This window comes from Salvia miltiorrhiza, chromosome 4, assembly GCF_028751815.1.
Source record: "Salvia miltiorrhiza cultivar Shanhuang (shh) chromosome 4, IMPLAD_Smil_shh, whole genome shotgun sequence".
Lineage (NCBI taxonomy): Eukaryota > Viridiplantae > Streptophyta > Magnoliopsida > Lamiales > Lamiaceae > Salvia > Salvia miltiorrhiza.
Window position 1 is genome coordinate 17,023,436 of NC_080390.1, and position 72,089 is coordinate 17,095,524.

The window sequence follows — 72,089 nt, forward strand, 5'->3', positions numbered from 1 at the left end:
CGTGTGCAGGATTCGGGAGTTGATGAGCGGTTTGGCATCATTTCGAGCAATTTTTGGAGTCAGGCTCACGGCCGGCGGCCGCGGCCCCACGGCGCGGGCCGTGCTTTACTTGGAGAAGAGCAACGAAAGGCTCCCACGGCGGCGCCGCCCCATGGCGGCCGCCGTCCACAGCGCCGCCGTGTCACGGCGGGCGCCGCCAGCCATAAACCAGCCCAAGTCCCACAAATTCAAGAAAAGGCCGAAAGAGGGGGACGGCGCCGCCGTACCACGGCGGCCGCCGTCCACGGCGCCGCCGCCTCACGGCGGCCGCCGCCCCTGTGCAAATCCGGCAGTTACGAAAATTGCTATAAAATCCGATTTTGAGGGTTTCATTGAGATCCTCGAGCCCAGCAGCCTCCACCTGCGATTTTATGCCTTTTCCCTTAGTTTAGGTAGATAGAAACATTTTAGATACTTGTGGATTCCGCTAGATCGTTGTTTTCATTGAATCGATTGTAAGTTCTTCATTTTGATTAGTTAATCTTTACAAGCTTTCTTGTTATTGCATTGCCTAGATAATCGTGCACTTAGATAATGATATTTGATTTATGCTTTTGATGTTTTCATCGCCTAGATAATTGTTTCTTTATGCGCCTAGATAAATATTGCTTTACGTTTTTAGGTTATTTATCGCTTCTAGATTAATTAGCTTAGAACCCTAGTTATTATGCTTGATCTATTGCTTCATATTTATTTCTCGCCTAGATAATTTTACTGCTTTCTTTCTATTACGCGCTAGTTAATCGGAGAGAGTGTCAGACCCAATTACCCGATTAGAATGTTTAGATTTCCTTTATGTTTCTTGTGAGTAGCACAGTTAGAGCCCTGTTTAGCCTTCCCTGAGAATACGACTTGGGTTGACTTGCCACCCTAGGATGACCTCATACTATTGCGGGCGACCTTAGGTGTTAGTTTGGTCGAAACAGCTGCGCTGAGATGACTAAGATAGTTATGCTGATAATTTAAGCGCTGATTGTACTGAGATAACTAAGATAGTTCCACCAGCCAAGATAACTGAAATAACTGAGATGGCTGCGCAGGCTGAGATAACTGAAATACCTGAGATAGCTGGGCAGGCCTAGCCTGTCCTGACTGCGCTGAGAAAGCTCAGATACATTCTGAGGCTGATAGCTGCGCAGGCTGAGATAGCCTGCCCTGACTGCGCTGAGAAAGCTCAGATACATTCTGAGGCTGATAGCTGCGCAGGCTGAGATAGCCTGCCCTGACTGCGCTGAGAAAGCTCAGATACATTCTGAGGCTGATAGCTGCGCAGGCTGAGATAGCCTGTCCTGACTGCGCTGAGAAAGCTCAGATATATTCTGAAGCTTATAGTTCCGGATCATGGCTAAGTTACCATTTAAGGTTTTAATATCCGCTACGGCTGAGTTGCCGTTAAGGCTCAAATATCCTGCTAAGTTTTTCGAGAAAACACACATAGTGGTATACACTCCACTCCCCCCCTTAGTAACATGTGCATGATTCAACAAAACATGTTATGTGTATGCTTGTGATTGGTGTTCCTACTTGTGATGCTAGTGGCAGTGCTGACATGACTATGGTCCCAAAGTAAGTTATTCAAATTATGTTTCAAGCCCTAGCATATATGCAGAAAGTATGCGGCTTCATGTACTTAGTCAATTTATATTCTAGCCCTAGGCACATATGCAGAAGGTGTGCAGCTTCCAAGACATAATTATTATTGCATAAATCCCAACATAGATAATATAAGTCATGCTTATGCCCAAAAGCTAAGGTATAACATTTCCTAGTTCCCAACCATGTTTTCATGCTTCGATGAAATAACTAATATCATGTAATGACAAGTTTTAGTTCTGCGAAGTACTTGGACCACCACTACTTAGTGGTTTAGCTTTTCATGTTATGATATTTTTCCTCTTTGCTCGAATAAAGTAAATAATCATCGCGGGGAAAGATTCGAAAAGAGCTGGAAACCCATAGCGTGAAAAGACTCAAACGTGGCTGAATCTTGTTGCTCGAGTCTCCCTCGTCCCGAGAATAATTGCAACGCTGAAAGTCCCCGTTATATCAAGGAATCTCAAGTTCGGCTATTGTGTGTCGAATTCCCGTTAATAAAGGCAAGGCGGTGGCATCCTGTTATCAAATAGTCCCATAAATATTTCAGTTGTTAGGCTTGAATACATGGTCAACTTCATGGCCCTCGTTCCCACATAGCATGTTCATCATATTTGTTTAAGCCTCTCCAAAAATATGTTTATCCTGCGCTGTAGGAACTCTTGAGCAAAAATATTAGTACAACATGAGAGCCCCTTGAAACAGGGCTGTAAACCAATTAACAAGTAATCTTCGAATACATAATTTATTCCAACAGATTTACTCTAATATTCACACAATGAATTCACCCATAAGTCCCCAGTCTCCCGAAATTGAAGACAATGGATTTGTAGTGGTATAAGAGAATTAATCTTAGTGAATGAAACAAAATCATAATAGCATCAACTAAGTCTTGGTAACGTGATATACCAAGAATTGAGTGATCCCCACTTAATCAATAGCTGATCCATCTTCAGCGTTGCAATTATTTGAAGAATTTTTCAGCATTGTTCTTTCATTATTGCCCCTTCGTAGCTTCATGTCTTCTTATCTCCCGTTTTGGTGATCGAAAATATTGGATTGATACCAGCTTTGTCATACTTAAACCCTGTCCCTGCCCTTTGAGGGCTGAATTAGCAGCTTTGGGCTGTCTTAGATGTCTGCCAACTTCATTGAAGGCTGCGTTTACAGTGGCGACCTAGCTGACTTTGTCACCCCTTAAGTCGGGTAATCATCATGCTTTCAGCAGCAAACGCTAGACATTTAAAATGCAAGGAAACTCTCTAGCGCTGAGCTTAGAGGATGCCAGGTGTAACAAGCTTCACAGTGCAAAAATACTAGAGAGATTGGTTAGTCCCCACGGCCCTGATCCCACAAGATTAAAACGTCAGCAAAGTCATAATGCTTTATGGGAATTCTCAAGTATAGATATCAGTAAACTAGCATGATTAAGAAAATTTCTAAATGACAAATAAGCAAACTCATTCACAGCTTTTCAACTTCATAACACATTCTCAAGTGAATAAGAAATAAATTTTAAATCATCATTCATTTGGTCCTGTTCAGATTTAAGAGTTGAATCCCACCACAACAAGATATCAGCAATATATTGTAGTAACAAGATAAAACGACTTTTCAAGCCTAGAGTTCAGAAATCCAACAAACCTCTAAATTCAACATGAGCTGTGTTCTTTGCAGACATTTCTTAAAAAGCAACCCTGCTCCGTGCTTATAGAGAAAATGCAGCAGTGCTGCCCAGATAGACAAGACGCGTTGCGCTGCCTTGAGAGAAAAAACGCGTTGCGCTGCGCTGACAGACCAGATGCGCTGCACTCTTGATGACCACCGCCTGCGCTGACCTCTTGATGCTCCAATTCCTCTCGAAGACCGCCGCCTGCGCTGCCCTCTTGAGGCTTTAATTTTCCCAGAACAATATCTACATCCTTGGATCGGAAAATAGAAGTGCAGCAGCGCTGCCTTGATATTGCTTGACATTATTGGTATCTCTTTCGAAAACAACAGCAACATCAATTCCAGTGCAGCTGATAATAATAGAATACATAGCTGAAGATCAAAGACTTCTACTTGGGCTAAGCAATAACATCCATCGTATATGGGCTGTCTTGTCTTTGGCAACGCTATCTTAACATCCACGATATTTCACCTGGCATCGCTGTAGCTTCCACAACTTGATATTAGCATGTGTAAATGGCGCCATAAATTGCACCCGTCAACTGATGCGGTAGTCCTATCCCTAGTCGTTGAATCAGTGTTGAACATACAGCCTCAAGTATGGCTATTATTTTCACAGGATTTCCCATTGAGTACCATGTTATGCCCACATCCTAGTCATTTAGGCCAACAATAAAAATTCAACCAACACTTGATAGAACTAGCAATAGAAGGAACATGATTGATTTACCCCAATTCAATGCAGTAATGAAAGATAGAAAACTTAGCTTCTTCATATGATTGCTCGAGCCCCTTCTTGACGCCGACTAACAACCTTGTCATGACCCACCTTCTCTTGTACCAGGGCTTATGATCAATGGCGAACGAGAGCACTGCGCTTTTTTTCCCTCTTGGTTGAAGATGAACAGTATCTGGGATTTTGGCACTGGAATTTCAGGGCGCTGGAACGCAATGGCCTTCAGGGCTCTGTTTCTACGATTCCCCAATTTTGCAAAAGGCATAGGCTCTACAGCACTCAAGCACCGCACTCCAACTATGATCCAACTAGAAATTTACTGGGCAATCATAGGAAAAGGTAAGAAACTATCAGGGTTTACCCAAAATTTGCAATAAATTGCTGAAAAATTCATATTGAGTGAGAAAATTGGGGGTTTTCCCATATGCCAATGGCTAATGATCTGTTATCGCTCATTGGATCTCAGAGGAATCCGTCTGGTGAAGGAATCTTGGAAACATCAGCGCGCCGTACAGCGACGGCGGCAGCGCAGTCGCGCACTGGGTCCCTAACTACCTGTGGGGAGCTTTTTCTGGGTTCGATCAGAGGACGGCGGCGATTTACCGGTCGCGGAGGAGCGGAGATTGTCGGTCGTCGATATACGATGGAGGCTCCGTCCGGCCTAGGGAGAGCGAGGCTGAGATCTTTTTCTTCTCTTAAATCCCGATCTGGGCCTTCAAAATTAGAGAAGCAGACTGCCCGAAAAAATAAATCCCAGTTTCTCCCTTCTGTTTTCTCTTTCTCGGTTGCTTGCTCTACATAATAATCTGAAAGAAAATTAGAATCGGGCCCAATCTTGATCCGAATTTTTGAAAATAGGAAGGTAAATTTGATGAACAATAATTTCTTCCGATGAACAGTAACCCCATCGATGAACAGTAACCCAACATCCTAATTTTTTTTAGAGGCTCGTCGGAACTCACGACGTAGCCCCCATTTCCCACAGACGGCGCCAGTTGGTGAAGCATGAAATCGACGCCTAATCTAAAAAGCAATAATCGAGACATGATTTACGTGGTTCGGTCGTTAAGACCTACGTCCACGGGAGATCTTCGAGTTCTTCCACTATGTTTTGAGATAATTACATTTTACAAGTGTGTTCCTCAAAATAAACTATCATCCTCATGCTAAAGCTAACCTTCTATTTATAGATGTGAGAGTGAGCCCTAAAGGCCTTAGGCCCATGAACTCTAATAATTGGATTTAGACCCTTTAATGCCTTAATACACCTTAGTCTTAATTTGACCCATCTGCGTCCTTCGTTGCCCGTGTTGAGTAGCTCCCTTGAGCTGCGCAGGCGAGTTTGTGCTGCCAAGTAACTAGGGTAGTCTGCGCCGCCGAGTCCTTTCGTCTGCGCTGTCAAATCCATTTATTATCTGAGGTCTTCAATTAAACCTGCGTTGGTTGGCTTCGTTCAATAAGAATAATAATAACAATAATAGTAATCAAGTAAGATGTTCTTGTATTGCCAAGCATAGCGCTGATGAGTATTCTAGTCCTCATCAATTTGAAGCATCCACGCCACATCAAATCTGAAAAGGGATGCCTCTCTCATCAAAGCAAAAGTGGGATGCCCAGATTTATAAAAGTCTTCTCTGCCATTTCTTTTACATTTGTAATTTGTAATTCTTTTCATTAAGATTTTGCTTATGATTTATTGACTTTGATTATGAATTGGGGAGTTGTGAACATTATATAAATAGGAAGGTAGCATATTTTAATTTGCTGCTATCTATGTCCATTTCCACTAATTTCATATTTTAGTGTGTGTTTTTAGTGCCTTAATTTTTCCACCATGAATAGATATTGTGCAATAAAAGTTATGAATTGGGAGAATGGGAGTGATATGATAATGTGTAGGAGGATGATTCTTATTGATTTCTCATCTCGAAAAGAGAGAATCAAATTTGAATGTAATAAAATGTCACACCCCAATTCTTGAAACAATAACTATAACTGGGGTACGACTCAACATTTAAAATGAACAAGGGAAAAACCTTGTGAAATCCGAATAAAAGGGAAAACAATCGGGCTTAGCCCCTTTGGACGAGGAAAGACAAGTATTCAAGTGATACGAATCCTTCAACAACATAATAACTTCAGGATCACAAGTTTAGTGTCATGCTTCAGATAACCAACATTCACTGATCGAAATACTTGAGAGTCAATAGTCTAGGCTCAACAAAAGATATTGTTTAGAATCACAACATAATAGGTCTTGAGTTAAGTAACAAAAGACAGATACTGGCTAGTTCTACAGCGGAAGTCAAAATAAGGAGTTGAACTCTAGCCTCAGCTCTGCCCCGTCATCACCAGCCATTAACCTGAAAAATATTTGAAAGTATTTTTGGACTAAGTACTAATGTACTTAGTGGGCTGCAACTTTTGAAACATTTCACAATCCATAAGAGCAGTTTATCCAATCTTACTGACATGACATAGAAGGTTTTAAAGAGAAATAACTTCTATGCATGTTAAAACATTTCATAGTATACATAGTTATTTTGCACGCATTTGCACACTCCATTCTGTTACTCGCTGTGATCCCGGACCATTTAGCCACCGTCGGATCTCTGTCTCTCGCTGACTTGAACTGAGGGCGTAACCCAGACAAGTTTACTTTGACCTTGGGACGCTACCCAGGCAGGTCTCATATTTCTCATGCTCTGGAACACATCCAGCCGAGCACCCTTATAACGCCTCTGGTTAGTGCCCGATGGAGATCAACCACCGAGTCAGCTAACAAGTGTACACAATTCTCAAACAACGTGTTAGGTCATAAGAGAACCTCAATTGATTAACTGTACGAGCCTTAAACATGGTAGAGTGCACAAAAATATTTATTGGATAGACAGTTTGTATTTCATGAAACATTTAAGCTCATTAGCTCGATCATACATTTGGAAAATAAGCCCACCTGTATAGGCAATGCCTGTCGTTTAACGTTATCTCTGAATCGGAATAGCAGTGCCAATCCTCCTGACGCTCAAAGCCTACAAGAAATCTATTCTCAATAGGTCTCCTGAATCTAATCTTAAGTTATGGTGAAGTGCTTAACATTCTATGATTCACTTAGCATGGTTTTCAAAATTTAATGAATAAATAATTGAAAACATTTCTCTTGAGTTAAGAACACCAACAATATTCTTACTCATCTTTTTTTTGTAATTGGAATTATAAATAATCAATTAACTCATAAATACTCTTATTGTAAAATATAATGCAATTTCATGTCATGCTTGACATATAATAAGTAATTTACTTAAAATATGCACATAATAATAATTTAATATTATTATAAAAACTATTCTTTGAAAATAATTAATTAAACTTAATAAGTCTAATTAATTAAATTATGTGCAGTCCATTTAAAAGAAGGAAGCTGCACAGCCCAAATGAATAAATTAATAAAGGTACAATACTTGAATAAAACTAAGCCCAAGCAGGCAAATAAATAAATGACTACAGCCCAAGCCTCGGCCCAACTGACTAGCCCCAAAACTCAATTCCTATTTCCCCCTTTTCCCCATCAGTCACGTACACACACAACTATCGCCCTCTCTCTCTCAACTGCTCGCCTCTCTCCCTCAGTTCAGCCAACATTTCACCCCTCCATCATCGTAAACCACCGTCGGCCCGTCCTTCTCCCTCGAATCTCCGACCACCGCCCGTCAATCAGACGACGCCGCCTCTGACTCTTTCTCACAATCGAAACCAACACCACACTCCGTCCGAGTCGTCTTCCTCCTTGGAAACGGCGAGATCGCCGCTTCCTCCCTCTCCACTCTGCTCTCCCTCCGTCCGTGGCCGGGCGACAGCGGCAGGGCCGCCGCGCCCTGGCCTCCCTCTGTGAAAACCCAACCACCGCCCCAACCCATCTCTCTCTCTCTCTCTGTGACAGTGGCGAACCACCACCACCACCACTCTCTCTCCTCAAATCTCATTGAATCAGTCCGGCGAGCAACCATGAAGGCCGCCGCCGTCCTGACCCCGACAAAACCCAGCCCAGATCAGCCACCGCCCCAACCCCTGTTCCCGACGGCGACGACTCCCAGGTCACTGCCGCCCTTTCTTTCCCCACTCTTCACCGTGGCTAGGCAGCAACGGCAGAGCCGCAGTGCCTGGCCTACCTCTCGGACTCCCGCCGACGAGCAGCAGCAGGAGCTGCCCGTAGCAACTCTCCCCCGGTCGGCTACCTCTCCCTCTCCAGCCGTGGCCGGGCGGCAGCGGCACAGCCGCCGAGCCCTGCCTCCCTCGACTCTCGACTCTCGACTCAACTCGACAGCAAACACTCAGACACGACAAGCACAAACAAAGCTCAAGACTCATTCTTTCTTCTTTTTCTTTTCTCATCTTTTGACAAGAGTCATGTTTTGTAAACAAGTATATCTATGCATGGCAGTGTATGTATATGAAATTTTCTTGCTTTGTCTTGAATAATACTCGAGAAAAATTTATGCAAATGAGTTAAAGGTATAACCTTTAACAGAATCTTATGGGTTTTCTGCTGCTGAAAATTTGGAAGGGCTTGTGCTGCCGAGAATCTGAAATGCTTTGGGTGCTGCGAAGGGTAAGCACATACAATACTTTAACTTTGATGGTAATAACAATACAAGAGATTTAAAATAAAACCTTAAGGATTTGATCGGCTGTGTTGCTGGTTTTGCCTGACTTGGCTGATTACTTGGTGTTCAATGGATCAAAATCGTTCCAGCAAGAATGAGGAGGAGTTTTGCTTGGGATATCTCTTTAAGTTAGAGTGGAGCGTTGGGAGACAAGACAGCCTGCCTTTAGGCATGGCTTAAAGTTGAATAGGGTAGGCGTAGGGTGGCTGGTATAAAGTGTAGAGTGTGGGTGTTGATTGGACTAATAAAATCTTTCAGGATATAGTTATCTGAACCGTAATAATGCTTCAGGGTTTGCTGATTAAAAGCTCGTGAAAATGCTTGAATGCTAAATTAAATAAATATGAAATGCATATAAGTTCAAATTACTAAAATTTACAAAAGCTTTTGTAAATCATTTTTGTTGGAATTAAAATAAATTCTTTTTCTCAATCCGGCGTGAATCATCTTAAATATAAGTTCAAAATTATTCTAAACTTAGCTCGAGGAAACGGGGTATTACATAAAAAGTAATTATTGTTATAATAAAAAGTAATTATTATTATAAAGAAATTTAATATTTTTGAAATGTTATATTTTTTAACAATAATGTTTATTTTTACTGATAATATTTTTTACTTTTAGTTCTTTCCTAAAGTAATTATTTTGATAAGTAAAAGTTATTATTGATGTGAAAAAAAGTAATATTATTTTCACTCGTTAGTATTTTTATTCTTAACTATTTAGTAAAGTAATTATTATCGTAACAAAAATAATTATTATTACAATGAAATGTAATATTTTTAAATTAGTATTACATTTGTTCACGATAATTGTTATTTTTATTCATAAGAATTTATACTTTTAGTTTTTTGTATAAAATAATTATTATTGTTATAAAATGTAATTATTGATATGTATAAAAGTAATGTTATTTTTAATCGTTAGAACTTGTAATTTTGTATATCATTGTCGCAAGGAAAAGTAATTATTGATATGATGAAATGTAATGTTTCTAAATTATTACATTTATTCACGATAATTGTATTTTTATTCATAAATGCGTATCTTATGTTTATTAAAAGTAAATATTCCTATAAGGGTTCAAGATTTAGTGTTCAGGGTTTAGTTTTCAGGGTTTAGGCTTTAGAAAATATAATATTTTGTATTGAATGAAGGTAAATACTTATATTAACATAAGTATACATGTCAGAGCCCAAAACCATTTATTTTCCATGCAATTTTTATATGAAAATTATTAAATTTTCAAGCTATGAAAATTTTGAAATAGATCTATTATTCGAGTTTATGATGAATCTAGTCGCACCCCTAATTAAATAATTCAACTTTAGATTAAAGATTTTACCTTTGAAATAGAAATTTTATATCCTCATAATTTTTTTTTTTTTTTTTTGTGAATTTTGGCTTTGAATACATATGTATATAACTTTATATTGGGCCTTATTATATTTTCGGCTAACACTAGAGCACCTCCAGTGGTGGTGTCTTAGAGGGGTGTCTTAAGAGTGGCCCTACCTAAGACACACCCCTCTCCAATGCATTGTGTCTTAGGTGGGTGCTTAAATCCCCATTTCCACAAAATTCATATTTCTACACTTTTATTTTTAAAATTTAAATTTTATTAAAATTAAAATTCTACATTACAATAATTAAAATAAAATTAAAAACATAATTAAAATATGATAATAAAATAAAAAATAACATAATTTCCTAATTTAAATAAGCCCTCGACGCTTGAGCACTTCTTGGACTAGGTGGTTGTGCAAGGTCAATTGTGCCTCCGTCATACCCGTCGTGTCCTTGTTCAAGAGCTTGATCACTAATTTCTTAGCAACAAATACTGCAACTAACACAGGCAATTGTAGCAAGTAAAAAGTAACCGAGTATCGTATCCACATGGACTGAAAAATCGAAATCACTCTAGCTATCTCCTAAACAAACTAAAATAGTAGACAGGCAAACAAAAATAAAGATTGATTTACTAAAACGCAAATAACAAATAAAAAAACTTAGGAAATTCAAATAATAAAAGACTCTGACCCTAGGGATGTACTTTTACTAATTAACTACATGCATTTAACCTATTGATTCAATTACCAATTTAATCCAACCCTGATGAGAGATCACAAAACTATTCACAAGCTTCTCTAACGAACACCTATGAAAGTAGATTAATTTACCCCCTTCACATTCAAGACTCCAAGGAATAAATTAACTCCCAAGCGTACACAAAGAATAGCTCCCTATAGTTTCACCTATCCCATTCAAGTGTCAAGGCTACTACTATAACATGCATTCCTGAATCGGCTGAACAATTATCGCATTCAAGACTCAAACTGAACAGCTAGACATGTAAATTATTGGCCAAATAATTCACAAGAAACTAAGCACCAGGAATCATGAATCACAAGTTGGAGGGCAAATTGATATCAATAAATCATACACACATAATTAATCAGCTATGTACAAACCCTAGGTTCAGATGAAAGAACTAGCTGGACATCATAAAATAAAATAAAAGCATAAATAAAAGAAAGCAATTGAAATAAATAAAATAGATAAAACCCGGAAGAAATTCTGGATGAACAGCTTGAATCTGCAAAAATAAATCTAATCTATGAAAGCATTAAAATCCTAAGTCTAAAACTGAAAAATATGAAAAGAGGTAAAGAGATGTGAAAAGATGTGTCTATTGGTCAGGGAAAGGACCTATATATAGGCACAGGAGATAAATACAGTATAGAGCTCGAAAATACTGATAAAATCCGAAAATCCCGCAAAATCCCGAAAATTCGGAAATTCCCGTCGGGCACTATTCACTGCTGCGCGCGACTTTCTTGTTTTGGCCATAACGTTCACATCTGAACTCCGATTTGCGATCCGTTTGTGCTCACGAACTCCTCTTGAGACGAACTACAACTTCTATTTCTGACAATATTTCCAAATTCCATCTCGAAAATACTGTAAAATTAATCAAAGTTCGAGCAAGTAACATAGTTCACAAGATAAAGCAATTTAAGCACAAAACAATCATCCAACACTCAATTTCCTATAAAATTTACATCATAAGAACACTAAAAACAATGGAAACATGAGTGTTATCAACTCCCCCAAACTTAAGCCATTGTTCGTCCTCGAATAATGAGAAGAACACAATCAATAACAAGAATGGGTAAGAAATCTAGCTCATCGATGCCTCCGAAAGATAAAGAATGATAGAATTCTAAAATCCTCAATAATTAAGCACAAAATTCACCAATAAACACAACCTATAGTAAAATCAACCTTGACATTCCAAACAATTGAATCTCACAAGATATGTGTATCACTCAACTCTCAATTTGATGGAATAAGACGTGTATACTCTCATCGAGTTCAATGCAATGCAGATCACTTACCATAAGCTTGCCAATCGTCTACAATCTCCATCACTAAAAGTGTGCCAGGACTAAGATCAAAAAGGTCTTTTTCTTTGGGTTATAATGTAGGGACATTGGTTAAGGTAGGGAAATTTGGCTAAGTGACTCAAATTAAATTGCTCTCACCAACCTTATGACTTCACCATTCAAGCATGGAATAAATTACATCTTCCACCTAACAACATCTCCATTATCATCACAAACCAAGGGATATAATCATCATAAATCAAACTAGACATTCTTTTATGCTCTCATTTTTCTCATAACAACAAAGTCGACTATCCATGAAATTTTCAATTATCACTCGACTTTCTCAATCAACTTTCATAAAAAATTCCTTCTTTTTTCTCTTTTTTTTTTTTTTTTTTTCTAGAGCTTATAAGAATAAATAGTAGCACAATATCATCCCTTCTTTTTCACAGCCCACTATGATATTCACCACACAAAGATTCCCATATACTACATCACCCCTATCATCCGGCTAAAGAATAAAAGTTAAATAGGCTCAAAGTGGATAACAAAGGATAATAATTTCGTTAAGGACAGTGCTTGGGATAATAAAATGTGGCTAACAAAAGATGGCCTAAAATCATCTCCTAATCCTGGGCACAACAGCAACCTCGACACAGAAACCATGGCAAGTTCTAGAAGATCACCACATGCATGACAAAACTCACAACAAAGAATAAACTGTGTATGATAAACAGTTATGGCTCAAAATCTCACAGGTTTATTCAACGTCTAAAAGTCAAAGTCAAAATCACTCTAGAATTATGCAAATTAGTTCCAATTATGCTTAAATCATCAAAAAAAATCAAACTCCAAATTTTTTTCACAGAAATCATCATTGGCATCTTACCAGAAATCTAATGGAGCTAACAATCACACACCACCAACCAAACAAGATAAAACAATAAAGCCAACAAAAGTAATAAAAGTGATACACATATCTACTCTCACCCCCCTCCCCCAAACTTATTACAGAACATAAGTTCGAAAATAAGTTTGGAGGGATGATGATATGTGTGTCACTACTCACAGAAACACATGCTCCAAGGTGGTAGTATGGACAAGGCGCGAGTTCCCGCATCTTCCAAGCTCAACACTGCACTAAACTCTCAAACAAAACAAAGAAAACAAAGGAACAAAAAGAAACAAAAAGAACGAAAAACAAAACAAAGAAGAAAAATAGTTGGGTTACCTCCCAACAAGTGCTTAATTTAACGTCTAGAGCTCGACGATACCCCATGTTCTCAATGAACATCAAACACAGCGGGCGTGACAGAACGCTTAACACGAACAGAGGTAGAAGACCCATGCGCATCAGCTGCGTGAAAGACGACGCTTCCATTGGGCACATCTATCATAGCCCTCCCCGTAGCTAAGAATGATCGACCAAGAATCAACGGCGGATTTGTATCTTCAGGAATATCGAGGACCAAGAAATCCGTAGGGAAGACGAGCTTGTCAACCTTCACAAAGATGTCGTCAAGCTTTCCTCTCGGCTTCACTCTTGATCTATCCGCCATCTGAATCTCCATTGAGGTCGGCTTGAGATCTCCAATTCCCAACCGCTTGAAAACAGAGATGGGCATCACATTGACACTAGCCCCTAAATCGCAAAGAGCCTTGGGAAAGAGCTCTCCTCCAATCTCGCACTCAATGGTGAAGCTACCCGGATCTTTCTTCTTTGAAAGTAGCTTCATTGGCAGCTCAGTGCCCACAGCTGTCGCCTGCGAGATTTTCCTATCCTCATGACCCATCTTCTTGGTGTGAACGACTGCCTTTTTTTCTTTATCATTGGCAGAGGAACGGATATTGGCAGAGAAATGGTTGATTTCTCTGCTCTGGCTGTTGAGTTCTGAACTTTGCTTCGCTGCTCTGCTATCTTGAGGCTCTGCACGCCGGTCTGATTCTTCAAGTAGCCTCTCTAGCTCATCCACTATGCGTCTATGCTCTGTCTCCTCGGGATTTACAACTTTTCTCTCATTCTTGCAATGGGAGATCTCCAGCTTGATTTCCTTGGCATCCTTGCCGTTCCTCCGCTCTGGCCGATCCCGCTGCTCTGGCTGATCCCGCTGCTCTGCAGAGTAATGGTGATTCCTCTGCTCTGTACGATCTCGCTGCTCTGGCCCGCTTCTCACTTGAATTGCGTTACACTTTTTGCTCGGCTTCTCAGCACATTGCTCTTCAAGCACCTTCCTCTTCATCAGCCTATGGGGAAGTGGACCCTTTGGAATGTATTCCCTAAGTGGAACAGGAGCCTTGTGTGGTTCCTCAATCAGAGATTCATGCTCCTTGCTCGTCTCCTCACAGTTTGCCAGGAAAAATTCAATCGCTTCCTCATCTTCAGGAGACACAGTGTCATCGAAAATCGCATTGCATTTGCCCTTTGGATTGACAGTAGTGTTGCTCGGGAATTGGCTCGACTTGTGCTGCGCGGCTGCTTGGTTGGCAATCTGACCAATTTGAGTCTCCAACATCTGCAGTTTCTTGGACAGTGCTGAGAAATTTTTTTCAATATGACCCACTTGGAACTCCAAATTGGTCATTCTTGTATTAACAGTTGTCTTCATACTAGACATCTCTGTTAACATCTGCTGCATCATATCCAACATTTGAAATTGAATTTGCTCAGTGCCTGAAAAAAAAGAGAAAAAAAAAGAAAAAAAAAAAAGAAACAGTAAACGCCTGAAGTACTACCTAGTCCTATCGGAAATATTAAAGCAACTTCTAGTCAATCCCCGGCAACGGCGCCAAAAAGTTGATCACTAATTTCTTATCAACAAATACTGCAACTAACACAGGCAATTGTAGCAAGTAAAAAGTAACCGAGTATCGTATCCACATGGACTGAAAAATCGAAATCACTCTAGCTATCTCCTAAACAAACTAAAATAGTAGACAGGCAAACAAAAATAAAGATTGATTTACTAAAACGCAAATAACAAATAAAAAAACTTAGGAAATTCAAATAATAAAAGACTCTGACCCTAGGGATGTACTTTTACTAATTAACTACATGCATTTAACCTATTGATTCAATTTCCAATTTAATCCAACCCTGATGAGAGATCACAAAACTATTCACAAGCTTCTCTAACGAACACCTATGAAAGTAGATTAATTTACCCCCTTCACATTCAAGACTCCAAGGAATAAATTAACTCCCAAGCGTACACAAAGAATAGCTCCCTATAGTTTCACCTATCCCATTCAAGTGTCAAGGATACTACTATAACATGCATTCCTGAATCGGCTGAACAATTATCGCATTCAAGACTCAAACTGAACAGCTAGACATGTAAATTATTGGCCAAATAATTCACAAGAAATTAAGCACCAGGAATCATGAATCACAAGTTGGAGGGCAAATTGATATCAATAAATCATACACACATAATTAATCAGCTATGTACAAACCCTAGGTTCAGATGAAAGAACTAGCTGGACATCATAAAATAAAATAAAAGCATAAATAAAAGAAAGCAATTGAAATAAATAAAATAGATAAAACCCGGAAGAAATTCTGGATGAACAGCTTGAATCTGCAAAAATAAATCTAATCTATGAAAGCATTAAAATCCTAAGTCTAAAACTGAAAAATATGAAAAGAGGTAAAGAGATGTGAAAAGATGTGTCTAATAGGTCAGGGAAAGGACCTATATATAGGCACAGGAGATAAATACAGTATAGAGCTCGAAAATACTGATAAAATCCGAAAATCCCGCAAAATCCCGAAAATTCGGAAATTCCCGTCGGGCACTATTCACTGCTGCGCGCGACTTTCTTGTTTTAGCCATAACGTTCTCGTCTGAACTCCGATTTGCGATCCGTTTGCGCTCACGAACTCCGCTTGAGACGAACTACAACTTCTATTTCTGACAATAATTCCAAATTCCATCTCGAAAATACTGTAAAATTCATCAAAGTTAGAGCAAGTAACATAGTTCACAAGATAAAACAATTTAAGCACAAAACAATCATCCAACACTCAATTTCCTATAAAATTTACATCATAAGAACACTAAAAACAATGGAAACATGTTATCAGAGCTTCATATCCATCTCCTCCCGTTTCATCTCGGCTTGCATTTTTTTGACCTCGGCGATTTCCCCCATTTTGAGAGCATGCTCCCTCATGCTTTCGGCCACCTTCTCGAGGGCGTCGGAGAACGCCGATCCTCCTCCCAAAGACCCTTCTCCCTTCTTCGCCTTGCCCTTGTCTCGCTTTGCCGCTTTTTGGCCTTAGGGTCTCGCCGTGACACTCGGCTCCGAAGAAGTAGTGGTTGCTCCACCATCGGAGCCTTTCGACTTTTTTGCGGAGTGGACATCCCCGGCTTGCGACGTGAATCTTTGGCATTCACGAAGCACTTTCCAAGCTTTGACGTAGGAGAATTGCTTCTTGAAATTCGCTTCGAACATCGTCTGGGCTTGTTGGAAGATTTGATCGTCGCTCATACCACTCCCCCAATTGTCCTTGCAAGTGTTGTAGAAGCCCTCGAAGAATTTCGTCTCCTTTTGGACACGGGCGAAGTGGGACTTGAGATGATCCGGCTTTCGCGGCAGCGCTCCCGACGTATTGAGCGCGTTGAACTTCTCGGCGATTGCTCCCCAATATTGGAGCAACTTTTGGGAGGTCCCCAAAATAGGATTGTGGGTTGCCTCCTCCCACAAGATTGCCACGAGCTCGGACTCCTCGCTAGAATCTGCAGCGCGGGTGCCCTTGGCTTTCGACTTTACCTCCTCCGGCTCTTCTTGGACGTTGGCGTTCGCCGCCGGCGTGGGAACATTTTCCGTAGCCAAGACATTGGAGGCTTGTGAAAATGGAGCAAACCCCATCATTGGAAGCCTCGATCCGCCTTGTTGCTCGAGGTATTCATTGAATTCACGATCCATTTAAAAATGTAGAAGAGAGAATTGTTGTTGGGAGAGAATTGTAGTTGAAGATATTGGTGAATTTGAAAGAGTGGAAGAGTGGTATTTATAGAAGGGGAAAAATAAAAAAAATTAAAAAAAATCAAAATAGCCGTTGCTTGGAACGATCGAATTTAAAAAAAAAAATCCAACGGTCAGTTTTTTTGAAAAAATAACGATTTTCGATTTTTTTTTTGTTTTAAATTGGGCGCGTCCGAAGGACGCGCCATACTCCTTTGCCGCTCGCCCCGGGTCTTGCCTTCGACGCCGCCTCGCAACTGGCCTGGTCGCCAGTGCGCACGCCGCCTCCTCGCCCCGCGTCGATCCAGCGCTCGTTGCGCGCTGGAGATGCTCTAATATATCTATAAAGGTCCATAATCTTCAAGTATGTAGTAAATTATCTGTAATTGACTTTTGATATTTTTTTCACATGAGATGTATGTGCTATCTTTTTCTTCAGCCACCTGTCTTTGGCCATTCTTGCGCAACAAGCAATTCAATCTATATATATTTTCATCTTCTTCGTCATTTCATCTTCTGAAATTTTATCAAACCACAAACTTATGTTTCTATCCTCAGTTATGCAAAGCTCCAGTAGGTAATTTCATTATCCCTGTCAAGTCTCCATAGCTTCATACGCAATAAATTATCATATCATGCATTCCATTTATTTTGTGTAAATACAATATATAGCATTCTAGATCTCAAACTTCCTGCCCTTAATAATTTTTCTCAATGGGCATATGGACAAGCTTTATAATTCATGGATTTAAGCATTATTGCTTAAGCTTTTCGTATATGGGCTTTAACTCACAAATGAATACCATTTATTTTGGATTTAATCTATTGTATTTAAATTTAATTGCAAGAAAAGATCATTGCTTGTTAATTGGTCTAACGATTTTAAAAGTTTTACAAAATACATTCTTAAATATTATATTATTTTTCAGGTACACCTAGGCCCTTATATTTTATTATTTGAATTTATCTAATTAGGTGCGGTGCGACTAGGACGTAACTTTCGTTTGAATTTCTCAAGTTAGCCGTCAAAGTCAAGTTTCAGGTATGGGATTCATTTAAATACATGCCGTGGTTATTTATTATTCATTTTAATATTATGTATTTATCATATGTGTTATGAATTATATTTATCGCTAGGGACCCGTAAATAGAGTCCAGGACGTCACAGTCCTTCGATTGCCACAATACCATTTGAGGTTATGTATCGCTAGGAGCCCGTAAATAGGATCCAGGACGGAAAGGTCCTTGGATTGCCACAATGTGATTACATGTTACAGGGTTGCAACCATTATACTGAGGATGTTGCCAGGGACCCGTAAATAGGATCTGGGACTTTAAAGTCCTTGGATTGCCACAGTGCGAATATTGAGGATATGTATGAAATGGCTATATGTGTTACCGTTTTATTAACTTGGACAATTATTGCATATTCCCACACTGAGTGTACCCTGTATGCTCATCCCATATTTAACATTTTCAGATTTTAAAGGCCGGAGGCGCGTGGAAGGTCGAATGACGGATCAAATATTTTATATTTAGCTATTTTGTATTTAGCTTTACTTAAAGATGTTATTTTGAGTAAAGTATTTTAAATAAAGATTTATTTTATGATTTTGTCATTAAATATTTATTTATATTCATGATTTTTCCGCACAAATATGCATTTAAATTTTAATTAGATTTGGGTGTCACAATACATTTGTGCTAATAAATGTATATTTTATGCTTATTAAACGTAAATATTCCAATTAGGGTTTAGTGTTCAAGGTTTAGGATTTAGTGTTCAGAGTTTAATGTTTAAAAAACATAATACTTTATATTGAGTGGATTTTTAAAAGAGTGGATTTTGAAAATACCCACTTTTCTTTAGTAAAATTAAAAATTAGCCACTAAGATAAAAACTTAAAAAAATACCCACACTTACCATTTTACCCCTTCAAACACTACCCTTCAAAAAATTTCCGCATTTCACAACAAAGTGGAATTCACAACCAGAATTTTTCGGTTGTGAATTCACAACCAGACAAATGAATTCACAACCAGTTAAATTCACAACCATAATTTATTTTGGTTGTGAATTTAAGTAGTTGTGAATTTGAGTTTAAAAGTTTGAATTCACAACTAAAAACATTAGTTGTGAATTTACAACTAGCAATAGAGTTGGTTGTGAATTCGAGGTTTAAAACTCGAATTCACAACTAACACTAGCAATTCTAGAGTTCACAACCAAAACAACTAGTTGTGAATTCGAGCTTTAAACTCGAATTCACAACCAGAATTTATTTTGATTGTGAATTCAAGTAATCGTAAATTTGAATTTTAAAATTTGAATTCACAACCAAAACAAGTAATTATGAATTCGAGCTTTTTGGTTGTGAATTCAAGTTGTCGTGAATTTGAATTTTAAAGTTTGATTTCACAACCAAAACAACTAATTCTGAATAAATTTTAAACTTTGAATTCACAACAAGTAATAGAGTTGGTTGTGAATTCAAGAACAATTAGTTGTGAATTCATAATTCCGATTGTGAATTTAAGAATATCAAGTTGTGAATTCATAGACCTGATCGTAAATTCAAGAACATTAACCAAAATGTTCCAATTAATTAATTACTATCAATTATGAGTTCCAATTAATTATGGCGGTGGCAAGTGTTCAGAGGCAAGCTCGTCGGCCTTAGGCGATGCGGCGCCAGATTCAAAATAGAGAGAGAGAGAGAGAGAGAGAGAGAGAGAGTTGGTTGTGAATTTTCTTGTTGTGAATTTAAATTTTAAAATTTGAATTCACAACCAGCAATAAAGTTGGTTGTAAATTTTCTAAATTTGAATTGTAGAGTTGGTTGTGAATTTATAGATCTGGTTGTGAATTCAAGAATATTAAGTTGTGAATTCACAGATCTGGTAGTGAATTCAAGAATATTAAGTTGTGAATTCACAGATCTGATAGTGAATTCAAACATTAAGTTGTGAATTCAAGTTTTAAATAAATTAACAACTAGAAATATTGTTGGTCGTGAATTCACAACTATAAATAACATTAGTTGTGAATTCAAATTTTAAATGAATTCACAGCTATAAATATTTAGTCATGAATTCGCGTGAATTCACAACTATAAATATTATTAGTCGTGAATTCAAGTTTTAAATGAATTCACAATTACAAATATTGTTAATTGTGAATTTTAATTTTAATTGTGAATTCTAATTTTAGTTATGAATTATAGATCTAGCTAGTTTTGAATTCAAGAACATTAAATTGTAAATTATAGATGTAGTTAGTTGTGAATTTAAGAATATTAAGTTATGAATTTAATCATATGAGAATAAAAAATTTCCCTTTTATAAATTTAACCATACTATTAAAGTAGGTTCAACGAATCGATTGTTTCAAGAAAAAAAAAATTGGAATTCCCACCAACAAAGAATATACAGTATGCAGCTGCTTCAAGAAATCGAAAAAAAAAAAACGAAAAACTAAAATGCAGCAGAAGATCCATGGCCATGGGTGATTGAATTCCTACGGATAAAACTTCCATTGCTGGAGAGCTTCGCCCCCATCTCGCCCTCTTATATTGATTTTGGAATCTCTGTGATCACAAACACTGTCAAAAGCAACCATTGCTTGATCAACTTCACCATTTATTTCAATTTATATTAGAAAAGAATAGGAGGAAACGACTCCTTTGTTTTACCTTGAGGAACAAAATTAACAAACTGAAATGAAAAAATGCAAAGGACGAACCAAAGCAACCCAAATCAGCCTAGCAATCCCCCCCGTCGACCAAGTCCAGAAAAGAGAACTTAACAACCCCATGGCAGAACACCAAAATAGGCAGCAAAACCGGTGATAGTCCACGCACAAGAGAAAGACTTGCTGCCAAGAATGATAGCCAAAAGAGGCCAAATCCAACATCTCAAAAACCCAGCGCCTATCGAGCTGGGGAGAAATATCTGAAAGAAAGGAGCCCTCCAACAGATCAACTGCAGATTTGTCTCGTCACAGTTCCGCCGACCGGTTCGCGTACTCCTGCACCAGCGCCCCAAACAGTGATGGCCTCTCGAGCAAGTGCCCCGGTGTGTCGAGTAAAATCCAACATTACAGAGCTATTAGAAACCAAATGAAGAAGGCAATAGAGTTCATTATTAAGAACTTGGACACATATAATGCATTCTATAACTGATCTATAAATCAAGGCATTATCACAGCTCAAGAACATTAAAAAAAGAGGCAAAAATATGGCTGCTAAAGCAACATTGAAACAAAATAGTTGGTAGATAGTAGAGTTTTTTCATTTCATGCTTATGCATAATTTGGCTGCTCAAGCAACATTGAAATAAAAACAGTTGGTAGATAGCAGAATTTTTTCCATTTCATGGATTCCTACTCACATTTGTTTATTTCACGGCAGCTGCTCTTCCAATCTCTTATCCACAAATAGTCACAATTAGCACATTATGTTGGCTTTGGTCTTGTGAAGGATCCATTTGAACTCGAACTGAGGAACCAAACCATCAACAGAGAGAATAACACCATAATACAGATCAAGAAAACCTGATTGAGCTTACTCGACAGGAGTTTATCAAGCCATTCATCCTCTTCATAAACACTACCACGAAACTCTTCGATGATGATGTTTATGAGAGCCTCCACGACATTCTTTGAAGGGCCGACATCTTTTGATTTCGAGACTTGAACTCTAGCTTCTCTTAAATGTTTTAACACTACCTCTGCCTCAACTGATCCTCCCATCTTGAGAGAATCCATCTCAGATTTGTCGGTGTAGGGCGTTTCAATGGAAATGTGCTTGTAAGGAGTAGCAGTCACGGAGGAGGAAGATAGAATTGAAGTCAGATCCGAGACAGTATCTGACTCTAATAATTGTGTCTTTGCTGGATGAACTGGAGCCAAAGAGTTCTGCAAAAAAAGAGATGATTTCAGAGATGATGAAACTTAGTTATTTGATACGAAATCAAACACCTGACATTAGCTATATTAGCTGCAAATTGACTGAAGTTTTTCATCATCCAGCAGAAACTTTTAACTATTTTACTAGTGAATCATCAAACACATAATATTGAGCATTGCAAGCATCCTACTAAACGAACTAGTTATATGAATATTTCAAAAAAAGAAAAACTTGTTATATGCAGCAAGAATATCAACGCTAACACATTTTAACATTTTCGATCAGTTTCTAACTGAACCTTAACAAAAGCATATCGAAATCTAATTCTAATTGGCTTCCATTGAACATTTTCGTGTAGATTAAAGTTCTGAAAGTCAAAACGAGCTGAAATCACAAACCCTAGAATTTGAATCTTATATCACTGAGGAAATTACGGAGAGGTAGATGAAATTGAAACTGAAGTAACGTGAGAATACGCTAAATCTGCAAAGTAAATAACGAAAAAAACAGGAGTTTTGTGAATGATTTACCTTGAAATCTTCGAGAGTGCTCAAGGAAATTGATCTAGAACCAGAAAAAAAATCGAAAATCACTCGAACCCTAGATCCCAAAATAAAAAATCCACTCCCTTCGATCTCCGGCAATCCACTCTTCGCCGATAAACCGCTATTGCCGCCGCCGCAGCGACTCGCCGGAGAATGGACGTAGTTGCCGGGGTCTGGTAATTGAGAGAGAGAGAGAGATAGTGCAGATTGAAGAAATTCTGAATTTCGGAAGCTGGGGCGAGAATTGCCCATTTTTAAGGAGGGACATTTTAGTCTTTTCAAGCAAAAAGTGGGTATTTTTTAAAGTTTTTATTTGAGTGGATAAAATTTATTTTTGCTATATGAAAGTGGGTATTCTTATATATTGACTCTTTTTAAAATGGTCACTTTCATATTGTAAAATTAAAAATTGTCCACTAACATAAAAATATTAAAAAATGGCCAGTGATACCAAAATACCCTTCACATTAAAAATTAAAAAAATGTCCACTTTAAATCACCCCTTTTAAAAATCCCGCAATTCACAACCAGTGTGAATTCACAAACAAAAAATTATGGTTGTGAATTCACACTGGTTGTGAATTGTGAATTGTGAATTCACAACCATAATTTTTTGTTTGTGAATTCACAACCAGTCGAATTCACAATCAAAATTTAATTCACAATCAGATTTTTTTGGTTGTGAATTCACAACCTAAATTTAATTCATAATAAGAATTTTTTGATTGTGAATTCAAAACTAGTCGAATTCACAACGAAAATTTAATTCACAACCCTAAACCCTAAACCCTAAATCCTAAACCCTAAACTCACTCTAAACCATAAATCCTAAACCCTGAACCTTAAACAGTCGAACTCACAACAAATTTTTTTTATTGTGAATTCACAAGCCTAAGCCCACTCTAAATCCTAAACCCTAAACCCTAAACCGTAAACCCACTCTAAACCCTAAAACCTAAACCCTAAATCCTAAATCCTAAATCCACTCTAAACCCTAAACCCTAAAATTTAATTGACAGCCAGAATTTTTTGTTTGTGAATTCACAACCAGTCGAATTCACAATCAGATTTTTTTGGTTGTGAATTTAGAACAAGTCGAATTCACAACCTAAATTTAATTAACAATAAGAATTTTTTGGTTGTGAATTCAAAACCAGACGAATTCACAACGAAAATTTAATTCACAACCGTAAACCCTAAACCCTAAACCCTAAATCCTATCTAAACCCTAAACTCTAAACCCTGAACCTTAAACAGTCGAATTCACAACAAGAATTTTTTGATTGTGAATTCACAAACCTAAGCCCACTCTAAGCCCTAAACCCTGAATCCACTCTAAACCCTAAACCCTAAAACCTAAACCCTAAACCGTAAACCCACTCTAAACCCTAAATCCTAAAACCTAAACACTAAATCCTAATTCCACTCTAAACCCTAAACCCTTAACCCACTCTAAACCCTAAACCCTCAAACCTAAACCTTAAACCCTAAACCATAAACTAGAATTTTTTTGTTGTGAATTCATAACCAGTCGAATTCACAACTAGAATTTAATTCACAACCAGAATTTTTTGGTTGTGAATTCACAACCAGTCGAATTTACAATCGAAATTTAATTCACAATCAAAATTTTTTGGTTGTGAATTTATCGAGCCGATTGTGAATTCATTTTAGTTGTGAATTTAAGTTTTAGTTGTGAATTCATAGATCTGGTTGATAATTCAAGAATATTAAGTTGTGAATTCATCGAGTTGGTCGTGAATTCAAGAACATTAAGTTGTGAATTCATAGATCTGGTCGTGAATTCGAGAATATTGAGTTGTGAATTCATAAATCTGGTTGTGAATTGAAGAACATTAAAATATGAATTCATAGATCTAATTGTGAATTCAACATCATTAATCAATTATCTAAAAACTATTTTTCTCTTTCAATCAATTAAATCTCTCAAATAAAATTCGTAAATCAGCCACTTAATTTCTTTCTACACCATGAAATCAGTTCTCGTAATTCCGGAGAAGAAGGAAGATGTTCAAAAAACATTAATCAATATATAAATATTAATATGAATATAATTATAAGTGAATTCTCGTAATTCCTTTCCTTTGATACCAACTCACCTATTTTTTCCCTAATTCGTGGCATAGATGAATACCAATTGATCAAGATCCCTCTTTTTGGCTTCGATACTGACAGGGTGATTGCGGCTCCATTGTTGTTGAAAAATAATCCACTAGACAACATGAGCTCCTGCTGTTGACGACGATGTTGCACCACAATCAGATTCATCGATGACTTGCAGCGGTGACACCAGAAATCTTACCAGACGGCGGCAGTGTGCGACGACGATTCGCAGCCGGAGGAGGCAGCACGACGGGACAACGAAGAAGAAGATGGTGGAGAGAGAGAGAGAGAGAGTTGTGAGAAGAGTGTGGAAGCTTTGAGAGAGATAGAGAAAAGTGACCATTTTTTATGTTTTTATTTTAGGGGTAAATTTGTATTTTTACACAAAAACTAGCCAATTTTTAATTTTTTTTATTTGATAGGCTAATTTTTAATTTTACAATATGAAAGTGGACACTTCTATATATTACCTCTTAAATATATATATTAACATAAGTATACATGTAACACCCCAATTTTCATAAACTTTTTAATTTAAAATCTTGAAGAACTAATAGATAAAATAAAATATCTTGACTATCAACATTTAAAATAATTAAAAATCAATTGCCCAAAAACTAATTTAGTAACATGAAATAAACACGATAAACTGAAAAGTAACAAGTTCAACTTATATTTTCTATGGAAATACTAAATCTCTAGTCATTCTCGACTTCCATGGCCACCTCAACTCCAGAACTGCAAAACTGAAATGATAAAGGGGTGAGCATATTGAAAATATACTCAGTGAAAAACCATGCACATATTCACATACGCTTAAACATGCAAATAATTCACATTGTCATACACATATACTGATAATCTGATGGGCGAACTGAGAGCCCCTGAACATGTATTTCAACATGGCTAAATTTCTGAACATGTATTTCTACATGGCTGAACATGTATTTCAACATGGCTGATTTTCTGAACATGTATTTCTACATGGCTGAACATGTATTTCAACATAGCTGATTTTCTGAACATGTATTTCTACATGGCTGAACATGTATTTCAACATGGCTGATATTCTGAACATGTATTTCTACATGGCTGAGCAAGTACAATCAAACATGAACTAAGAGCATATAAAAACATACATGAATATAACCACAAGCATATAATCCCTCACCTTAAGATTGAAGCTTATAAATTCAATCAAGTCCCCAACAAGGATCCTAGTTACACCGCACCTAATTAAATAAATATAATGGTTTAATATGGATCCTACAATAACTTAAACTAAAGTTCTATAAATAAAATTTAATATATATATATATATATATATATATATATATATATATATATATATTTAAAAAAATGCAAGATCTATAAGAAATTAAATAAAACTTAGGTTTCAATGAAAAGAAACTTTATAAAAGTTATTGTCAATTTACAAGTATGTATATGCATATACGTAATGGACCTTCAATTAAAAACTAAAAATTTGTATTTCAAAATCCAATTGATGAGTTTATATATATAAAAAAGACGAAAATTGTTTGACTAAAACCATCAACCATAATTTTCGAAACACATTAAAATTCCAGGTTTGGTTAACAAAACAAAATTTATATATATATATATATATAGCAAACTAAGGTCAACTGCAACTTCACATTTTAATTCATAAAACTTTGCAAAACCAATTGTTATCCTTAGACGAATATTATTAATTAAATACACAATCAGCATAACATATTTAAGTTTAATATACTCAAGTAAAAGAAATACTCGAAAGTTTACGCAGAGTTCGAGATGGAAGGAAAGTCTCATATATGAATTTTGTTTGTGAAAAGCTACATTATCTTTTGGCAGCCGCACATATGTGAAAACAGATTTTGGCCATTGCTTGAAGAATGAACGAGAATTTAAGATTTAAAACCTTACGAAAATAAAAATAAAAATTGAGAAGAGTACCGATTCTTGATGGCTGCTTCGGGTTCTACGGGTGTGTCTTAGGGTTTGAAAATTGATCTCATATTTATATTAATCTTTAAAGAATTCTAGTTCTAATAGGAAACAAAAATAATACTACTACTACTACTACTAATAATAATAATAATAATAATAATAATAATAATAATAATAATAATAATAATAATAATAATAGATAAAATTAAGGGTGCATATCTATATGTATCATGTAATTATTTAAAAAAAATAAGCTATACATGAAAATACTATTAATTAAACTTATAAAATAAATCTAAATTATCGGGATGTTACAATACATTTGTGCGAACAAATGTAGATCTAATGCTTATTAAAAGTAAATATTGTTGTTAGGGTTCAAGATTTAGTGTGTTAAGGGTTTAGTTTTCAATGTTTAGGGTTTAGAAAATGTAATACTTTATATTGAATGAAGGTAAATACTAATATTAACATAAATATACATTTGTTCTAACAAATCATGTATATTTTATACTTATTCAAAGTATGTAACACCCCGCTTTTTCCTCGCTAAATTTAGAGTAATTTTGAACTTAGAAGTCATGATGATTCACGCCGGATATAAAGAAAATGAATTTATTTTAATTCCAACAAAAATGATTTACAAAAACATTTGTAAATTTAGTTATTAAATTTATATGCATTGCATATTTATTTATATTAAGCATTTAGCATCTACACGAGCTATTTATTTAAGCAAACACTGAACGATTATTACAGTTTTCATAGTACAACCCGGAAGACTTTTTATTTTATTCAATCACCTAATTTCTCCACCCACTCTTCCACATCCACCTACTCTTCCACCACTACACCCTTTTTCCTCCACCACTACTCCCACTACTCCCACTACATCCACCTACACCCACTCTTTCCACCCACTTTACACTTCACTCTCGGCTCTCACTAAATCTCTCTCTATACTCTCTTTTCCTCCATTGATGTCCATTGAAGAAAGCTTAGAGAAGCTTCATCAAACACTACTATGAGATAATCCACCATCCAATCCAATCAAATACTATCATATCTCATCAAATTCAAGAAGCTAGAGCTAAGATCAAAGTTGGAGCAAAGTCTTGATCACCTTTTAAATCCTTGAGTAAGTGATCTTAGATTATTTATTTGATCATATTAATGATATGTGAGTGAGTATATGATCATGATTGAGCAAGGAAATCACCCAACTTATTTTTATGAAACTTTCGAAAATTAGGAGCTTGAAACCCTACGAATTTTGTTGTTTATTTTCTTGACTTGGCTTGAGTTATATGATGATGGATTTGAGTTTATGAGATGATCTAGATGATTAATGATGGATGAGATTGAAGCTTGAGGTTGAGAAGTGAAAAATGAAAAATGTTAGTTTGAGGAAGAAGATGATATATATGTGTTTCTATATGTGATTTTGTTATATGATGTTGATTTGAAGATTTGAGTGGGTATATGATTTCTTGAGCATGCTATGATGTTAAGTGATGGTTTAGATTGATGATTAGAAGTGATGAAATGAGTTTTGGGATGAGTTGTTGTTGAGAATTATGATGTTATATTCAAGTTAGAGATATTATTAAGATATATAAGTTTTAAATACAAATTGGAGAATTTCGTAGGCCTACTGACCTACTGTGATCGATGGTTTGTCGATGTCTAATAGTTTTGAAAATTTTATAGCAAGTTTCTACATGAGTATTGAGTACCCTGGTAAAATTTCAAGCTATTTCAATTTCGTTTGATATTTCTTTAAAATGCAAAACCTAAACTGCACATTACCACCGAGAATTTCAGAGAACAGTGAAAAGAGTCATTCATTTCAGTAGCTTCCTGTGTGATATAGATTTCCAAATTTTTATGGTATTAACCTTATTGTGTTATCTAGATATCCACCAAATTTGAGCCCGGTTTGACAACGTGTACTATTTTCAAAAATCAAAGTTTTCGATTGCTCAAAACTGCCGAATATGGTAGATCGTGGTAAAAACGTCATATCTCTCAAACCACTTGGAGTTTTCGCCTCTACTTTTTTTTGTATGAAACTAGACTCGAAGATCTTTCTTTTGGTATGAGTCTCGAGTCCAGGAGATGTCAGAGTCAGAACAGATTAAATTTTGAAGTTGAACCAGTGTAAAAACAGAGCATGTTTTAATGATGTTTGATTGTGATTCTTATGTGCCTTATGTGATTGTGTTGCCTATGTGTTTGAATTTTCACTAAATTATTTTAGTGAATTTAAATCTCTTGATTTAAATTTTAATATTTAAGGTTGGGACTATTTATTTTAAATGAGGTCCGTTCTTTTATTTAATTTATTGATGGACTTTAAAAATGAAAACAAATTTTGGGATTAAACCCTCATTTTTATAATATTTCAAGGCTTTTTGAGTATGGATTTTAAATGGTTAAATTGTTTTATTTCATCTCAATGGATTTTAAAATGTTTTATTATTTATAAATGAATAATGGAATTTCTTATTTATTTACATGAAAAAAAAAATGAAATGTATAGAATGTTATAAAAATGGTGCATGATTTCTTTTATGTTCATGTGAACTTGTGATTTTTAATGATACTAAACTTGAGGATTTTATTTCTTTCTGTTTATTGTTTACGTGATTACGTGATATTATGTGGTTAGTCACGAGGTTATGTTGGTTTTCGATTGTCTTTAATGGAACGAATTATGGATGCTAGAACCCTAAAACACTAAAAGAAAATCGAGTAAGGATATTGTTGGTGTCCTTAACTCAAGAAATTTAGTTTTCAAGTATTTATTCATTAAATTTGAAAACCCGGCGTGATGAATCAAGTATGTTTAGTACATCCACAAATACATTAAGATTAGTTTCATGAGACCTATTAAGGATAGAATTTCTTGTAGGCTTTGTGATGACCAGGAGGATTAGCGCTACTTTTCCAAGACAGGTTTATATGTGTATGATCTTCAGGCTTTGCCTATCCAGGTGGGCTTACTTTCCAAATGTACAAAGTATGATTGAGTTATTAAGCTCTAAATGTTTTCAATGAAATGCAAATTGTTTATTTAATGTAATGAAAACTGTTTATCCAATAAAATATTTTGTGCACTCTGCTCTGTTTAAGGCTCGCATAAGTTAATCGATCGAGGTTCTCTTATGACCTAACACGTTGTTTGAGAATTGTGTACACCTATTAGCTGACTCGGTGGGTTGATCTCCATTCGAGCACTAATCATGTATGAGGCGTTATAAGGGTGCTCGACGGGATGTGTTCCGGAGCATTGGGTCCCAAATGGGAACTTGACTGGGTTACGCCCTCAGATCAAGTAAAGCGGGAGATATGGATCCGTCGGTGGCTAAAAGGTCCGGGATCACAGCGAGTAACAGAAAGGGAGTGTGACATGTGCGCACAAATGAAAAATGTTTTAACATGCTTAGAAGTTATTTCATTTTAAAACCTTCTAAGTCATGTCAAGTATAATTGGATAAACTGCTCTTACGAAAATATGAAACGTTTATGAAAATGCATGCCCACTAAGTACATTAGTACTTAGCCCAAAAATACTTTCAAATGTTTTCAGGTTGGCTGGCTGGTGCTGACGGGACGGAGCTGAGGCTAGAGATAAATTCATATGTTAGACTTCCGCTGTAGCAATTACTTATATCAGTCTTTTGTTTTCCCAACTTAAGATCTTCATGTTAAATTTCAAACGATATACTTGATCGAGCTTAGACTTTTCACTACTAAATTTAGGCCAATGAATGTCGGTTGTCAGAAGCATGAAACAAAACTTGTGATCCAAAGGGGCATAGCCCGACTTTCTATCCTATTTCGGGTTTTAACAAGGTATTTTCCTTGTTTATTTCTATGAATTATTCACACCTCGATTATATTTATTCATTCAAGAATTGGGCTGTGACAGAATGGTATCAGAGCATGAGTTTCCTTTCATGTCTCTGATAACCATAAGTTTTTGATGTCGAGTCTAGAATAGTATCTCTAGACTTCTAAGAATGTCAGTAGCCCTCAGCTCGCCGTCACACTGCCGCAACAAAGGTACGATAATAGTTTCAAAAATATACATATATGTATTTCAGATGTTATGAAAGTTTTCAAGAAAATGTGCGCCTTATGTTTATGATGTTATGTGAACTGCAAATTATTCTTCATGTTGTTATTTTGGGTCTTCGACTCATATAACTAAGCTCAATGTCGTGTTTGGGACAACCCGAGCCCTTAACGAATCAATGTATGTATGTATGTATGGTCGAGTTAGATTCCTTGAATCTTTCCGGCATAAGCAAAGTTTTTCATGAAAGGGACATTTAATGTCCATATGACTCAAAATTTCAAAGAAAGCAAATATATGTATGTATGTATGTATGCATGTATGAATGATGAGAAAGTTTTATGTTATCATTTTAGGTTCACTGCCTATATGATTAGAATGATGAGTTCTTTTACAAACCGTTTGAGAACCACCCAATAATGCCTTATGAATGTTAGTCGTGACAGCACCACTAGAACGGCATAGAATGGACTTATATGGTACCAATGATTATGATTGAAGTACTTAGAAGTAAGTGCTTTAAGTTAAAAGTTGACTTAGAGCTTTATAAAGAGATAAGAAGTTGACATGAATGGGGGCGAAGCTCCCATTTGACTGAGTAACTCGCCGTGCTGGGTCTGGCCAGCCCACATGACTATGATCTCGGTGATTGTCAATTTAGTCATCCCAATGTATAGACTCTCACTATGTAGTTGTCACAATAAGATTTTGCTTCCATCACGATAAGCATAATATGATTAGAATGAGTTCGTTTGTCACCAGTTCTCGAGATTATAGACATGGTGTTCTCACAATTAGAAAGATGCGATAACAATCAAGCTATGTAGCCGCACTGATAGTGAAGTCTAGTATCCCAAACTAGATTACCCAGATATACAATTTCGAGGACGAAATTTTTATAAGGAGGGAGGGATGTAACACCCCGCTTTTTCCTCGCTAAATTTAGAGTAATTTTGAACTTAGAAGTCATGATGATTCACGCCGGATATAAAGAAAATGAATTTATTTTAATTCCAACAAAAATGATTTACAAAAACATTTGTAAATTTAGTTATTAAATTTATATGCATTGCATATTTATTTATATTAAGCATTTAGCATCTACACGAGCTATTTATTTAAGCAAACACTGAACGATTATTACAGTTTTCATAGTACAACCCGGAAGACTTTTTATTTTATTCAATCACCTAATTTCTCCACCCACTCTTCCACATCCACCTACTCTTCCACCACTACACCCTTTTTCCTCCACCACTACTCCCACTACTCCCACTACATCCACCTACACCCACTCTTTCCACCCACTTTACACTTCACTCTCGGCTCTCACTAAATCTCTCTCTATACTCTCTTTTCCTCCATTGATGTCCATTGAAGAAAGCTTAGAGAAGCTTCATCAAACACTACTATGAGATAATCCACCATCCAATCCAATCAAATACTATCATATCTCATCAAATTCAAGAAGCTAGAGCTAAGATCAAAGTTGGAGCAAAGTCTTGATCACCTTTTAAATCCTTGAGTAAGTGATCTTAGATTATTTATTTGATCATATTAATGATATGTGAGTGAGTATATGATCATGATTGAGCAAGGAAATCACCCAACTTATTTTTATGAAACTTTCGAAAATTAGGAGCTTGAAACCCTACGAATTTTGTTGTTTATTTTCTTGACTTGGCTTGAGTTATATGATGATGGATTTGAGTTTATGAGATGATCTAGATGATTAATGATGGATGAGATTGAAGCTTGAGGTTGAGAAGTGAAAAATGAAAAATGTTAGTTTGAGGAAGAAGATGATATATATGTGTTTCTATATGTGATTTTGTTATATGATGTTGATTTGAAGATTTGAGTGGGTATATGATTTCTTGAGCATGCTATGATGTTAAGTGATGGTTTAGATTGATGATTAGAAGTGATGAAATGAGTTTTGGGATGAGTTGTTGTTGAGAATTATGATGTTATATTCAAGTTAGAGATATTATTAAGATATATAAGTTTTAAATACAAATTGGAGAATTTCGTAGGCCTACTGACCTACTGTGATCGATGGTTTGTCGATGTCTAATAGCTTTGAAAATTTTATAGCAAGTTTCTACATGAGTATTGAGTACCCTGGTAAAATGTCAAGCTATTTCAATTTCGTTTGATATTTCTTTAAAATGCAAAACCTAAACTGCACATTACCACCGAGAATTTCAGAGAACAGTGAAAAGAGTCATTCATTTCAGTAGCTTCCTGTGTGATATAGATTTCCAAATTTTTATGGTATTAACCTTATTGTGTTATCTAGATATCCACCAAATTTGAGCCCGGTTTGACAACGTGTACTATTTTCAAAAATCAAAGTTTTCGATTGCTCAAAACTGCCGAATATGGTAGATCGTGGTAAAAACGTCATATCTCTCAAACCACTTGGAGTTTTCGCCTCTACTTTTTTTTATATGAAACTAGACTCGAAGATCTTTCTTTTGGTATGAGTCTCGAGTCCAGGAGATGTCAGAGTCAGAACAGATTAAATTTTGAAGTTGAACCAGTGTAAAAACAGAGCATGTTTTAATGATGTTTGATTGTGATTCTTATGTGCCTTATGTGATTGTGTTGCCTATGTGTTTGAATTTTCACTAAATTATTTTAGTGAATTTAAATCTCTTGATTTAAATTTTAATATTTAAGGTTGGGACTATTTATTTTAAATGAGGTCCGTTCTTTTATTTAATTTATTGATGGACTTTAAAAATGAAAACAAATTTTGGGATTAAACCCTCATTTTTATAATATTTCAAGGCTTTTTGAGTATGGATTTTAAATGGTTAAATTGTTTTATTTCATCTCAATGGATTTTAAAATGTTTTATTATTTATAAATGAATAATGGAATTTCTTATTTATTTACATGAAAAAAAAAATGAAATGTATAGAATGTTATAAAAATGGTGCATGATTTCTTTTATGTTCATGTGAACTTGTGATTTTTAATGATACTAAACTTGAGGATTTTATTTCTTTCTGTTTATTGTTTACGTGATTACGTGATATTATGTGGTTAGTCACGAGGTTATGTTGGTTTTCGATTGTCTTTAATGGAACGAATTATGGATGCTAGAACCCTAAAACACTAAAAGAAAATCGAGTAAGGATATTGTTGGTGTCCTTAACTCAAGAAATTTAGTTTTCAAGTATTTATTCATTAAATTTGAAAACCCGGCGTGATGAATCAAGTATGTTTAGTACATCCACAAATACATTAAGATTAGTTTCATGAGACCTATTAAGGATAGAATTTCTTGTAGGCTTTGTGATGACCAGGAGGATTAGCGCTACTTTTCCAAGACAGGTTTATATGTGTATGATCTTCAGGCTTTGCCTATCCAGGTGGGCTTACTTTCCAAATGTACAAAGTATGATTGAGTTATTAAGCTCTAAATGTTTTCAATGAAATGCAAATTGTTTATTTAATGTAATGAAAACTGTTTATCCAATAAAATATTTTGTGCACTCTGCTCTGTTTAAGGCTCGCATAAGTTAATCGATCGAGGTTCTCTTATGACCTAACACGTTGTTTGAGAATTGTGTACACCTATTAGCTGACTCGGTGGGTTGATCTCCATTCGAGCACTAATCATGTATGAGGCGTTATAAGGGTGCTCGACGGGATGTGTTCCGGAGCATTGGGTCCCAAATGGGAACTTGACTGGGTTACGCCCTCAGATCAAGTAAAGCGGGAGATATGGATCCGTCGGTGGCTAAAAGGTCCGGGATCACAGCGAGTAACAGAAAGGGAGTGTGACATGTGCGCACAAATGAAAAATGTTTTAACATGCTTAGAAGTTATTTCATTTTAAAACCTTCTAAGTCATGTCAAGTATAATTGGATAAACTGCTCTTACGAAAATATGAAACGTTTATGAAAATGCATGCCCACTAAGTACATTAGTACTTAGCCCAAAAATACTTTCAAATGTTTTCAGGTTGGCTGGCTGGTGCTGACGGGACGGAGCTGAGGCTAGAGATAAATTCATATGTTAGACTTCCGCTGTAGCAATTACTTATATCAGTCTTTTGTTTTCCCAACTTAAGATCTTCATGTTAAATTTCAAACGATATACTTGATCGAGCTTAGACTTTTCACTACTAAATTTAGGCCAATGAATGTCGGTTGTCAGAAGCATGAAACAAAACTTGTGATCCAAAGGGGCATAGCCCGACTTTCTATCCTATTTCGGGTTTTAACAAGGTATTTTCCTTGTTTATTTCTATGAATTATTCACACCTCGATTATATTTATTCATTCAAGAATTGGGCTGTGACAAAGTAACTATAATCTCAATAAAAAAAATAATTATTCATATGAAGAAATGTAATATTTTAAATTTATTACTTTTTTTCTCGAAAATTATTAGTTTTACTCACGAAAACTTAAAATTTTAATTATTTGGTTAAGTAATTATAGTTGTAAGAAAAAATAACCATTGATGTGAACAAAGGTAATATTTAAATAATTATTCAAGTAATCATTGTCATAAGGAAAAGTAACTATTGATATGATGAAATGTAATATTTCTAAATTATTATATTTGTTCACGATAATTATTATTTTTAGGGTCAAGTATCAAATAAGCCCCTATCATAGTGGCCCTTATCACGTTTAGCTCCCTATAGTTGAAATCCTTAATTTCGAACAATCAGGCCCTCTGCCCTAACGGCGACTTAACACCGTTAACTATTTTATTTTTTTATTTTTTTTAATTTTAACACGTTAATTTTCACCGGAAACTCGTCGGAAACACTGTTTTGGGGAAGCCCTTCACCACCACCACCACCACCCACGGCGGCGGAACAATGGCGCCACCTTCCACAGCCTCCGCCCCTCTATTTCCTTTCCCTCTTCCTCTCTCCCGCATTACGTCTTCTCCCTCCTCCTCCGTTCCTCCTCCCTCACCTCCGCATCTCTCATCGACGCTGCAACCCGCCGCCGCATTCCCCTCTCTCCCCTTCCCCATATCGTCCAATCCTTAGCCTCCAACCTCCGCCGCAAATTCACATTCCCCTTCTCTACCTCTCCTTGCTCTTCCTCGGCGCTATCATCTCCTCTTTCGATCCCCTCTCTTCCAACTCCGATATCTCCCACCAGATCCACCTCACTAGACTGGCGATTGACCGTCGCCAGGCTGCTGCCGCTGCCCCAGGGGATGGTGGTGCTCGACTCTCCTGAGTTTGAATCCCTCCTGCTCCCTGCGACGCCAAATTTGATTCGTCGGAGGTGTTCCAGGACAACACGACGGCGATTCTCTATTCCTCTAGCACTATAGGGAGGGTGAAGGGGGTGTTTTCGGCAAAAATTAACGGTGTTGGAATTAAAAAAAATAGTTAACGGTGTTAAGTCACCGTTAGAGCAGAGGGCCTGATTGTCCGAAATTAAGGACTTCAGGTGTTTAGTTGGCCCAACTTCGACTATAGGGAGCTAAACGTGATAAGGGCCAGTATTATAGGGGCTTATTTGATACTTAACATTTATTTTTATTCATAAATGCATATCTTATGTTTATGGGTTAAGTATCAAATAAGCCCCTAACATAGATGCCTTTATCACGTATAGATCCCTATAGTCGAGGTTGGTTCAACTAAACCCCTGAAGTCCTTAATTTCGTGCAATTAGCCCCTCCGACTTAACGGCCATTTAACACCGTTAACTATTTTATTTTTTATTTTAATTTCATTGGTGGTGGGACCCACGCTTTCTTCTTCACCGAACATGCCGCAAACACATCTGGACTTCTTCCCTCCTCTCGCCGGCCGCCTTACCACCACCGCCCACGACGACGACACTTTCAGTTTGTTCCTCGACTGCAACAACATGGAAGTGGAGTTCGTTCATGCAGTTGGAACAAAAATGGATACCTTAAATAGTAGCTTCCTTCTTTCCACACAATGGCCTTTCTAATTGGGATGTCGTTTCAAAGCTTTTGCTAGCGGTACAAGTCACAGAGCTCGTCGATGGCGTTTTCATAGGCCGCACCGCCAGTCACGCCGTCATCGACGGTATCTCTTTCTGGCATTTCTTCAACTATTGGTCGGAGATCTCCAGCGGTTCTTACACCATTTCGAAGACCCCTGTTTTCAAGTCTTGGTTCCCCAGCAACGTTCCCGGCGACAAGCGGCCCCTCTGCCTTCCACGACTGGAGCAGGATTCTCCGCTCAGCTCCGTTCCACCTCCGTGGCTCGAGAGGATCTTCCATTTCAGCAAGCAAACCCCATCCAAAGGCCAATTTCAATTTCCGAAGCTGGCACCGACAAAATCTCCTCTCTACAAGAGCTCTCCGCCCATCTATGGCGGAGCGTTCCGCGCTGTTGGTATTCGGGAATGAGCCTCGATGTGATATATCCAGATGTGTTTCCGGCGAGCGGAGGGAAGAAGTTCAGTTGTGTTTCCGGCATGCTTGGTGAAGAAGAAAGCGTGGGTCCCACCACCAATGAAATTAAAAAAATAAAAAATAAAATAGTTAACGGTGTTAAACAGTTGTTAAATCTGAAGAGCTAATTGCACGGAATTAAAGACTTCGAGGGTTTAGTTGAACCAACCTCGACTATAGGGATCTATACGTGATAAGGGCCTCTATGTTAGGGGCTTATTTGATACTAAACCCTATGTTTATTAAAAGTAAATATTCCTATAAGGGTTCAAGATTTAGTGTTTAGGGTTTAGTTTTCAGGGTTTAGAGTTTAGAAAATATAATACTTTGCATTCAATGAAGGTAAAAACTTATATTAACATAAGTATAGATTTGTGCTAACAAATGTATATTTTATGCTTATTAAACGTAAATATTCCTATTAGGGTTTAGTATTCAAGGTTTAGGATTTAGTGGTAAGGGTTTAATGTTTAAAAAATATAATACTTTATATTGAGTTATGTTAAATATTTATATTAACATAAGTGACTCAACCCAAAACACCTAATGGATTGACTCGCAATCGTACGAGGTCATCCTAGTGTAATAAGCTAACCCAAGTCGTCTCTCAAGGAAGGCTAAACAGGGCTTTGATCATGCTACGCACAGAAAATAGGAAATAAACCTAAACACTCTAATCAGAAGTTTGGGTCTGACACTTTCTCTCCGATTAACTAATGCGTAATTAAAATAAAGCATATAAAGTTAACTAGGCAAAAGATAGGAAGCCAATAATAACGCAAGAAGGCAAACAAAGCTAGGGTGCTAAACTAGCAATCTAGAAGCAATCATCAATTCAACACCATAAACAACGATTATCTAGGCGAAATAACATATTAACATTTAATCAAATGAATGTTAAGCAAACACACATGGACAAACTAATTAGAACATGGCATTTGAACATTAACGAAATCAACTAGAGTTTCAAACTCAAACACTAAACCAAACGATCATAAACTCGTAAACATCTAAGATTAATAACTACCTAGGCAAGAAACTCAATCAAGCATAAGATTCGAATGCAAGAAAATCTTAATCTCCATAAAAGAAATCTCTAAATATTCATCAACAAGAAAGGAAAAGGGTAAACAATAGCAACAAACTACGAATCACGTAGATTATCTAAACTCAACAACAATTATCTCCAATCATCATATTAATCAAAACACAAAATAAAGATTCAAATAAACCAAAGGATTTAGAAAACCAAGAGAATCTAGAATCAACAACAATGAACTTCAATCTTCACATTCATCAAATACATAAAACACAAAACTCAATTAACCAAAAGATTCATAAAACCAAGAGAATATAGAATCAACAACAATAATCTTCAATCATCATATTCATTAAAGACAAGAAACAAAGACTTAAATAACCAAGGGATTCATAAACAAAGAGAATCAAAGGGAGTTCTTACAAAACATAGCAATCCAAGGAAAACCAATCCGATGAAGTGTTAATTGACATCCAAAGCAATCCAATGAATCCAAGATTGAAAGTAAGTGTTGTGGAACTCTAAAAACCTTAAGAAAGAGGTGAAAATCGCCTATGGAGGCTGCTGGAGACGAGAATGATAAAGTGAAACCCTAGAGATGGGTTTTAAACTAAAAAATTCGTAACTGCCAGAACACGCAGTAGGCGGCCGCCTAGAGAAGGCGGTGGCCTAGAAGTAGGCGGTGGCCTAGAGAAGGCGGTGGCCTAGAAGTAGGCGGTGGCCTAGCGAAAGCGGTGGCCTAGAAGTAGGTGGTGGCCTAGAGAAGGCGGCCGCCTCTGGCTACAGCAGTTGTCCCGTTAGTTGCCTCTTGATCCAAAAACGCTCACAACTTCACGAAAAACTTCCCAAACTCCGGAATCCTGCACCAACAAGAAAAAGCAGCAAACAGCACTCGGGCAAGAATAACACGGCACGAAAAAGCACAAAGCATGCTCGAAAGTGTATCACACAACTCAACAATAACACTAAGAAACAAGGTAAACAATAAGTATACATTTGTGCGAAAAAATGTAGATCTAATGCTTATTAAAAGTAAATATTGTTGTAAGGGTTCAAGATTTAGTGTTGAGGGTTTAGTTTTCAAGGTTTAGGGTTTAGAAAAGGTAATACTTTATATTGAATGAAGGTAAATACTAATATTAACATAAGTATACATTTGTGCTAAGAAATGTACATTTTATACTTATTAAAAGTAACTATAATCTTAATAAAAAAAATAATTATTCATATGAAGAAATATAGTATTTCAAAATTATTATTATTTTTCACGAAAATTATTAGTTTTACTCACGAAAACTTATAATTTTAATTATTTGGTTAAGTAATTATTGTTGTAAGAAAAAATAACCATTGATGTGAATAAAGGTAATATTAAATAATTATTCAAGTAATCATTGTCATAAGGAAAAGTAACTATTGATATGATGAAATGTAATGTTTCTAAATTATTACATTTGTTCACTATAATTGTTATTTTTAGGGTTAAGTATCAAATACGCCCCTATCATAGTGGCCCTTATCACGTTTAGCTCCTTATAGTCGAAGTTGGGCCAATTAAACTCTTGAAGTCCTTAATTTCGAACAATCAGGCTCTCTGCCCTAACGGCGACTTAACACCGTTAACTATTTTATTTTTTTAATTTTTTTAATTTTAACACGTTAATTTTCGCCGGAAACTGGCCGGAAACTCACCGGAAACACTGTTTTGGGGAAGCCCTTCACCACCACCACCCACGGCGGCGGAACAATGGCGCCACCTTCCACAGCCTCTGCTCCTCTATTTCCTTTCCCTCTTCCTCTCTCCCGCATTACGTCTTCTCCCTCCTCCTCTCTCCCGCATTACGTCTTCTCCCTCCTCCTCCGCTCTGTTGGATTTGTATACTGAAAGCAAGAACTTTATGCTTGTATACAATGATTCCTGTTTTCACTATTCTTATCTCCTATCTGATTGTGTTCATGATTGCATATGTATGTTCTTTATCTCTGTATAAGTAGATTATATGGTGTGTTGTAGATCACAGAAGACCATATAATTGGAATAACCTTAAGAGATATAATATGATCACAGCCGAAATAACTCTAGGACAAGTTATTGGTTTAGGCTGCAGTATAGATGGAAGTAGTTTGTCTTGGCTACTTGTCTATACTGGTACGTCATTACGTATTGATAGGACCACAGTTTGAGATGTATTCTTCTATCTGACTTAAGTGAAGAATCAAGATCTCGGTGACTTATAAATCTTAATACTAATAAGTATTCAGATATATATATTAATTCGTATATCACTTTGACTTACTATGGGTGAAAGTTATATACTAACTCGAGTACTCTGTATCTTGGGTGATAGCGGTTAATATATGATATTTGATTATCTGTATTAGTACCCGTATCCGGTATAGGATAATGACATCCCCTTAAGGAGCTCAATAAGGTTTATTACGCTAAACCCTGCAGGTTGATTAAGTTCAGGCGTAATAATAAAGTTTGAGTGGTACTGCTTAAGGAATTATTAAGAGATTAATTAATTTAAGCTGTCAAAGCTCTAATTAATTAATGGATGTCGGATATTTTAAATACAGAGATTTAATAAGTCTAAATACAAGCCCCGACTCATCACCGGCAATAAAGGGGTAAGTCAGTATCGGTTCTCTAGTGGAATGAACTGATATTTATAAATTAATTATGGTCTGGGCTGACCATAGATAAATTAATTTATTTGAGGCCCATCTTTATTCCTTGTATCTGGTCCCTGGGCTGGCCCAATGTCTCCTAGCCCAAGTAGGGCAGATTTTCGGCCCTCACCTAGAAACTGGCGCCCCCTCAAGGTTTTCTGTATTATTAAATACAGCTGTCAGCTCTCAGGAAAATACACTGAAAAAATTAGGGTTTTTGAGAGCAGAGATAGGCGTAGGAAACGTGAGTGGTCATTCTGTCTTGGGAATTTCCATAGCTCGTTGTCCATCCAACGTTGGGAATTGAGCGGGATACAGTCGAGAAGATCAGAGCTGGAGTCAGATTCTTTCGACGCGATCATCAACAGCTTGTGCATCCGATTCTCAAGTAAGTTTTCCTAACACCTATGTGCAGCTGTTAAATTCATAGGAGCATGTTAGGATTTAATCGTTGTATGATGAATTAATAATAATCCAAGAAACGATCATCGGGCAAACGGAGCATTAATTCAGTTTAATATTCCTTCACGCTCCTCCTCCCCCACCTCCGTCTCTCTCATCGACGCCGCAACCCGGCGCCGCATCCCCCTCTCTCCCTTTCCCCATATCGTCCAATCCCTAGCCTCCAGCCTCTGCCGCAAATTCACATTCCCCTTCTCTACCTCTCCCTGCTCTTCCTCGGCGCTATCATCTCTCCTTCCAATCCCCTCTCTTCCGACTCCGATATCTCCCACCAGATCCACCTCACTAGACCGGCGATTGCCTTCGTCACATCTGCAACCGTCACTACAAAAAAAGGCTTTTAGTGACGACATTTTTTATTACTATGTGTGCCAAAGTCGTCACTAAAGCATCCTAGTGACAACTTTTGTGGTCGTCGGTAAGTCGCAGCTATATCAACTGTCGCTAAAAGCTACTGTGACGATAACAAAATATTGTCACTACAAATCTAATTAATGTGACGGATGATGTTGCCACTGAATATGATTAAATTGTGACGAATTTATTTTTGTCACTATATTTTAAAATTTGTAGCCATGTTTCAAGCTTGTCACAATAGTTTCTGTTTGCAGTGACATGATACTGTCGTCACTATAATTACGTAATTTAGTGACATGATACAAGCGTCACTAAATTTTCCAGTCAATAGTCACAATGTATTTGTCGTTACTACAACTTTCTCATTTAGTGACATGATTTTTACCGTCACTATATAAACCAATATGTAGTCGCATGCTTTTATCGTCATTAAAACGTAATCATTTTGTCACATGTTATAATCACCACTACACATGTATAATTATAGGAATTATTTTAATATTAAAAACTTATTTAAGAAAAGGGCGTGATCACGTTTATTTCTAAAAAATCGAATTGTAAAATATATAGAAGCTTCTTTAAGTAAAGACATGATGTTAGGTCCGGAGGGTCTCGAATAGGTGTATGGGGGGAGGGGAAATACACCTATAGGTTATTTTTGAAAATGAAACTTGAAACACAAACTGACTCAACCTTTTTAGTTAAAAGAGTTTTATCAAAACAAGGTTGACGAATGATACTGAATACTCTTCAGTAAAGAGTTATCAGTTAAAGTCAAAGACTTTAACTAATACACGTAAAGCTTCATTCGAGTTTGTTAAACAGAGAGACGTTATGAATCTTACTGACTATCCGGAGATAGATCAGTTAGACTAATAACACACGCAGCGGAAAACTTTTGTTTCGAAATAGCTTGTGAGATTAATCACATTGTCAACAGTTAAGTTTCTCTTTGCAGTTAATCAGTTTTCAGTTTAAGAAAGTTTGAACACAAGTAAGAAGGTAAATACTGAAAGCTGTAAATAATACAGAGATTTTTACGTGGTTTGGAAAACACTTCCTACATCCACGGTCAGTTGATCAGACCGATAACTTCACTGGGCATGTGCTTACGGGTGTACAGCAAACCTGGACAACTGAAGATCCTATCTCCAGTACCAACACACCTGGTTGGATTTCTCACTCTTAGCGCACATTGGGCACTAAGATCTCTTCGGAAACAGAGCACTAGTATGAACTCCTGACAACTCAAACTCTCGATTCGGTCGTTTGAAAAGAGGTTCGAAAACTTGCCAACTAAATTACAAAGAACAACTTCTCTGTAATCAGTTATACCTAGGCTTTGGATATATAATATTTACCTAAGTTCAAAGAGAATGTATGTAATCAGCAGTGACTTATTTTTGGCTTTGTGATTCTCTTCTTCGATTCAAACTTTGGAATGGCTTTAAATGCTGAGTGACGAATTCGGCAGCGTTTCAGCTTATGTAGATGAATCGGTGAAGATTGAAGTGATCCTCGAGCTCTATTTATAGGAGACGTCTTGAATAGATTCGTTGGCTGAAATGGTCTTCAAAAATTCTTCCGTTAGAGAGTAATTTGAAGTTAGGCTGAGGCTTCAATCTTCGAGGTTTCTTTGTTTGGTGAGAACGGCTACATTGAAGAGCAGGAGATAGGACATCCCTGAAAAAAGGTAGTCACCAAAAGGAGTGGCCTCTGTAGAGAAAGGACGATCCTGAGATCTCTGCATTTAATGCAGTTGTACTTCTGGAGTGTGTGGCTTCCTTTAAACTTTAGACGTTCAGTCCGAGGAAGAATGTTTAACTGATACTTGATTTTAGTATCAGTCCGCTGAATCCACGTGGCTCGCATTAAATAATCAGTCGTAACTGACTCTTGGACTGGTTAGTCAAATATCAGTATTTGACTTTGCCTTAATCGTTACATTAGTCGACAACTTCAGTCTTCAGTATTCAGTCCTACGGCTTCAGTCTTTAGTCTTCAGAACAACAACTAAACTAGATAGAGAACTCTAACAAATGAGTTCGAACAGTTCTAGTCTATTACAAGTGAAACCTAAGAATTTTGGTATCATCAAAACTAGGATTAGGATATTTCATTAAGTTCCCAACACGTGATCACGCTAGTTTGACAGTATTGTTTCATAAGACGTTGAAAATTTTAAGCGTGATCAAGCTTATTTATAAAAAGTCAAATCTAAATTGCAAAATTGAGGCAGAAACATATTTATGAAATAGCATAAAATCATGTTTTTCTAATAAATTAAAGATAAACTTAGTTAACTAACTTTACATTAATTAGAACTCGATATTTGACTACTTTGATTTAGGCCTTGAATGATAGCAGAGAGTTTAGCTCTCAAAAGATCTTCTACTTGAGATTGAAGATTCACTTGGTGGTTGCTAATTTGAGTTTCTCTAGACTTAAACCGAGAGGCCAACTCTTCGTTTTTTTTCTTTAGCTCTTCATTCTCTTTTTGCAAATCAAGATTAATCATCTCTTCTCTTTTCGATAGTGGCTTCAATCCATCTCCACATGCACCAAGTCGGCTCGACTTTTCCTCGCTGAGAACCTTGACTAAAGCCACGTCTTCTGACATAAGACCGTCATCATCTTCAATGTTTTCAATCTGCAACCTCATAAGCTCATCTTGAATAGTAATTTATATTAGTATTTATAATTTCCATAATACATATAGACACAATAATTAACTATTCACTCACATAAACTTCCTTTGAGGATTCATCTATCGATTCTTTTTTTGTATTACTATACCGGCTCAATCTCCATGCAGTTGTACGAGTAGGATTCTCTCTATTCTGATCGCTAATTTTCTACAAATGAACAATACTAAGCATAAGTAGACAATTTATAAAAGGGCGTGATTACGTTTATTTTGAACTATTATTTCAATAATCAATCACTACATACTTATTGAAATTTTGAAGACCATATTTTGAAAACCATATACAAAAACATGTGATCACGCTTATATGATAATTAGTTTTTCTACAGGAACTATCATTTCAACAATCAATCACTGCATAGTATTTTGAAGACCATATACAGAATAACTTGATCATGCTTATATGATAATTAGTTTTTCTACAGAAAATTGCAATACAAGCGTGAACACACATTTTTCCATAAAAAAAACTAGCAAATTATCAAACAAATTAGAAAATAACAACACAAGCGTGAACATGTCTTTTTCTATCAGATCAGATACTTGAAGAATTTTTTGTAAAAAAAAAAAATCCACTAAATCCTAAACAAAGACTTCTCATGCACCAATGAGACCACAAATTATGAGTACAAATTGTTGAACCAACAAACCTTTGAGAAGACTGCCTTTTTTTTGCACCGACAAACCTTTTGTAACTCCCTGAACTTTTCGTTTGGTAGAACCTACAACATATAAACAAATATGAGCAATTATGTAATGAAACTAAGCAAAGAATATCTAAAAATATACTCCCTCCATAGAGATTAAGAAAACTAAATTAAGGGGAGGGAGGAGTTTAATGAATTTTTAAGGAGTTCAAAACTAGGAATTAAACCAGAAAATATTCCAAGTATCCCAAGTATTTCACGAAAACTGCAGATTAAACTTTCAAAATATCTCCAAAATTCATATGGGTTTCCACGAAAATTTCCCTTACATGTTCCAAGAATCACAATTTTTGCCATACCAAAATCTCTAACATAATCAAGAAATTGGGGCTCTCGCCCCATGAAACTTGCAAAAAGAAATCAGATAAACCCCTTTTTTCACAATGTTGAGATTTGCAGGTGTGCTTGGACCCCTGTGTGCGAAAACCCCCCTTTGCAAAATCTAATGTTCGAAACCCCTGTGCGAAAATTAATAGAGATCTCACGAATCTGAGTAGGAAGCTTCTAGAATCGGCGAGGCTAAGCACGATTACGATGAGGAAGGCGAGGATGAGGAGCTAGAGGAGCCACACGGTGAAAGGATCTGGAGTGGACAACGCGCCGCACCGCTGGACAGCGAACGGATCTGGAGTGGACGGGTTAGAGCCGAGGTGGTGGGGAAGAGAAGAAAGGAGGTGCGGTTGCTGTCTGCGGGCGGGGCGACGTTGGACGGTGGCGGTGGCGGTGGCGTGAGGCAGAGAGGGAAGGAGAGAAGGCGGTGAAGAAAAATCTGAGAGAGGGAGAGATGTCCAACGTGAATGTAACTTTAGGGTTAAGATTAGTATTAATAATACTGTCAAAAAAAAAGATTAGTATTAATAAAGTGTTTTTTTTGTGACATTATTAAAAAATTAACTAATACATCCTCCTGTGTGATACTTATTTTATCGTCTTGTTTAATTTTTTTAATATTATTAATAATATTAGTAAAGTATTTTTCTGTGACATTATTAAGAATTTAACTAGTACGTTCTCTGGTGTGATACGCGATTATAAATTGAGGATATTTTCAATAATATAATTTAGAATATTTATTGGTTATATGATTATAATTAAAAAATAAAATTGATGAATTATTTATTATGTAAAATAGCTCTAATCAATAAAGAAGAATTCATTTTTTAATTGGAGACGTATCATATGAATGACCCAAGATCTTGGCAAAACATTTTTTTTAACTAATCATCATCATCATCATTATTAAAATTTTCACCAAAATATCTAAATATTTTTTCTTTCAAATTTTATTGTTAGAGTCAATGTTGACTCCGAAAATGTTGGGACCAATGTTGATAACATTCGTGTTTCAATGTTGGGTGGAATGTTGATAACATTCATGGTGTCAACATTTCTGGGTTTCAACCAACATTCCGAAGTCTGCCTTGACTCCATACTTTGACTCTCCATTGGTAAATGTATATATTTAATCTTTACCTTTCTTTCACGATTTCTTATTCTTTGGTTGTGAAATAATAGTCTTATGTTTGTTGACCACGTTTCTAATAAGTGGATAGGCGGTTATGCATGGTTCAAAGTAGTGGGAAGGTTGTTGCTATTTTTCAAGAACCATGATCTCGTAACCAACATCCCAAGGCTGGTCGACTAGCAGTTATTGAAGACGGATTGCAGCAGTTATAGGAAGGTTCTGGAAGTGGGAAGTGGATGAAACCAACCACGATATGAAGGCCTATAAATGCAGCAAGAAACTTCAATCATCCTTACGTTTTGGAAGTGCATTATCTGCGACTTAACATTCACTCACAGCCAATTCGTCATTTTCCTGCTGCAAACGTGTCACCGGTTCTTCAAGGATTGCTTTGACGAAGTAGACTTAGGCAGCCAATCTGTAAAGTCTATCTTTGTATCGATGGGACGTCGAGGGCAAGAGTTGAAGTGCAAGGCCATTGGAGCGTAGCAGGTTGTTTGCTTTGTCCGATTAACTTTTGTTATTCGGCTGTTTTGGGTTCTGTGTTGTATCAACATTGTAGTACTGAAAGTAGATAGGTTGGTTTATCTTAGGCAGCCATTCTGTAAAGATAGATCTCCAATAAGATCCAAATCTGTACTATGTATTGTTGATTCAACATAGTGAATTTAGCCTTGAGGCACTCACGGGTTATTTATAATCCGTGAAAAAAATATTCCTGTGTGTTTTTACTTTCCGCTGCATGTTGGTTATAATGTTATTAACATTCTGTTGACAACATTGTATCCAACATTACTCTTTTATTTACACAGTTTTACTTTGTTGGTAATTTGGGGCACTAAACTCTTTCATTTATATTTGTATTTCACAACATATTTTCTCGATGCATTAATGAACTGTAAATCCAAAAATTATTAGTGACGACTTTCGCTATTAAAATTGACCTACCAAAATTAAAGTTTACTGTTTACATTATATTAAAATAATTTATAATTCAATAATATTTTTTATGCTCCATATGATTATATTATCTTAAATAGCAATCGTCCTAATTATTTTCAAAATTATTAAACGAAAAAATAAAGTGTATTAATAATTTTATTAAATATCTTGAATGTGTGTTTGTGCGTGTTAATATACTCTAACGAATTATTTATAGTTAATGATATGTAGTTTAATTTTAAAATTTGTATTTTGATAAAATAATAAAAAATACAACCTAAGAACAATTATTCTATAATAGAAGAGTAAGGAGGATAACATTTGAAATATTTTTTATGCTTAAAATGGGTAATTTAATTCGATCAAATTCGGCCAATCTTCAATTAAACTCTCGAACCGAAATAATAATTGATTCTGCCAACAAAAAAAAAATTGAGTTTACAGTTGTAGTACTATAGTTGGGAAAATAAATTTGCTATGATTATGTTACTATATAGATAAAATCAAATTTGTAACACCCCATTCTTTTCTTGCTAAGTTTAGAATTATTTTGAACTTAGAAATTTAGATGATTCACGTCGGATAAAAGAAAATGAATTTATTTATTTTAATTCCAACAAAATTTATTTACAATTTTTTTTTTTTTGTAAATTTTTAGCTATTTTGATTCTTTTGCATTTCATATTTACTAAAGTTTGATCATTTAAAGTTTTTAACGAGTATTTTAAATTTACAAGACCTGAATATATTTTGCATATCAATTTAATTTTTATGCTATAAGAATTTTAATTGGCCAACAACACATCATAGCCCTTGAAATTTCTTTCCATCAGCTATAATATCTTTCTCCGTGTGTATACCTCATTCAAGTACATAGGTATCGCCTTCACCATACCACCTCCAACAGTCATTTCCTTCACTTCCCATCACCCACGTCTCTAAGACACAATTCATAGACCAAACTTCAGCTATACTTCAACTGAGTTTCTACACTCTCCATTCAAACTTCCCACACAAATTTCTCAACCAGAGATAGAGCTCCAGTTCAGTCCAGAAACAAACAACATTTTCATCAAGGTTTCATTTCAAATTCACTATTGAAGCAGACTGCCAAATCAAAACCACCAACATGTTCATCAACTCAAGGTTTTATTTCAACCAAAGTAGACAACAACTCAACCTTTCATTTTTAGAAAAATACATTCATACATATGTTCGCATACATGTCTATACATTTTGAATATGCAAATATGAGTAGCAATGTATATTTATAGGAAAAGACTTGACCTTGATTTCTTTATGAACTGTACAAGATGCAAACTTTTACTTTTAGAAGAACTAAAACTGATCTAAACCGGAACCTTGCATTCACTGATGTAAGAAAGAAAGAAATGATGGAGGGAGATAGACTGGTGCTGTTGTGAACTGTGTGCGTGTGCTTGAGTCGAGTCAGGGCAGGGGAGGCTGAGCTTGGGAAGCTCCGGCGGCAGCGCTGACCTTCGTGGGGGTGGGTCTGAACTGTGGTGATTTGAGGAGTGTTGTGAGAGAGAGAAGTGAGGGAAGAAGAATAGGGGGGCTGGAGTTGGTCGGTGGCGGCCACTGGCTGCCATTGCTAGAGAATCGGAGAGGGTGGAGCGGCGTCTTCGCCCAGTTCGGAGAGTTGCGAGACAGAGGGTGTTCCGGCGGCGCCGCTGCTTGGAATCCGGGCGGTGGCGGCTGGCAGGTGTTGGGTGCGGTTCAGTATTAAGAGAGAGGTGAGGAGGGAGCCGGCGACAGCGGCCAAGGGCTGTTCTCGCCGGAGAAGGTGAAGAGGGTGTCCGTCTGTGTCTGTGTAAGTGAAAGAGTCGGAGGGAAGAGAGAGCAGAGAGGTCGAGGGAGAGAGGCGACTGGCCGGTGGGTTCTCGTCGGAGGAGGAGCTGCGGCGGCGACTTTTCCAAAGGGAGGAGGGCGCCGCTGCTGAGTGTGTGTCCGTGTGTGTGTGCGTGAGTGGTGTTTGAAGAGAGAATGAAACATATGAGTTAGGGATTGGATTGTGGACCTTATTTTGAAGTGTTGGGCTCAAAACCTGGGCCTGAATATTTGGGCTGTAGATTTATTTTATTTATTGGGTTCATGTTAATATTATTATGTGCATATATGATTAAGCATGAAATGATTTGCATCAAGTATTTTTGTGAGTGAAAGCATTCATAATTTAATTGGTTTATTCATAAATTCAATTATTTAAGAAAATCGAGTAAGGATATTGTTGGTGTCCTTAACTCAATAATTTAGTTTTCAATTATTTATTTACTAAATTTTGGAAACCCGGCGTGATGAATCAAGTATGTTTAGTACATCCACTAAGACTTTAAGATTAGTTTCATGAGACCTATTAAGGATAGAATTTCTTGTAGGCTTTGTGGACCAAGGGGATTAACACTGCTTTCCCAAGATGAGTTTATGTGATTATGATCTTCAGGCTTTGCCTAACCAGGTGGGCTTACTTTCCAAATGTATAAAGTATGATTGAGTTATTAAGCTCTAAATGTTTCAATGAAATGCAAATTATTTATTCAATGAAATGCAAACTGTTTATCCAATAAAATGTTTATGTGCACTCTGCTCTGTTTAAGGCTCGCCACAACGAATCAATTGAGGTTCTCTTATGCCTAACACGTTATTTGAGAATTGTGTACACTCGTTAGCTGACTCGGTGGGTTGATCTCCATCGGGCACTAACTAAGAGGCGTTATAAGGGTGCTTGCTGGATGTGTTCCGAAGCATGTAATGTAAGGGCCTGCCTGGGTAGCGTCCCGAGGTCAATTCAACTTGTCTGAGTTACGTCCTCAGGGCAAGTGCAATGGGAGAAATGGATCCGTCGGTGGCTAAAAGGTCCGGGATCACAGCGAGTAACAGAAATGGAGTGTGACATGTGCGCACAAATGAAAGAAATTATTTTAACATGCTTAGAAGTTTTTTCAATTTAAAACCTTCTAAGTCATGTCAAGTATGATTGGATAAACTGTCTTTACGAAAATATGAAATGTTTATGAAAATGCATGCCCACTGAGTACATTAGTACTTAGCCCAAAAATACTTTCAAATGTTTTCAGGTTGGCTGGCCGGTGCTGACGGGACTGAGCTGAGGCTAGGATTCAATTTCTATATAGACTTCCGCTGTAGTAATAACTCTTATACACCTTTTGTTTTCTCAACTTAAGATGACTTCATGTCGAGCTTCAATTTAAAATTTCTAGTTTTATGTTAATGAACGTCGGTTGTCAGAAATATGAAACAAAACTTGTGATCCAAAGGGGCCTAGCCCGACTCGTTATCTTATTATTCGGGTTTTAACAAGGTTGTTCCTTGTTTATTTCTATGAATTAGTTGCACCTCGATTATATTTATTCATTCAAGAATTGGGGTGTGACAAAATTCTAAATTTTAACATTATGAGAAAATTTAATATTATATTTTCAAATACATAATTATTAGTATAAGATGTGTGCTAGTTTTATATCTACATATATTATTACAATTAAAATTCAAAATTTATTGGTTGACACTAAATTAAGTTGGTTAGTTAATTTAAATATTATCATAATCGCCAATCGTTACACTTTTAGCATTGAAATAAGGGTAGTAAATTTGAATGAGATGTTGTCACAAGACAATTACGACTCACGTAAATTCTATGTAGTTAATGATTTCATTGAGTTGAGTTAATACAATAATAGGGTTTAATGGTTTATTGTTGATTAGGAGTATTATATTTGACTATTTATAAGTTTATTTCATTTAATTTTCAAATCAGATGGTGCAAATATAGTGCATAATTTATATCAAAGGTTACATTTTATAGTTTTAGGAATAGTATCATATGATTTTAAATTTTAGTTTTCATTTTAAGGAGTAATATATCTTATTCAATTTAATTATTCCTTCTAAGTTAGTCATACAAAATTGTACTACATAACTCTAAATTTCATAATATATTAAGAAGATAACTTTTTATTTTAAATTTTTGGTTTGAAGTATAAATTTGATTAATATACCTTTTATTAAGACACTTACATGCATAAAAAGTTAATAGAACACCTTCTTCTTATACTTTAAATTAATAGGTAATATTAAAATTAATGACATGTAAATAGATGACATTTAAAACACTATAGTTTTACAAAATACACAAGATATAAATTATGCTTATCATTTGTAATTCAAAAAATGTCACGACCGGTCCTAATTAAGGATAATTAAGCCGGGGAAACCGTGACTAATGGAGGGAGATTAGAAACGGGGTAGAAAGGGGATAATTAAACAAAGAAGAATCACATTTCATAATTTAACAAAAGGAATATTTATAATATAACAGAAGTTTAGTCGTATAGACTCAAATAACTAGTAAGTTCAGATATCTCTGACTTAGCCAAATAAACATAAAACTTCTGAGTACGCAGCGGAATAAGGTTCTGATTACATGTATGAAGACATGTAACCCTAGAGTTCATTAACACATAATAATACAAAAGAATCCCGCTCGTCACTTCATCACCATCGGCAGCTACTCAACCTGCACATTTAGAAATATATGCAGGGCTTGAGTACAAAAGTACTCAGTGGGCACGTATGCCTAAGTATAAAATACATGCTTCAAAACCGTAAATTGTCATGCCATAATTAAACAGTACAGCAAGGGAGTTTTTCGCTAAAAGGCCCAAGCTTACTAAATTCATTTGTGATTCTTAAAGTTCGACTGCAGTCTAAGTTCTCTTGTAATCTATCATATCTGGAACTTTGTGCCGGAGAGGTGGCCACCTCTCACGGTCACTTGACCGGCCAACCCGCTAGATGACTCACGGTCACTGGTGTACACTAGCCCTGGCAGGATAGCTATCAACTGCTCAAGACCCGAATTCGATTACATGATAAAAGTCACATCAGATAGATATCATACTGAAATTTAAATATTTTATGGCAAGACAAAATTTGAAATATCTTCAATTAATTTAATCATGAAATAACTTGCTTGAACATAACATTTAAACTCATTTGATATATATGAAAGTAATGCCCACCTGTTAGAAACTTTTTGTGGTACAGAAACTCCTCAATAGATTGTCAATCTCGCCCTTGACCTTTATTACGAGAATATATGTACATATATAAGATATTTGCTCGAATAAAAATCCTCAAATGAGAATGTGTATTTAACTATGCATGATCCTTATGCATGAATTATTATTCTGAAATAATAATCAGGGAATTTCTATTGTTAATCCAGGTTATCGGATTTAAACAAAAGTTAAGTCTCGTCTCATGGTTCCGGATAATTAACTAAAATTAATCCGTTCTCTTCAGGGTGTTCTAATCCGTCGATTAAATAAATCCCGCTCCTCGTAGTCGATAGAAAATAATTAAATACTTCAGCTTATTCGCTTTATAAACTCATAATTATCCGGCTTAATAATGAGAATTTGAAATATTATGAGTTCGAATAATTAAAAGGCTCAACATAAGGTAGCTCAATAATTAATTAAGCAGAAATGGGCCTGGATAGCTAAAATGAAAGGTCCAATTAAAAATAATTCATTGGGCTTAGTAATTAAATCATTCTTGGCCCAAATGATTAAATTATAAATAGTTGGGCTCAAATAAATAAATCATGTAAGGTCCAACTAAATAAAATTTCAGTCCATAATTTAAAATTAGCCCAAGAATAGAATGAATTATTCTGAGCTTAAAATTAAATAAAACTCAGCCCAGCTGAAATATAAATGAGATTAGAATAATAGCCCATCGTAAAATAAGCATCAGCCCAATCTTTAAAATAATTCAAGCCCAATAGAAATAATGGGAATGGCCATTTAAATAAAAGACTGGCCCAATTCATAATTAAAAATCGGCCCATATCAATAAATACAACAAGGCCCAATTGAATAAATAGGAGGCCCAAATTTCCGGCCCAAAAGAAAAATAAAGGCCCAATGAATTTCTCTCCCAACTCTCGGTTCTTTCTCTCTTCAAGGACCGATCTCTCTCTCTAATTCCTCAAATCAAACGCCACCTATATCTCTCTCTCTCTCGATCAAGCCAGCCGCACGCCTCTTCTCCCTCTCACTCTCGACTCGCCTTCACACGAGGCGTCCGCCGCCGCGACTCCGGCCGGCGTCGACTGCCTCCGCCTAAGCCCGGCGTTCTCCATAACACTCTCGGTCCTCTCTCTTCAAGGAGCCGATGCTCCTTCTTCTTCAAAGCCTACGCTCGGCCACCTCTCAAATCCGGCCGGCTTCCTCCTCCTCGGCCGATCCGCGGCCATCTGCTTCGGTTGGCTTCGACCGGCGAGGTTGTATCTGTCTCTCTCCTCTTTCTCTCTCGCTGATAGTACGTCCGAGGCGAGAAGGGCGAGCCCTAATTCCTCCCTGACATCGAAATCGTCGCTGCCGCCGCTGCAACTCCCGGCGAACAGCCGGGGTCTCGTCCGTCCTCCTGCGTCGGGCTCTTCCTCTCAATCCGATGAAGGGGCAGCAAAAGCCCTAATTGTCGCTGTTGTCGTTTCTCAAAATCAGGGGAGGTCGCCTCAAGATTTGAGCCCTAATCTCGGCCTATAACTATCGCCGCCGCCGCCGCCATGGTTCTGCCGCCATCTCCTCCGTCCATTTCAATCGGCGGTTCAGCGTCGTTGCTCCATTCGCGATGCTGCAGTTGCTGTAACACGATTCTCGCCGAGGCAGTAAGAGCTGTCGCCGTCGTCGCCATCGTCCTGGCTCGACCGAACAGGCAGCCAGCCTCACTTCCTAAAGCTAAGTTCCAAATCTCCGTTTTCTTTCTTTTCGTTGCGTGATTGAGTTTCGATACGAACATAAATTTCCTCGAGTAAGAATCTAGTACTTAGCATTCTATGTGTGAGCATACTGTAGCAAGCCTATATTCGATTCATGAGTTAAGGTATTCTCTTTCTTTTTGTCTGTGGAGTCTGATTTCATATGCATAAGCTGATCATGCTTGAGTATGTGAGAGGCGTATGTTGAGAGAGTGAACTGGGATAGTATAAATTACCTTGAAGTATAAATGTTGGTTGGTGTTGTTGTGGTATTGAATAACTGAGATAATCTTTATTTTGGAAAGTATTGAATGCCTGATCCCTCTCTCTCTTCCTCACTCCTTCAACTGTTGATGTTTTGAATGAACTTGAATGGCTGGAACAGTTTAAACAATTGTTGTTTCCCTCAATCAATGCAGGTAGAGTTATGGAGAAGATGGAGGAATTGTAGTCAAAGCTTACCTTGAAGTGGCAGAGCACTGGATTGAAGTCTCTGCTCTCCCAAAGTTTCTAAGTGTGGAAAAGAGGAGAGTGGTGAATTGAGACTGCAGTGTGAGGTTAAAGGAGAAGCTGTTGCTAGGCACTTGAGTGTGTTGTATGAATGGGGAGAAAAGCATGGTGGAGCGAAAAAGAAAGTTTGTGTAATGATACTGATGACTTTGTATGTTATTATGAGTTGTGGATATCAATGTATCAATGTGATTGGAATATTGTATATTGTTACTGGTAGTTGTAAAATATGTTGTGTGCGTGTAATACTGTTTTATCGAAGCAGATTGTAGTATTATATATATATATATATATATATATATATATTGTAATAAACAAATCTCTGTGATTCAGTAACTGTAATAAAATACTGGCTTCGATTCTGCTTGATACTGTATGTTTACATAAATCTCGATTTCGACATGTGATAACTCGCTAAAATCGATAAGTTATAAAATGAATCTAAATTAAATCCGTAGATTTAATTTGTTCGTTGTCTTGATATTTAAATTAAATCCGCAGATTTAATTAACTCACGAGTCGGAAATAATCCACGACTTGAGTAAAAATAAATTCTAATTCCATCTTGCTTAAATAAATAACGTGACTTTGCTAAGTCAGTTATAACTCTGAAATAATATCATTGACTGTTTTAACAATATAAATTCAGGATCATAAGCTGAATTCATATCAGGATAATAACCGTTTTTATTCACTGAAGAACAAAAATAAACACTCATAACTGGATTTAAAATATATAAAAGAGCGGGTCACTACATACTACCCCTCTTAACAAAAATTTCGTCCCGAAATTTGCATATTTCTTCTAAAACAGTTCGGGGTATTTATCCTTCATTTTGTCTTCAAGCTCCCACGTGGCTTCCTCTTGTCCGTGGTGTCTCCATAAGACTTTCACTGATGTGATTGCCTTATTCCTGAGTTGTTGTACTTTTCGATCTAGAATGGCCTCTGGTCTCTCTTCATAACTCAAGTCTGGGCAAAGGATCATCTCTTCTTGGTGGATTATGTGCTTTGGATCGAAAACGTATTTTCTGAGTTGTGATACGTGGAAAACATTGTGAACGTTTCCAAAGCTTGGCGGTAACGCCAACCTATAGGCTACTGGGCCTATTCTCTCCAAAATCTCATAAGGTCCTACGAATCGGGGCCTAAGTTTTCCCTTGACACCAAACCTAGTTATCCCCTTGGTAGGAGATACCTTTAGGAAGACCTTGTCTCCTATTTCAAACTGTAATTCGGTTCGGCGTGCATCAGCGTAAGATTTCTGTCTATCTTGCGCCTCCTTTATTCGCCCTCTGATTTGGCGGACTATCTCAACCATCTCATTTACCATGTCTGGTCCTAAAACTTTTCTCTCACCCACTTCATCCCAATAAAGTGGTGATCTACATTTTCTTCCATACAATGCCTCATATGGTGCCATATCGATAGTCGCCTGGTAACTGTTATTATAGGCAAATTCAATCAACGGCAGTACTACTTCCCAACTCCCACCTTTATCTAACACCACTGTTCTCAACATATCTTCGAGGGTCTGAATTGTCCTTTCAGACTGCCCATCTGTCTGCGGGTGGAAGGCGGTGCTGAAATTTAACCTCGTGCCTAACTCCTTCTGTAAGCTCATCCAAAATCTAGAAGTAAATTTTGAGTCTCGGTCTGAAGTGATCGACACTGGTACACCGTGTAAGCGTACAATCTCTCGAACATACAACTGAGCTAGCTTGTCTGACCCATGTGTGATCGGTATTGGTATAAAATGAGCACATTTTGTGAGTCGATCCACTATTACCCAAATGGCAGTGTTTCCTTTCTTTGTTTTGGGCAAACTGGTCACAAAATCCATTGCTATGTGCTCCCACTTCCATTCTGGGATTTCCAACGGTTGTAGTTTTCCATATGGCCTTTGATGTAAGGCCTTCACCTGTTGGCATGCTAGGCATTTCTCCACAAATGACGCTATGTCTCTCTTCATTCCTTCCCACCAAAAGTGTTTCTTTAGGTCCTGATACATCTTAGTACTGCCTGGGTGGGCAGTATAAGGGGTATCGTGAGCCTCACTCATGATTTTATCCTTAAGCTCATCATCGTGGGGGATGCATATTCTTCCTTCAAAGAGGATAACATTATCTGATGCTTCTTGATAATTCTTGACGCCTCCTTTTCTTACTGCTTCCCGTAGTTTTTCCATCTTCCCGTCTTTTCTTTGTGCTTCTACGATCATCTTCCTCAAGTTAGGTACTGTTGCCACAACGCTTGCTATTGTCCCTGGTGGTTTAACCACTTCTATGTTCATTTTACTAAATTCCTTTATGAGCACCGTCTCTCGAGTGATGAGAGCTCCCAATTTAGATTGGGTCTTACGACTCAATGCATCAGCCACTACGTTGGCCTTGCCTGGGTGGTAGTTAATACTGCAGTCATAGTCTTTCACTAGTTCGAGCCATCTCCTCTGTCTCATGTTGAGGTCCTTTTGCTCGAAAAAGTATTTCAGGCTTTTATGATCTGTGAATATTTCACACCTAACTCCATATAGGTGGTGCCTCCAAATCTTCAGCGCATGCACCACTGCAGCTAACTCCAGATCATGAGTCGGGTAATTCAGTTCATGTGGCCTAAGCTGTCGTGACGCATATGCTATCACTCTTCCTTCTTGCATCAGCACGCAACCAAGTCCATTTTTGGACGCGTCCGTGTAGATCATATATTCCTTATCAGCTGTTGGGACGGCTAACACTGGTGCCGTAGTTAACTTCTCCTTAAGTTCTTGGAAGCTCTTCTCGCACTCCTCTGTCCAAGAAAATTTTATTCCCTTCCTGAGTAGTTGCGTCATTGGCCTTGCAATTTTGGAAAATCCTTCCATAAACCTCCTATAGTAACCTGCCAATCCTAAGAAACTTCTTATCTCATTAGGGTTAGTAGGCGATTTCCATTCGCGCACTGCTTGCACTTTTTCAGGGTCCACTTTAATCCCTTCTGATGATACAATATGTCCTAAAAACGTGACTTCGCTGAGCCAAAACTCACACTTGCTGAATTTGGCATAAAGACGCTCTGTCCTCAACGTTTCTAGAACAATTCTCAGATGTTCCTCATGGTCTTTATCGTTCTTCGAGTAGATCAGGATGTCATCTATGAATACCAAGACAAATTTGTCTAAGTACGGATGGAACACTCGATTCATGAGGTCCATGAACACGGCTGGCGCATTAGTTAGCCCGAATGGCACAACTACAAATTCGTAGTGGCCATACCTAGTTCGAAATGCCGTCTTAGGTACGTCTTCTGGTCGAATCTTCAGCTGGTGATAACCAGACCGCAAATCAATCTTCGAGAACACGCTTGCTCCCTTGAGCTGGTCGAAGAGGTCATCTATCCTTGGTAAAGGATATTTGTTCTTCAGTGTCACTTTGTTCAGTTCCCTATAGTCTATGCACATTCTCAATGTGCCATCCTTTTTCTTCACAAAGAGTACAGGTGCACCCCAAGGTGATACACTTGGCCTAATGAATCCAAGTTCCAAAAGTTCTTGCAGTTGTATCTTGAGTTCTTCCAATTCTTTAGGAGCCATCCGGTATGGTGCCTTCGAAATGGGAGCTGCCCCGGGCTCCAAATCAATGGTAAACTCAATTGGTCTGTCCGGTGGTGGCCCTGGCAGAATCTCTGGAAATACATCTGAAAAGTCCCGTACAATTGCTACATCTTCTATACTCTTTTCAGTACCCAGTTCTCCGTGCAAATATACGAGGTAAGCTGGGTATCCCTTCTTCATCATTTTCGTTGCTTGTAGGGCGGAGATGATCATCTTTCTTCTTCCCATACTAATTCCGTGGAAATGTGACGGCTCCCTTCCTGGGGTTCGAAACGATATCCGTCTTTCGTTACAAAGGATGGTGGCATAGTTCTCGGCTAGCCAGTCCATTCCTAGGATTATGTCCACATCTCCCATCGGAATAACATACGAGTTGTTCACTACAATCTTGTGTGACCCTATGTTCAGTTCTAGGTTCAAGCACACATGATCTACTGTTGTCATCCCTCCTATAGGTGATGATATACTCAACTCTTGGTCAGCTCTTTCCATTTTAAGTTTTAATGTGTCAACACATGTACTTGAAATGAAAGTATGTGATGCGCCCGTATCAAATAGAAGTACAACAGGAGTATTGAGTAGCATGCCCATACCTGCCAGGTTTCCCTGGTTGTTCTCGGGCTGCTTCTGCCTCATAGCATAGGCTCTAGCATGACGAGGTTTTTCATGTTGTTTCTGTTGTCGCTGCTGTTGTTGGCGGGCCTGTTGCTGATATGGTTGTTGAGGTTGGGGTTGGTACTGTAGCTGTTGGTGCTGTTGTGGCTGCTGATACTGTGGTTGCGGCCTTGGGTATGATTGGGGCAAAGCTTGAATTGCTCGCAGAGGTGGAGCCTGGATAGGTGGGTTTGGCCTTGAACCCGTTCCATGTTGCTTATTCGGGCACCGGTTTGCATAGTGCCCCTTCTGGTTACAGATATAGCAACTATCACTGCCGGCCTTACAGATTCCCACATGATTTTTGTTACATTTGGGACAATGTGGGGCCCTCTGTTGGTTATTTCCCATATGTTTCGGTGCACTCTGGCCTCCATAGCCCTGTGACTGGAAGACCCGTCCCTGCCATGGCTTCTTCTCGCCTTGGTTCGGGTTACTGTTGTCCCATCTCCTTTTTCCTTTAAAATTCTGATTATGATTTTGATCATGTGGAGGTGCTGGCGCAGGTACAATTGCAAGTCTTTCTCCTGGCATGGCTGCCTCAATGTCTAACGCTCGACTGAGCGACTCAGTGTAAGACAATCCTCCATGGCTTGCCAAAGCCATCCTAATCTCGTGCCTCAGTCCGGCACAAAACTTTTCAGCCATCTTATCATCTGTGTCAACTTGTTCCGGCGCATATCTAGACATATCGCAGAACATCCTGTCATATTGAGTTACCGACATCTTCCCTTGCTTTAGATTGTAAAATTCAGCTTCCTTCTTCTTGCGGTAGCTCTTGGGTATATACTTGTCATATATACCAGCTTTGAATTGTTCCCAGGTCAGGTTTTCTAACTGCTCTGCTGTCATCGTTTTCATCCGTGCTTCCCACCAGAAATCAGCTGACCCAGTCAACTGAAAGGACATACAAGTCAGATGTTCCTGGTCGGTGCAACGCAGGAAGTTGAAAATGCGTTCAATAGCGCGAACCCAAGTTTCAGCTTCTGCCGGGTCTCCTGTCCCGTTGAAAGTAGGTGGGTTCTGTCGCAAAAATAATTCTTCAATCCGTCGTTCTGGCTGAACAGGTGGTTGAACTATTTCGGGTTCTGGTTCTGGCACTGTTTCTGGGTCTCTTCTTTCATTTCGGGGAATCCTGCCCCCTCCTCTTGGTCGTCCTCGTTTTGGCGGCATTCTATTAGGTCAAAACATAAGTTGTCAGCGCATTAAAATGCAATAAGGACATACTATCATTTCTATAGTTACTCTTTAACTCATCGAGTTCTGCTCCTGTTAAAACTTAAGCGAACATATAAATAAAACATAGCGGAACGACTTGCTGCGAAAAACCAATAAGATCACCATATATAACATAGGGAAAATTGCCTCAATGAGGACTTTACATCATCATAAATGTCTAGATTCAAAGACCTATCTAAGTACCACACATGATGAACTGGCTACCTAGCGAAGCCATCACAAAAAGTACTCAGTCATGGAACGCCCCAAGGTTTCGCGTCTCCGTACTAATACTAGTCAAAATAACTAAGCCAACATAGGGGCATACAAAAGTATCGAAATGATCATTGTTTTCAAAATACACAAATAACGTCCTACTAAATGCACAAGAGATTGTCTGTATGCATTACGTGCTTGACCCTTGGGTTAAAGCATACGTGTTTGACTGATTTAATCTAATGAGTATCTGTTTATCTTTGGGTCACAGAAAATCTACTAACAGCTAGTAGATCGCAATGATTCATATCACAAATGGCAATTAGGCAAAGTGTTTCAATAATTTGCCAAACAATTGAAAATGAATAACCATAGGGTAGAAATGAATTGACTGAAAGGTCGAAACGAAATGACCTAATAGTCTGAACCCGTTTGGCTTTTCAGATGAAGGTTTAAAATATATAGGTTTAAAGACCCATATATGACGACTACTGAGATTTTGGCCATGTGGACTGGCCAGGTCCGACACAACTACTTCTCAATCACTCGGAAATACTTTTCCGAACTTGGTAACTCTTGTTCATTGGCTGCAAAAGGTATATTTGTTCTAAAATCACCACTTTCTTCTTAACATCTTGAACATGTCCTTGAAAATATTCTAGAGCTTCTCAAATTTGGAGTCTGTCTCCTAGTTTAATGCAATCCTTAAACATCTTCTATAGGCGAAATAAGGTAGGTTCAACCTTACTCAACAATCTTCCTCTACATGCTCTTAATGTAGTACTTCTAGTACTTAGTGTTCATTCACATAGCGCTTGAAATGTAACCATATAATTCGAAGCACTCTCACGCCTTTACAGGAAATAGATTTTGCATCTCTGAGCATCCTTGCAAGGTATGTGTCACCACAGAAAATACTAAGTCATGGAATGACCTTAGTCAATGCTTGCATTCTGGCTACTAAACTGAATGTATAATCCAAGACGTTCTAACTGAGGCGATGTCCTCGATAGGTTAAGGTATATATACTTATCTTGAGTATATCCTTAGGGTCTCATTAGAATCTTAATTCATTTGTTTCAGCATTGATCCACTGTCGGCGCTTCTAGCTATTATTAAACTCTGAACCATCTTCGAGAACTTCTCTCGTCTTACACACTTGCATAGATTTTTCTAGTCAATCATAATGGTTGGTAACTTCTAGTTACCCATGGCACCTATCCTCCTTTCGATTTGTAGCAGGTGATCGTAATCAATAGGGATTCTAAATCATGCTCACGTGTAATATAATAGGTAATTGTAATAATAAAGGTTCTGAATATCTGAAACTATAAGATGGCAGTTCTAATCGCGATGCTATAACATCATACACAAAGTGTTATAACTGCATGTGAGTCTGACTCTGAAGTTCGAACATAAATCATGAAGGTTCTCTTCATGTCATAACTGATGATAATCGAGAGTTAGTAATGAGTCTTAGCTCATTATGCGATAGCTAACTGATTACATAAGTCACACTCGTCGCTACGAGCAATGATTCACGTGATCTATCATCAAATAAGGCAATAGTCGATTCGGTGTTCTGTCACGCGTGAACAACCTGAATGAAGAACTATGCCTGCTTCAGTGATTCGTGCGTGGCACTCCGCTTGCACTGCTTTTATTGGATTCTCTTTTTTTTTTTTAGCTCTTCACCATGGCTATAGTGAAATATAACTGAGTTTCTAGCTTCTATTGTTCTTCTCGTAACAGTGATCATGCATTCTTAACGCATCTAAGTTCATTGAGATATCTAATCAATCAATAAAGCATAAAACTTGAATGTAAGCATCAGTACATTCATATAGAACGTGAACTTCTCAATGTTTTAAGATCATTACCACCTTCTTTCTTGCTGAGCATGACGATGTGATGAAGTGATGAGCTTTGGCTGACTGACTCATATACTAGTGATCATACTAGAAAAATAGGCTAACTCTAGGGTTCAGAGCAAATGAACTGCTCTGATACCACTCTGTCACGACCGGTCCTAATTAAGGATAATTAAGCCGGGGAAACCGTGACTAATGGAGGGAGATTAGAAACGGGGTAGAAAGGGGATAATTAAACAAAGAAGAATCACATTTCATAATTTAACAAAAGGAATATTTATAATATAACAGAAGTTTAGTCGTATAGACTCAAATAACTAGTAAGTTCAGATATCTCTGACTTAGCCAAATAAACATAAAACTTCTGAGTACGCAGCGGAATAAGGTTCTGATTACATGTATGAAGACATGTAACCCTAGAGTTCATTAACACATAATAATACAAAAGAATCCCGCTCGTCACTTCATCACCATCGGCAGCTACTCAACCTGCACATTTAGAAATATATGCAGGGCTTGAGTACAAAAGTACTCAGTGGGCACGTATGCCTAAGTATAAAATACATGCTTCAAAACCGTAAATTGTCATGCCATAATTAAACAGTACAGCAAGGGAGTTTTTCGCTAAAAGGCCCAAGCTTACTAAATTCATTTGTGATTCTTAAAGTTCGACTGCAGTCTAAGTTCTCTTGTAATCTATCATATCTGGAACTTTGTGCCGGAGAGGTGGCCACCTCTCACGGTCACTTGACCGGCCAACCCGCTAGATGACTCACGGTCACTGGTGTACACTAGCCCTGGCAGGATAGCTATCAACTGCTCAAGACCCGAATTCGATTACATGATAAAAGTCACATCAGATAGATATCATACTGAAATTTAAATATTTTATGGCAAGACAAAATTTGAAATATCTTCAATTAATTTAATCATGAAATAACTTGCTTGAACATAACATTTAAACTCATTTGATATATATGAAAGTAATGCCCACCTGTTAGAAACTTTTTGTGGTACAGAAACTCCTCAATAGATTGTCAATCTCGCCCTTGACCTTTATTACGAGAATATATGTACATATATAAGATATTTGCTCGAATAAAAATCCTCAAATGAGAATGTGTATTTAACTATGCATGATCCTTATGCATGAATTATTATTCTGAAATAATAATCAGGGAATTTCTATTGTTAATCCAGGTTATCGGATTTAAACAAAAGTTAAGTCTCGTCTCATGGTTCCGGATAATTAACTAAAATTAATCCGTTCTCTTCAGGGTGTTCTAATCCGTCGATTAAATAAATCCCGCTCCTCGTAGTCGATAGAAAATAATTAAATACTTCAGCTTATTCGCTTTATAAACTCATAATTATCCGGCTTAATAATGAGAATTTGAAATATTATGAGTTCGAATAATTAAAAGGCTCAACATAAGGTAGCTCAATAATTAATTAAGCAGAAATGGGCCTGGATAGCTAAAATGAAAGGTCCAATTAAAAATAATTCATTGGGCTTAGTAATTAAATCATTCTTGGCCCAAATGATTAAATTATAAATAGTTGGGCTCAAATAAATAAATCATGTAAGGTCCAACTAAATAAAATTTCAGTCCATAATTTAAAATTAGCCCAAGAATAGAATGAATTATTCTGAGCTTAAAATTAAATAAAACTCAGCCCAGCTGAAATATAAATGAGATTAGAATAATAGCCCATCGTAAAATAAGCATCAGCCCAATCTTTAAAATAATTCAAGCCCAATAGAAATAATGGGAATGGCCATTTAAATAAAAGACTGGCCCAATTCATAATTAAAAATCGGCCCATATCAATAAATACAACAAGGCCCAATTGAATAAATAGGAGGCCCAAATTTCCGGCCCAAAAGAAAAATAAAGGCCCAATGAATTTCTCTCCCAACTCTCGGTTCTTTCTCTCTTCAAGGACCGATCTCTCTCTCTAATTCCTCAAATCAAACGCCACCTATATCTCTCTCTCTCTCGATCAAGCCAGCCGCACGCCTCTTCTCCCTCTCACTCTCGACTCGCCTTCACACGAGGCGTCCGCCGCCGCGACTCCGGCCGGCGTCGACTGCCTCCGCCTAAGCCCGGCGTTCTCCATAACACTCTCGGTCCTCTCTCTTCAAGGAGCCGATGCTCCTTCTTCTTCAAAGCCTACGCTCGGCCACCTCTCAAATCCGGCCGGCTTCCTCCTCCTCGGCCGATCCGCGGCCATCTGCTTCGGTTGGCTTCGACCGGCGAGGTTGTATCTGTCTCTCTCCTCTTTCTCTCTCGCTGATAGTACGTCCGAGGCGAGAAGGGCGAGCCCTAATTCCTCCCTGACATCGAAATCGTCGCTGCCGCCGCTGCAACTCCCGGCGAACAGCCGGGGTCTCGTCCGTCCTCCTGCGTCGGGCTCTTCCTCTCAATCCGATGAAGGGGCAGCAAAAGCCCTAATTGTCGCTGTTGTCGTTTCTCAAAATCAGGGGAGGTCGCCTCAAGATTTGAGCCCTAATCTCGGCCTATAACTATCGCCGCCGCCGCCGCCATGGTTCTGCCGCCATCTCCTCCGTCCATTTCAATCGGCGGTTCAGCGTCGTTGCTCCATTCGCGATGCTGCAGTTGCTGTAACACGATTCTCGCCGAGGCAGTAAGAGCTGTCGCCGTCGTCGCCATCGTCCTGGCTCGACCGAACAGGCAGCCAGCCTCACTTCCTAAAGCTAAGTTCCAAATCTCCGTTTTCTTTCTTTTCGTTGCGTGATTGAGTTTCGATACGAACATAAATTTCCTCGAGTAAGAATCTAGTACTTAGCATTCTATGTGTGAGCATACTGTAGCAAGCCTATATTCGATTCATGAGTTAAGGTATTCTCTTTCTTTTTGTCTGTGGAGTCTGATTTCATATGCATAAGCTGATCATGCTTGAGTATGTGAGAGGCGTATGTTGAGAGAGTGAACTGGGATAGTATAAATTACCTTGAAGTATAAATGTTGGTTGGTGTTGTTGTGGTATTGAATAACTGAGATAATCTTTATTTTGGAAAGTATTGAATGCCTGATCCCTCTCTCTCTTCCTCACTCCTTCAACTGTTGATGTTTTGAATGAACTTGAATGGCTGGAACAGTTTAAACAATTGTTGTTTCCCTCAATCAATGCAGGTAGAGTTATGGAGAAGATGGAGGAATTGTAGTCAAAGCTTACCTTGAAGTGGCAGAGCACTGGATTGAAGTCTCTGCTCTCCCAAAGTTTCTAAGTGTGGAAAAGAGGAGAGTGGTGAATTGAGACTGCAGTGTGAGGTTAAAGGAGAAGCTGTTGCTAGGCACTTGAGTGTGTTGTATGAATGGGGAGAAAAGCATGGTGGAGCGAAAAAGAAAGTTTGTGTAATGATACTGATGACTTTGTATGTTATTATGAGTTGTGGATATCAATGTATCAATGTGATTGGAATATTGTATATTGTTACTGGTAGTTGTAAAATATGTTGTGTGCGTGTAATACTGTTTTATCGAAGCAGATTGTAGTATTATATATATATATATATATATATATATATATATATATTGTAATAAACAAATCTCTGTGATTCAGTAACTGTAATAAAATACTGGCTTCGATTCTGCTTGATACTGTATGTTTACATAAATCTCGATTTCGACATGTGATAACTCGCTAAAATCGATAAGTTATAAAATGAATCTAAATTAAATCCGTAGATTTAATTTGTTCGTTGTCTTGATATTTAAATTAAATCCGCAGATTTAATTAACTCACGAGTCGGAAATAATCCACGACTTGAGTAAAAATAAATTCTAATTCCATCTTGCTTAAATAAATAACGTGACTTTGCTAAGTCAGTTATAACTCTGAAATAATATCATTGACTGTTTTAACAATATAAATTCAGGATCATAAGCTGAATTCATATCAGGATAATAACCGTTTTTATTCACTGAAGAACAAAAATAAACACTCATAACTGGATTTAAAATATATAAAAGAGCGGGTCACTACAAAAAATTATTTAAAATTTTATACCAAAATATATGTATACTTTATTAACTTTTAGTACAATAATAAAATTGTATATTAAAATTAATATCCCAATACATAAAAAACGATCAAATCTACATCAAACACATAAAAACTAACTACTATAATATGAATTCTTGATGTTTATATATATAATTTTAGATATTATACATATTAAAATTACCTGATACTAGCATATATATATATATTTGTGATAATAAAATTTATTAGTGTTATCTATTATTTATGACGGAAGATATTATTATAGTATAGAAATGGTTGGAGTGGCAAAAAAAGATTGTCACAAACATATAGTGACGACAAATATTGACAACAAAAAAACGTGTCACTAAAATATAGTTTTTGTCTCGGACGAAAATATTGTCCCTATATATATACATGTTTAGTGACAACACCATAATGTCACTGATATATAGTCACAGTAAATATTGACAATAATATATTTTAGGGCAAATTGCATGAAAATACCCCACTTTATACCAAAATCTGGTTTTCTGACAATCTTTTTTTTTTGTTGCAAAAATTTCGACCACATTTCAATTTGTTGCAATGTCCGGCCCGTTAAATTTTCCGGCCAACTTAATGCTGATGTGGACTCCCGTATAGCTGAGGTGGCGAGTCTTGGCGGCTAACTAAACGGCGTCGTCGCTAAGAGTTTAAAACAACGTCGTTTTAATCCAATTGAACCAAATATATCAATTAGGGCTTGAATCAACAATTCCAACAACTTCCACAAATATATCATCAATTATTTAAAGTTTTTATCAAGCAATTGAATAGAATGTCATTCACAAATATACATATACATATGCATAAAATTCGCGTATATATATACATTACATGAAGCATGTTAATGAAAAAAAGGAAGTGGAGTTTGAAGCTTCGATTTTTATTTCTTGTTTTGAACTGGCTGCGTCGGGGTTGTTGCTTCGGTGTGTGTGAGTCGAGTCGGGTAAAGTCCGGGCGGCGATGCTGGCTGCAAAGAGCCATTGCTGTCGACCGGAATTGAGCAGAGAGAGGGAGTATATGGGTGGTGGCTGACTGAGAGAGAGAAGTAGATCGGGCTGAGGTTCGCAGAGGGTTGAGACAGAAGGCTGTGCGGCGGTGGCGGTTCCTCGCTGTTGTCGCCGGGGGAGAATGTGGTGGCGCCGATGTTGGGGTTGATCGGTGTCTGAGAGAGAAGTCGGAGGAGACGAGAGAAGAGGCGGCAGTGGCCGGCTTTTTGTTGCCGATGCCGTCGACTGCTGAATCGAGATGAAATGGGGGAGTGGGAGATGGCTGACCGGCGGCGGTCGCCGTTGCCGGAAGAGGAGAGATAGAGGGGGAGATCAGGAGGGCAGCCGCGCGGCTGAATTGTGACAGAAGAGAGGTGGGCGGACATTTGAGGGAGAGAAGAAGAAAGGGATTTGAGGGCTGGTTTTGGGCCTTAGAGAGCTGGGCCCGATTTTTATTTAGTTATTGGGTTGGGTTTAATTATTTCATTTGTTGGGCCGCATTTAAAAAAAAATGGTTGGCCCTTGTAATTTTATTTAAATTAACTATGCAGATTTTATTTATTTGGACTGCATTAAGGTTTTTAATTGGACTATTGATTAGTTTAATTAATTATTTTAAAGATAATTTGCATAATAATATCATATTATTATTATGTAAATATTTTTAAAAGATTCTTATTATATGTTTAAGCATGACAATGAATTTGCATATGCATTTTGCAAATAAAAGCACTCATGATTTAAATTAGGTTTTATAAATCGAATTATTAAAGAAAATCGAGTAAGGATATTGTTGGTGTCTTTAGGTCAAAAATTAATTTTCAATTTTTGTTATTAAATTTTGAAAACCCGGCGCGATGAATTAGGAATGTTTAGTGCACTCACTAAGAAATAAGATTAGCTTCATGAGACCTATTAAGAATAGAATTTCTTGTAGGCTTTGTGGACCAAGGAGATTAAGTTGCTTTTCCGAGATGAGTTTATGTGATTATGATATTCAGGCTTTGCCTAACCAGGTTGGCTTACTTTCCAAATGTATAAAGTTTGATTGAGTTATTAAGCTCTAAATGTTTCAATGAAATGCAAACTTTTTATTTAATGAAATGCAAATTGTTTATCCAATAAAATGTTTATGTGCACTCTGCTCTGTTTAAGGCTCACAAAGTTAATCAATTGAGGTTCTCTTATGACCTAACACGTTGTCTGAGAATTGTGTACACCTGCTAGCTGACCTGGTGGGTTGATCTCCATCGGGCACTGGCCAGATGTGTTCCGTAGCATGTATCATATAAGGCCTACCTGGGTAGCGTCCCGAGGTCAATTCAATTTGTCTGAGTTACGTCCTCAGGGAAAGTGTAATGGGAGAAATGTATCTGTCGGTGGTTAAAAGGTCCGGGATCATAGCGAGTAACAGAAAGGGGTGACATGTGCACACAAATGAAATAAAGTATTTTAACATGCTTAGAAGTTATTTCAATTTAAAACCTTCTAACTTATGTCAATTATGATTGGATAAACTATCTTTACGAAAATATAAAATGTTTCAGAAAATGCTTGCCCACTGAGTACATTAGTACTTAGCCTAAAAATACTTTCAAATGTTTTTAGGTTGGCTGGTCGGTGCTGGCGGGACGAGCTGAGGCTAGGGTTCAACTTCTTATTTAGACTTCCGCTGTAGCAATAACTCTTATTTGTCTTTTGTTTTCTCAACTTAAGACTTTCATGTTAGATTTAAAATTACATCTATGATTGAGCTTGTTCCAACTTAAAACACGTAAGTTGACTCTGACTCAACCTAAAACACCTCTAGATTGACTTGCAATAAGACAAAGACACTCTAACAATGGTAAGTTGACCCAAAGTCGTCTCTCAAGGAAGATCTTAAAGGGCTTCTAATAGTATCACGAGAAAACAGTAAAGATCGGATTGAAAGCAGCAAAATTGAACTAAAGCTTGGAATTAAACTTAACTTGAAACTTAAACTTAAGAATTAACTAGGTGAAAGGGAATTAAACTAATGCTTGTAAATAAAACTTAACTTCAAACTTAAACTTAAAATTAACTAGGCAGAAAATAATTATTAACTAGGCAGAAACTCAAATACTTAAGCATAAATAAATTACTAACCCTAGGTAAAATTAAACGGAACATAAATACGAAGCAGAAATAAACTATTAAACCTAGGCAGAATTAAAAGCATAAAGTAAAGGCAAGTTGAATTTAAACGCTACGAGGCTAAGAATTTAAACTACTGTAATTAAAAACTTCTAATCTGATTTAACGTAAACGAAATTGCATAATTGAAAGTAAAATATAATTAAAGTAAAAGCAAGGAATTAATGTAAATTAAATAAATACCGAAATCGTCTCAAGAAGCAAATCTGTCACTTGATTACAACTCTAAACGAAGAACTAACTAAAACTGAATTGAATGCTAACTAAGAACTAACTAAAACTCGAATCTAAAGAACTATGAAAAACTAGAATTAAACTAAAAATTGTTTTGATTGCCTAAGGCCGAAGCAATTCTTGATCCGAAGGCTAAAAGATTATTTTTCATGTAGAACATTAAGCCCTATATATAGACTACCGATCAACCCTAAAAACCCTCAAAACGGCCCAGCCAAACTGGGCCTAAAAGATAAACATCAAGGCAACGTGCGCGCACAGGGGATTGCACTGGATAACTTGCTCGGCAAGTCTTGGCAGCTCTGGCGAGTCATGGCAGAGCTGGAAGTCAGCTATGTAGAAGTAGTCAGCTCTGGAACAGTGTTGCGCGTAGGTAGCTCTGGAGTTTGTCAGCTCTGGAACAATGTTGGCGTAGGTAGCTCTGGAGTTTGTCAACTCTGGAGATGTATCAGCTCTGGATGAATAAATGCCAGCTCTGTAGATTTAGCTCTGCACACATAAATGATAGCTCTGTTAATGGAAGTCTGGAAAGTCCGCTCTGTCGAGATTGGTCAGCTCTGTCAAGTTCAGTCAACTCTGGCTTTGGTATGGGAAATGCACTCTGACGAGTGGACTTCAGCTCTGTCAGCTCTAGCGCGGCAATAGAGTATGCGCCGTCAGCTCTGGACACCACTTTGAGCCCAAAATAGCCATTTCTGATCCAAAAACTTGAACAAAACATTCTTCCTCCTATTACATCAAAATCTCCTACAAAGCATTAAACAAACCCATAAACGCACCAACTTCCAGAATATTTAACTCATAATTAGCACAATCAAACCCCCAAATTAAGAACAATTAAGCATAAATCAGACTCGCAAGAGAACGAGGTCAATTGTAGCATAGTAAGTTAACCCAAGTCGATTCTCAAGGAAAGCTAAACAGGGAGACTACTTGTACTACACACACAGAAAGAAGAAGGGAAGAAGTCCTAAATATTCTAATCACAGTTTGGGTCTGGCTCCTAACTCTACTGAACTGAAGAATAAAAACTAGAGCAGAATCTAAGAAGAAAATAAATACGTGATTACATCAATAAAAATAAACTTGCAGATAATTCTAAATCCTAATATAAAGCATGAATTCATGAGCAGATAAGAATTGAAAAGAAATTCAATTACGTAAAAGCTAGAAATTAAATTCTGCATAAATGAACCCTAGAATCTTAATTCACAGTAAATACAAAAAATAAATACAGAATCAAAAACAGTAAAACTCAAATTCCTAATTACGCAAGTTAGAAAACATTCTGAAATAAATTACTATAAAAGATATCAGAAACTGATCGGAATATACAGCGTCACAGAAAAGCTGAAAATATCTAATTAATTCCAAACTTAAAGTACGCAACAAAGCACAATCAAACTACAGAAATCTTAAATCTAAGTTCACAATCTGGTTTTCAATCTTAAAACACAAGGAAATTAATCAGTAAAAATAAGAGAATTCTAGAGCCCTAAGTTTATTCTCTCTAAAGCTTAACCACCCCCTGCTAGTTTCTTTCGTGCCTTTTTAATTAAAAACTTGAAACCGCTCAAAAATTGCACTCGGAGGCTGCAGAGGCATTGTGGCCGCCGCAGTGTGGTTTTGCAAAAAGAAGCTGCGGGTGCAGCAGGGGCTGCGAGCGCAGGGCACTGCGGGCGCCGGAATGGCTGCGGCCTCCGTGCTCCAATTCTTGATCAAACTTCTCCACTTTCCATCCTCTCCTATCTCTTCCAAGATCACTCCACAATAAATCTCTTTCATGACATTCCTGCACATGCACCAAATAAGCTCACACACGCTCGAACAAGAGCACGAACATGCTTCAACATCAATTCAAATATGCACAAAATCATAGCAAAATATGCATAAACAGAGCTTAAACACTTAACTCCTAGTTTTATGCTAATGAATACTGGTTATCAGAAGCATGAAACAAAACTTGCGATCCAAAGGGGCCTAGCCTGACTTGTTACCTTCTATTCGGTTTCAACAAAGATTTTCCCTTGTGTTATTTATATGAATTGGTTGCATCTCAATTGTATTTATTCATTCAAGAATTGGGGTGTGACAACTACATATATATTTATAGTGATAAAATTATGGTCGTCACTAACATATAGTGACAATAACTACTGACAACAATAAAATTTGTCACTGTTACAGTATTTTGTGACGATAAAATTGGTGTCACAATACAGCCGTTTGTGGTGACAAAAAATTTATCGTCACAAGAACCTGTTTTTCTTGTAGTGCATCGCCAGGCTGCTGCCGCTGCCCTAGGGGACGGTGGTGCTCGTCTCTCCTG

General features: G+C 37.3%; 1 protein-coding gene and 2 long non-coding RNA genes across 11 annotated transcripts; 1 reads left to right on the forward strand and 2 right to left on the reverse strand.

Annotated features, from left to right (window-relative positions):
• Window positions 1-20,386: 20,386 nt before the first annotated feature.
• LOC131019854 (uncharacterized) lies at window positions 20,387-22,892 on the reverse strand. 7 transcript variants are annotated; one of them, XR_009100494.1, is made up of 5 exons: window positions 22,498-22,891; window positions 21,627-21,975; window positions 21,450-21,556; window positions 20,753-21,164; window positions 20,387-20,662 (listed from the first exon to the last, which is right to left on the reverse strand). XR_009100494.1 is itself a non-coding variant. In XM_057948474.1 (3 exons), the coding sequence occupies exons 1-3, from the start codon at window positions 22,762-22,764 to the stop codon at window positions 21,486-21,488; spliced, it is 687 nt and encodes a 228-aa protein (XP_057804457.1). In that variant the 5' UTR covers window positions 22,765-22,855; the 3' UTR covers window positions 20,387-21,485. The 7 variants fall into 7 exon arrangements, 2 of the variants coding, with proteins under 2 accessions (XP_057804457.1, XP_057804456.1); XR_009100495.1 differs by having other exon boundaries at window positions 20,753-21,556; window positions 22,498-22,892; XR_009100496.1 differs by having other exon boundaries at window positions 20,803-21,164; window positions 21,450-21,975; window positions 22,498-22,739.
• Window positions 22,893-27,123: 4,231 nt separating this feature from the next.
• On the forward strand, window positions 27,124-50,802 carry LOC131019856 (uncharacterized). Of its 2 annotated transcripts, none has more exons than XR_009100499.1 (5): window positions 27,124-27,727; window positions 29,504-29,585; window positions 30,182-32,195; window positions 33,972-34,053; window positions 50,539-50,802. It is a non-coding gene; the product is annotated as an uncharacterized LOC131019856 (long non-coding RNA). The 2 variants fall into 2 exon arrangements; XR_009100498.1 differs by lacking the exon at window positions 50,539-50,802 and adding an exon at window positions 34,650-34,915.
• On the reverse strand, window positions 43,797-45,801 carry LOC131019857 (uncharacterized). 2 transcript variants are annotated; one of them, XR_009100501.1, is made up of 4 exons: window positions 45,570-45,801; window positions 44,980-45,051; window positions 44,367-44,477; window positions 43,797-44,292 (listed from the first exon to the last, which is right to left on the reverse strand). It is a non-coding gene; the product is annotated as an uncharacterized LOC131019857 (long non-coding RNA). The 2 variants fall into 2 exon arrangements; XR_009100500.1 differs by having other exon boundaries at window positions 44,980-45,799.
• Window positions 50,803-72,089: the final 21,287 nt, after the last annotated feature.

Excerpts from the sequence above, each read along its gene's own strand:
- LOC131019854 (XM_057948473.1), bottom strand. The coding sequence starts at position 22,764 with ATGGGCAATTCTCGCCCCAGCTTCCGAAATTCAGAATTTCTTCAATCT. Across the intron at positions 21,976-22,497 it reads GCACTCTCGAAGATTTCAAG|AACTCTTTGGCTCCAGTTCA; the intron begins GTAAATCATTCA and ends CTTTTTTTGCAG.